This window comes from Nicotiana attenuata, unplaced genomic scaffold, assembly GCF_001879085.1.
Source record: "Nicotiana attenuata strain UT unplaced genomic scaffold, NIATTr2, whole genome shotgun sequence".
Taxonomy (NCBI): Eukaryota; Viridiplantae; Streptophyta; class Magnoliopsida; order Solanales; family Solanaceae; genus Nicotiana; species Nicotiana attenuata.
Genome location: NW_017670614.1, coordinates 354,225 through 426,313, shown reverse-complemented (window position 1 = coordinate 426,313; position 72,089 = coordinate 354,225). Strand labels below are relative to the sequence as shown.

The 72,089-nt window shown below is 37.1% G+C and overlaps 3 protein-coding genes and 1 pseudogene across 3 annotated transcripts; 2 read left to right on the top strand and 2 right to left on the bottom strand.

The window, feature by feature from the left end:
• The first annotated feature begins 21,117 nt into the window (after nt 1-21,117).
• LOC109241544 lies at nt 21,118-31,672 on the top strand (annotated as a pseudogene).
• An 11,194-nt stretch (nt 31,673-42,866) lies between these two features.
• LOC109241532 (heat stress transcription factor A-6b-like) lies at nt 42,867-43,580 on the top strand. Its single transcript, XM_019408271.1, has 2 exons — nt 42,867-43,219; nt 43,418-43,580. The coding sequence occupies exons 1-2, from the start codon at nt 42,867-42,869 to the stop codon at nt 43,578-43,580; spliced, it is 516 nt and encodes a 171-aa protein (XP_019263816.1).
• Nucleotides 43,581-44,390: 810 nt separating this feature from the next.
• Nucleotides 44,391-48,660, bottom strand: LOC109241531. The gene is made up of 2 exons (XM_019408270.1): nt 48,223-48,660; nt 44,391-45,404 (listed from the first exon to the last, which is right to left on the bottom strand). Exons 1-2 carry the CDS (start codon nt 48,658-48,660, stop codon nt 44,391-44,393), a joined length of 1,452 nt encoding a protein of 483 aa, XP_019263815.1.
• A 4,452-nt stretch (nt 48,661-53,112) lies between these two features.
• LOC109241543 (leucine--tRNA ligase, chloroplastic/mitochondrial) lies at nt 53,113-63,415 on the bottom strand. The gene is made up of 20 exons (XM_019408296.1): nt 62,983-63,415; nt 60,543-60,687; nt 60,415-60,471; nt 59,545-59,664; nt 59,350-59,454; nt 58,985-59,208; nt 58,828-58,894; nt 58,591-58,745; nt 58,166-58,430; nt 57,813-58,007; nt 57,584-57,663; nt 56,616-56,678; nt 56,398-56,479; nt 55,873-55,950; nt 55,705-55,806; nt 55,417-55,589; nt 55,096-55,273; nt 54,896-54,973; nt 54,136-54,267; nt 53,113-53,678 (listed from the first exon to the last, which is right to left on the bottom strand). The coding sequence occupies exons 1-20, from the start codon at nt 63,354-63,356 to the stop codon at nt 53,436-53,438; spliced, it is 2,916 nt and encodes a 971-aa protein (XP_019263841.1). The 5' UTR covers nt 63,357-63,415; the 3' UTR covers nt 53,113-53,435.
• Nucleotides 63,416-72,089: the final 8,674 nt, after the last annotated feature.

Here is a 72,089-nt window from a genome sequence, read left to right as displayed (position 1 = left end):
GGAGCCAGAATGGGAGAGTCCTTACTGAAATCACTTCGAGATAAGGTATGATTTGGCAATAATGCTTCCACAGTAAAAGGACTGATGTCCTCTTCCTCCTCCACCTCTCTACCATCGGAAGGTGGCGGCACGTTCAATGGGGCAGCCGTCGGGACCCTCTCGTTGCTTCGGCGAGGTTTAGGCATGATCTCGGTGAAGAAAAAGTTGTGCACAACCCAACAAAGAAAAAGGAGATTTTCGATCGAAGGAAAATGCACCAGAATGTGAAAATATACACTGAAGGGTTGGAATGTTCTTACAAATGACCAAAGTTTGAATCAGGTTAAACCCTTATCCTATTTATAGGGTTGGGTGGCGCCAGAATCGTAGAGGCAGACGTTGAATCGGTGCGGTAAACCAAGCGCCAAAAGCTTCTGATTTCCTACCTCCAGAATACGCGCAATGATGACGCATACGAACGCTGACGTCACACGGGGAAAGGCATTTTGCTTTGACGCTCTGATAGTCATGATTACTGTCTCTTGCTTGTCACGTCACAATTCTTTGACAAAGTCAAACTCTCCCAGAACGGAGGTACCGATTCCGCCCATCGAGGACGCATCTCGCTGCGACCCCAACGAGCGGAGGGACTAACTGTATGGGGTCGAATTTGACCGACCACGTCCCTAAGCCAGCACGACCGACCGAATATATGTGAGTCCGGCTAGAAGGACGACTTAGGAATAATAAGAGGGACGACTTCATGATCACGTCGGCCCCTCTATAGCATGTACTTTATTTCTGTCTTTTAATATTTAAGTAAGGATCCTCTATTATATAAAAGGGGGTGCGAGCCTTGTAAATGGGGGGGGGGTTCATTATTGGAAATACAAGCTCTCTGGCTCTCTCATCTCTCTAACATTATCTCTCTCTCTTATCTCTCGAAGATTATCACCTTCTCTCTCTCTCCGATTTGTATTATTGTTGTCTGAACCAATTGCCAAGATCATCCTAGGGTTTATTATCTTCGATTATGATTTACCCCTTCATCTATATTGATTGATTTGCTTAAAAAGTGTTAAGCAACTTTTGAGTCAAACAACTATAACTAGGACTCTAGCTAGTGTAGATTAAGGTAAATGGATTACGTTGATGAGAATGATTTGTTAGGCTTTGAATTATCCTTATCACTATATATACTACTTTCTTCTTGTTTCGAAAGCATGTCACTGACATGGAAACCAATATAACTCTCGGAATGAACTCCGTGTATCTAAAATACGGAGAAACAATGTTGATAATTTGGAATACAGGTCAACTTCCTTGATTAAGAGCTTTTTTAGAATGTTTTCTACACTTTCTTCAATCTTATATGAACTATTATTGTTTAGAATAGTTAAATAATTCTTTATTTAATTATATTTTTTTAGCTGTTAAGATTAAATTATATAATTCGATATGAACTCCAAAAACTAGTACTCCGTATAAAGGGAGAATGACTGAAATAGGATACTTTGGTGACACTATTGATTTTTTGACCCCGATAATAAAAGTTTAGGGAAAAGCCTCACGCCAAAATTTTAAAGTTTGCTTTCTAGGATTTTCCTCGATCTCCAGAATTTTAAAGCACTCAACAGTCATGGTAGTCGTCAGGATTTTGTCACACATTCCAACAGATCACCAGAATTTTGCAGCTCTGTAGCAAATATTTTTAGTGATCATCATAATTTCTCTGAAAATTCTGGTGATCGTCAAAATTTCTTGTGCTTTAAAATTTTGGGTGGTGCTTCAAAATTTTGACGGTGTTTCACAATCTGAAAATTGTATTTTAAAATTCTATCATAGAATTATTTTCCCTAAAATTTCTTAATGGGATCAAAATATAAACTGGGTTTAGAAAGGGTCAATTTTTACCCGTAAAATGGGGAAAAAATCATAAATAACTAGATTTATAACTGCTAATTGAAAATTGGACATTGTTTCAAAATTAATTGAAAAATAAAATCTGAACAAAAACACCCTTAGAAATCCGGAAAAATTCTAGTATAGTATGTTGGAGCTCAAATTTTTACATATGAGATTCCAACATAATGCGCTGGAATTCATAATGTGTTGGAGTTCCAATATAATATGCTGGAAGTTTATACACAGGAATTTGGAACTTTTCGTGTTTCAACTATGATAATTTTGTCCGGATTTTATTTCGCATCGAATAATTGCTACTTTTTAATAACTTTGCAAACCTGATTATATTTCAATAACCATCCGTAAAAATGGCTATAGCATGTCATTTCGACTGTTTAAATGGCACTGGGTCGTTTGGTAGGATGCATTTGATAAACTAATGCATGCATTAGCTTTGTGTATTAATAATACCTTATTTGGTACATTTTTTTGAACCTATGCAGTAATTATGCAAGCATTAGTTATACACCCTATTTGATGTTATCCTATGCATAACTTGAAACGACCGGGCGCTGCTCCAACTGGCCTACGCCTCTCGTAAGCCTCCCACCAACTAAGTGCAGCCCCGGAGAACTGGAAGGTAGTGAACGAGACCCCACTGGTCTCCAAAATACCCGCGGTACGAAGCATCCTCTGACACTTGTCCAAGAAACCCTGGGCATCCTCTCCCTCTACACCACTAAAAGTCGGAGGCTGAAGTCTACCAAACCTCTCCAACCTGCGCTACTCGTCCTCTGGCATAACAGGAGCTACATTCTCCTAAGCAACTGCAAATGGCTGGGCTGGAGGTGCCCCCGGTGTCTGAAATCCCTGCACGACCTGCTCAGGTGTGCGAGCGGCAGGAGTCTGAGTGCCTCCCCCGGCCTGAGAAGTAGCTGCGGCTGTAGTAACTGAGACCACCTGAGCCAGGCCAGTGCACACTAATAGAATCTGGGCCAGGGCCTCCTGAAGGCCTGGGATGACAATAGGCACAGCTGGTGCCTGAGCTGGTACTGCTGGAGCGCCCGCAACTGGGACATGATCCTGAATTGGGACGGCTGGTAGATCTGCAGGTGCTGCCCTAGCTGTTGTGCGGGCTGCACCCCTTCCCCTACTACGGCCTCGACCGCGTCCTCGGCCTCTGGTGGCCCCAACTGGTGGTACTGGTGGTCGTTCGTCTCAGCAAAGGAGCCAGCCATCGACTTCAGCACCAGTTACTTCACCACCCACCCAGCCAGCTATGGGTGGAGGACAGTCAGCTAGGGGTCGCCCTAGAGGGGGGAGGTCGATCAGGTGGTGGTCAGGCCCGTTTCTATGCACTTCTAGCTAGACCCGATGATATTGCTTCAGATGCTGTGATTACAGGTATCGTCTCGGTTTGTCACAGAGATGAATCTGTGTTAGTTGATCCTGGCTCCACTTTTTCCTATGTGTCATCATATTTTGCTCGTTATTTGGATATGCCTTCCTATGTGTCATCATATTTTGCTCGTTATTTGGATATGCCCCCTGAGTCTCTTGTTTCATCTATTCGTGTATCTATTCCGGTGGGCGATATTGTTGTTGTAGATCGTGTATATCGGTCGTGTGTGGTGACTATTGGGGGTTTAGAGACCCGAGTGGACCTTCTGTTGCTTTGTATGGTCGATTTTGATGTGATATTGGGCATGGATTGGTTATCTCTGTGTCGTGCTATTTTGGACTGTCATGCTAAGACAGTGACGTTAGCTATGCCGGGTGTGCCACGGATTGAGTGGCGAGGTTAGACTGATTTCATCCCCAGTAGGGTAATTTCATTTCTGAAGGCTCAGCGGATGGTTAGTAAAGGTTGTCTCTCATACTTAGCTTTCGTGAGGGCTGTTAGTGCAGAGACTTTTACCATTGATTCGGTCCCAGTAGTGAGCGACTTTCCGGATGTGTTTCCTGCAGACATGTCGGGCTTGCCACCGGATAGGGATATTGACTGTGGTATTGATTTGGTGTCGGGCACTCAGCCCATTTCTGTCCCATCGTATCGTATGGCACCGGCGGAGTTGAAGGAGTTGAAGGAGCAGCTTCAGGAACTCCTTGATAAGGGGTTTATTTGGCCTAGTGTGTCGCCTTGGGGTGCGCCGGTTCTGTTTGTGAAGAAGAAGGATGGCACGATGAGGACGTGCATTGATTACAAGCAGTTGAACAAAGTTACAATCAAGAACAAGTGTCCTTTGCCTCGTATTGAAGATTTATTCGACCAGCTTCAGGGGGCGAGAGTGTTCTCCAAGATTGATCTCCGTTCAGGGTATCACCAGTTGAAGATCAGGGACTCGGACATTCTTAAGATAACTTTCAGGACCCGATATGGCCATTATGAGTTCCTTGTGATGTCTTTTGGGCTGACCAATGCCCCAGCAACGATCATGCATTTGATGAACAACGTGTTTCGGCCTTATCTCGACTCGTTCGTCATTGTATTCATTGATGATATTCTGGTATACTCGCGTAGTTAGGAGGAGCACGCGGAGCATTTGAGAGTGGTATTGCAGCGGTTGAGGGAGGAGAACCTTTATGCAAAGTTCTCCAAGTGTGAGTTTTGGCTCAGTTCAGTGGCTTTCTTGGGGAATGTGGTGTCCAGCGAGGGTATTCAGGTTGATCCAAAGAAGATAGAGGTGGCCGTCCTCAGCCATAGAGATTCGCAGCTTTCTTGGGTTGGCAGGTTATTACCTTCGGTTCATTCAGGGATTTTCATCTATTGCATCACCCTTGACCAAGTTGACTCAAAAGGGTGCGCCTTTCATGTGGTCTGATGAGTGTAAGGCGAGCTTCCAGAAGCTCAAGACTGCCTTGACCACAACTCCAGTGTTAGTTTTGCCATCCTCTTCAGGTTCCTATACAGTGTATTATGATGCTTCGAGAGTTGGTATCGGGTGTGTGTTGATGCAGGAGGGTAGAGTGATTGCTTATGCTTCTCGTCAGTTGAAGCCCCATGAGAAGAACTACCCTGTTCATGATCTAGAGTTGGCTGCCATTGTTCACGCATTGAAGATTTGGAGGCATTATTTGTTGTAGCCTCCAACACTTGTTCAAGTAGAAGGATCTCAATTTGAGGCAGCGGAGATGGTTGGAGCTGCTAAAGGACTATGATATCACTATCTTGTATCATCTGGGAAAGGCCAAATGTAGTGGCCGATGCTTTGAGTAGGAAGGCGGTGAGTATGGGCGGTTGGGCGTATATTCCTATTGGGGAGACACCTCTTGCAGTCGATGTCCAGGCCTTGGCCAATCGGTTTGTGAGGTTGGATATTTCGGAGCCCAGTCGGGTCTTAGCTTATGTGTTTTCTCGGACTTCCCTGTTTGATCGCATCAGAGAGTGCCAGTATGATGATCCTCATTTGCTTGTCCTTAAGGACAGAGTTCAGCACGACGATGCCAGAGATGTGACTATTGGTGATGATGGGGTATTGAGGATACAGGGCCGGATATGTGTGCCCAACGTAGACGGGCTTCGGGAGTTGATTCTGGAAGAGGCCCATAGCTCGCGGTATTCCATCCATCCGGGTGCCGCGAAGATGTACCAGGATCTGAGACAACATTATTGGTGGAGAAGGATGAAGAAGGATATTATGGGATTTGTAGCTTGGTGTCTCAATCGTCAGCAGGTGAAATACGAGCATCAGAGACCGGGTGGCTTGCTTCAGCAGATAGATGTTCCAGAGTGGAAGTGGGAGCGGATCACCATGGACTTTGTAGTTGGACTCCCACGGACTTTGAAGAAGTTCGATGCTATTTCGGTGATTGTGGATCGGCTGACCAAGTCCGCGCACTTTATTCCTGTGTGTACTACCTATTCTTCGGAGCGGTTAGCAGAGATTTATATCCGAGAGATTGTTCGCCTGCATGGGGTTCCAGTATCCATCATTTCAGACAGAGGTACTCAGTTCACATCGCAGTTTTGGAGGGCCGTGCAGAGAGAGTTGGGTACTCGGGTTGAGTTGAGCACAGCTTTTCACCCTCAGACGGACGGGCAGTCCGAGCGTACTATTCATTGGATGACATGTTGTGCGCTTGTGTCATTGATTGTGGGGGTTCATGGGATCAGTTTCTGCCGCTCGCGGAGTTTGCATATAATAACAGTTACCAATCGAGTATTCGGATGGCTCCATATGTGGCTTTATATGGGAGACGGTGTAGATCTCCAGTTGGGTGGTTTGAGCCGAGTGAGGCTAGACGTTTGGGTACAGACTTGGTGCAGGATGCCTTGGACAAGGTGAAGGTGATTCGGGAGCGGCTTCGTACAGCGCAGTCGAGACAAAAGAGTTATGCTGGCAGGAAGGTTCGTGATGTGTCCTACATGGTTGGGGAGAAGGTTCTATTGAAGGTTTTACCCATGAAGGGTGTTTTGAGATTTGGGAAGAAGGGTATATTGAGTCCTCGGTTCATTGGGCCTTTTGAGGTGCTTCGTAGGATTGGGGAGGTGCTTATGAGCTGGCTTTGCCCCCTAGCTTGTTGAGTGTGCATCCGGTATTTCATGTTTCTATGATCCGGAAGTATATTGGCGATCTGTCTCATATCTTGGATTTCAGCACGGTTCAGTTAGACAGTGATTTGACTTATGATGTGGAGCCGGTGGCTATATTGGAGCCGCAGGTCCTAAAGTTGAGATCAAAGGATATAGCTTCAGTAAAAGTGCATCGGAGAGGTCGGCCCGTGGAGGAGGCTACCAGGGAGACCGAGAGGGAGATGCGGAGCAGATATCCTCACATATTTGAGGCTTCATATATGTTTCTTGACTCGTTCGAGGATGAACGTTTGTTTAAAAGGGGGAGGATGTAATGACCCGCCCGGTCGTTTCATGAGTTATCGCTCTGTTTCCCCCGTTTATGCTTCTTAATGTGTTGTTCAACTACATTTCATCATATTGTGTTGGTTGGTTCGGGTTTGGAGTAGTTTTGAGTGATATGAGACACTTAGTCTCTTATTTGGAAGCTTTAGTTGGAAAAGTCAACCGGATGTTGACTTATGGGTAAATGATCTCAGAATTTGGTTTTTATGGTTCGGATATGTCACGCCCCGAACCTGGGCTTGGACGTAACACGGCATTCGGTGCCTGACTACATGTGACCGAGCGAGCCAACTGGCTGGCTGAATCAACATGTGATATCATAATATACTAAATGCGGAAGATAAACTAACACATGTTGCTATACTGAAAGTCTGAATGATAAAAAAATCAAAGTGCGGAAACACTAATACAATTGTGAAACATATTTGTAGCCAATATTGCTTAACATGAAAAGCTTGTGACTCTTTCTAACTGTTACTCTAGTCTATGAAGCCTCTAATGAAGTACTAAAAACACTGACTGTCTGAAAATACTAAAGACTGTAAGGTAATGATAATGCCCCGGAAGAACTGAGGATCACCAAGTAGCTAATACGAGAATCCTAGCGCTCGGAATCATCAACTTGTAAATCATTACCTGCATCCTGAGATGCAGGCCCTGGGCAAAAGGGACGTCAGTACATTTGAATTGCACTAGTATGTAAAGCAACTTAAAGAAAAAATTATAAATGCTAAAACTGAAACTAAGCTGAAAACTGAGAATTGATAATTGATAACCGAAATGATAATTATTGAAATTGAAACTGAAATGATAACTGAACTGATAATTGGTAACTGAAATGATAACTGATAACTGAAATGATAACTAATAATTGAACTAAACAAAGGAAGTAAGGATATGAATACTCCCTCTTCTGAATGATGAACAACCTGTTTATCTGAATATTAAACTGCAGCCTCAGGCCCAATATATATATGCACAAACTGCAGCGTCGGTCCCAAGTATACGTATACATAACTGCGGCCTCAGGCCCAAATATGCATAAAGCATAAACTGCGGCCTCAGGCCCAAAGATGCATAAAGCATAAACTGCAGGCTCTCACCCAAATACAGGTGTTCAACATTCAGGGATTTAAAATCAGAAAGTGAGAATCATACTGCAATACATGATAGTGAAATACTAAATCACACTGAGTTACGTGATACTGGATCACACAGAGTTATATAATACTGGAATACTTAATAGGACTAGACTGAGATATGTATTCTTGAACTGATTATGAACACTAAAACTTCAACTGTTTATGGCATAGTGAGTAATCTATACTAAGACTCGGGGGCATCAAACCCAAGTCTATATTGAATACGCACTGAGCTCACAACGCTCAGAATGAAAGTCATGAACGAGTTATGAAGCTAGAGAATAGAAGTTCTACAACTATTCAAGGAACTAGGCTAAACTATATTTCTAAGGCAATTAGTAACGTCGTAAAAGAAACGTAGTGTAGGGAGAATCATTAATGTTTCCAAACATAGAGAGTTAGCCTCACATACCTTAACTTCCTACTCTTGAGCGTAATACAACATTCGCCAATCCTTTCAACTTTAATCTATATCAATACAAGTCAAAGGGATTCCATATTAGCAATAATACTCATATTTTGGTTACTTAGGCATTTTATCAAACACTCGATGAGAATAAAGCTTCATAGTCCTTATTAATTGTGTCTCTACACCCAATAACCCATTCTTTTACTCCTAGATAAATTCTAAAGTCTCAAATGGCTATAATCAACATTATTCTTTATCACCCATAAGGTAAACAACACCCTTAACCAATAATCAACAATCAACACCCCAAACCTATAATCCCTCATGCCTTTATATCAAATCCATCAACTCATATCTCATGAACTAGAGTCTATAATCATTAACCCAATGCTAGAATCAATTAGAGGGTGAAGACATTACCTTTTTGAAGTTCAATCCCCTTGAATTCGAGTTCTAGGGTTCCTTCTCTCAACAATGATGTCCTAATCGAATATCTAATGATATGGAGGGTTTACCCATGTTAATAAGATGTTGGGAAATTAAAATTAACTTAGAATCACCATTAGAACTTACCTTGGTTGGTGGAGGGACCCTTAAGGAGTTAGGTTTTTGAGAGCTTTCCTTTCTAGAGCAAGTTTTTATATTTTGGGGCTGTGGGGGACGAAATACGGCTAAAAAATGACTTCCCAAGTCCGCCAGTGTGCCCCCTGTAGGCCTGACCGCGGCCCGGCCGCGGTAAATAGCAGGAACACTGCCTCACAACCGCGGTCGCGCTACGGGCGCGGTGGTTGCGCGCTGTTCTGTAAAATGGGCATAAATTTTTTCAAAGAGTTTTGTTTGGGATCCACAATATATCGTTGAAAAGATATTTCAAAGGCCAACAACTTTCATCTTTTGAGTTTTCCCAAATTCCTTACACATTTTTACTAACTGCTGCTGGAAGATGGACCTTTTGTAAACTTAGTCGATTTTGTCGAATCTTATGCACCTCACTCTCCATCTTGATTCCGAAACAACTATTTTCACCAATAATCATCCCTGTAGGACTTCATATGTCTAAATCAAATTAATACCTATTTAATATATCCACACCTAGTCCGAATGTACGGGGTGTTACATTATCTCCCCCTTGGGATCATTCGTCCTCGAATGATTGTCCTGACTATAACTTCTGCTAACTCTGGACCTTAAACGGGTCTGGTGGAAACATGAACTTTCATACTAAACTGAATGAATACATGATTACTTAATTGTTGAGATATTGAACTGAATGACTACTGCATTGACTGAATATTGGTCTGTCATGGATACGTGAATACTGAACTAACATGGATATATGAATATTGAACTGGCACGAATAATTGAGTAATCTGAGTACTAAGCTTGCATGAATGTCGAAGTATTGGACTGACATGAGTAGCTGAGTATTGAGCTGACATGAGTATCTAAGTACTGAACTGGCACGAGTATCTGAGTACTGAACTGACATGAGTATCTGAGTACTGGAACTTGAATATTATAACATGACACGTGAAATATTGGCTGTACCACCACTAATTATGGTGGCAACTCCAACTCATAAGCTAATTGACCGATCCTTCGCAAGAATCTATATGGCCCAATATAGCAGGGACTATGCTTCCCCTTCTTCCCAAATCTCATAACGCTTTTCATAAGCGAAACTTTCAGAAACACCCAATCATTAACTTGAAACTCTAGGTCTCTATGCTGCACGCTTGAATAGGACTTTTGGCGGCTCTGAGTTTTCTTCAAACGCTCTTAAATCAACTTACTGTAGTCTGATAGACCAAATTGGGTCCTAACAACTTCACTTCTCCAACTTCGAACCAACCAATTGGTGATCTACACCTTCGCCCATACAGAGCTTCGTACGGTGCCATCTTGATACTAGAGTGGTAGGTTATTTTTAGCAAGGTCAATGAGAGGTATGTGATCATCCCAATTACTTTTAACATCAAGGACATATCCTCAACTATTGAACAATGCGCTCTGCCTGGCCATCTTTCTGAGGATGAAAAACCTGTGCCTAACCATTTATGAAAGAACTTCTAAAAGTTCATTTTAAACTGAGAACCATGACATACAATGATGGACAACGGGGTCCCATGCACTCTGACTATTTCTTGGATATACAACTTGGCATAATCCTCTACTAAGTCTGTAGTCTTTATTGGCAAGAAGTGTGCTGACTTGGTAAATCGATTTACAATCATCCAATCAAATCATGCTTTTAAAATGAGCAAGATAATCCTATTATAAATTTCATATTTACCATCTCCACTCAAAATATGTGTATTCTGTGATAAAACACTAGGCTTTCTGCTGCTCGACTTTCACTTACTGACAATTCGTACAATTGGCCACAAAGTCTGCGACGTCCTTTTTCATGTCGTTCAACCAATAAATATCCTTGGTCATGATGCATATTTGGGGAACCTGGATGGAAAGAATACCTGGAATTATGGGCTTCTAACATGATCTTCCCTCTTTAAGTCCATCTATGTCTGGAATACACAATCTGTCTTGGTACCTCAAAGTACCATCATCTCCCCCTTATTCCAAAGCCATCGTCTTATACTTGTGAATCTCCTCTTTCAACTGTAACACATAGGGATCATCAAATTGTTTCTCCTTCTCTTCGGTTACTAAGGGGGAACAAGTCCTGTTCTAGACAACAACTCCATCATCTTCGGAGTCCGAAGTCGAACTGCTATCTTGGCTAAGTGGTGAACTTCTTTCAACAGAGTTCTCTTATCTACCTCAATCATGATTTATACTTCCCACACTTGATTATCTTCTTAAGCACTTCCTGAAAACACTTATAGTATTATTGTGAACTAAGTCTTTGACATGTACTCTAAATGTTAGAGTCTGTGCAATGGCACTACCCTCATAACACATAAACATGCATGATTTTATAGCTTTTCTGTGATCACTTTATCATCAATAACTAAGCTCGGTGATCATTCTACTCACTTTGTGTTTCTTACACATGCTAGACATAATTCCTGTGGTAATTATACAATTTTCCCTCATTACCGAACTGATTTTCTTTTTCATATCCCATACTAACTATTCGGGTTTCAAATCTCTAACTGGACTTACTGAAAATTTTCACATCACCCCTTAGTCCAAAGGTCTTATACTTGTGGATCCTTCTCTTTTTGTTGGGATACAAATAACTTTCCTTATTTTCTGCAATTCTTTGCACTCTACATCAATGACGACTCATCTTCCAACTTACTTCTGAGAAATCTTTCTTACTAGGAAAAACTAAATTATTCACTTAACGGAAAGCTAATGTATTCAATCATACAAAATCTTAATAATTTAACTCTGCTCACACTGTCAATCCTGGAGAAACCACATTACGATAATTCCTAAATGCTATTCTTCTATAGTTTGTGCTCTCACTGCTGGCTGATTTTTTTCCCACTGCCACTGTACTTCGGGTTTAACTTAAACTCTTTGGGTTCTAACACGCATTCAGTATTTTAAATTGTCATCCACTCACTATAGTTAACCTGGCTAAGTGGATCAAATTTTACTCCTACTAGCTCTGCTGAAATTGCTAATTTGTTGTATCTACTCAAAACTTACTCACTATACTTTTATTAACACCTGCTAGCATCATATTTTCTTCTCCTGGTTTGTGTAACTAAAGTGAAACAGAAGATTATTCCTAAAATCCCTCACCATCCGACCCTATTCTACGGTCGCATACTATCCTTTTTTTTCTTCTAAACTATGTGCATGGATCACACTTAGGGAACTCATCTGTCTTAAACGAAATTGGAATATCTAACCTCAAACTTTCTATACAATACAAAATTATATCATACTATAAACATCCGGGGTAATCATTTAGTCACATAACCTAATGGGGAATTGCCATATCTTTTATCTTACATTAATAGCTGCTTCTTAAAGTAGCTTACTAACGTGGTAGTCTAGTTCTGAATTGAATAAATATGAACAACTTAAAATCGTTTCCTGAAATTCACTATTGGCTGCTCTTGGTTCTTATTGCATACATCATATCTTCTAGTCATTTGCATGAGTTCTACGAAAAATACATCTCTAATAATAACAATCGTTTTTGACTCCAAGGTATTTTACCCTTAGGCTCTTTTCTGTCCAAACTATAGTGACCAATGTTAGGGTCTGACATCTGAACTATCATCATCCAACTTGTGGCTCCATTTCCAAAAATTAAATAAAGTTGTTCTAGGAGGTAAAAAACATACAAATACACTACCATGCACAAACTTATCTTTCAAAGTATACCATCATCTGATAAATCACTTCCTGCGCCCTCCGGTGAGTCTTGTTCTTAATCCGGACCTAAAATATGCGAAGATTTCGCTATGATCATTGTTACTTACATTTTCTTTTAGCACCCAGAGGCATCATTGTATACTCACCAGTCACCTGGATTTTGATACACTGAAAATTAGATATTTGGTAAACATATAACTGAATACCGGAGTACTGAATAACCACAACTTGCTAATTGAAAGACTGTATAACTGGTAACTGAGGTAAACTGATAACCATAAGACATGATAATTGCCTTTGTACTTTTTGATAAGGTTATGCTCTAATCTGTACTACTATCCATTGCATCCCACTTTTAACATCCTCTCAAGTCTCATATTTACCAACCTGTACTCCATAATTATACCCCAATGGGCAATTATCCTCTCTAGGACCTTAGGTTTCTCCTGCGCGTCGCTTGGGCATCCAATATGTTTGGAATTCGATAGGAAAAGAAGGTTAACTATTGCTCTAGGCTTCATGGCACGATCTAGAGTAGAAAGAAATGAGACAATCCTGGATGTCCTGGTAGTTAACCATTTATATGAGTGGCCGGCACACACATATAAAGGAAACTCCACTTGACACGGCTTCATAGACTCCCTAAGACTCTTGAACCTAGTGCTCTGATACCAAGCTTTGTCACGCCCCGAACCTGGGCCTGGACGTAACACGACACTCGGTGCCTGACTACATGTGACCGAGTGAACCAACTGGCTGGCTGAATCAACATGTGATATCATAACATACTAAATGTGGAAGATAAACTAACACATGCCGCTATACTGAAAGTCAGAATGATAAAAAAAATCAAAGTGCGGAAACACTAATACAATTCTGAAACATATTTGTAGCCAATATTGCTTAACATGAAAAGCTTGTGACTCTGTCTAATTGTTACTCTAGTCTATGAAGCCTCTAATGAAGTACTAAAAACACTGACTGCCTGAAAATACTGAAGACTGTAAGGTAATGATAATGCCCCGAAAGAACTAGGGATCACCAAGTAGCTGGTACGAGAATCCTAGCGCTCTGAATCATCAACCTAAACCATTACCTACATTGTGAGATACAGGCCCTGGGCAAAAGGGACGTCAGTACATTTGAATTGCACTGGTATGTAAAGCAACTTAAAGAAAGAATTATAAATGCTGAAACTGAAACTAAGCTGATAACTGAGAATTGATAATTTATAACCGAAATGATAACTATTGAAACTGAAACTGAAATGATAACTGATAACTGGTAACTGAACTGATAACTGGTAACTGAACTGATAACTGGTAAATGAAATGATAACTGATAACTGAAATGATAAGTAATAATTGAACTGAACAAAGGAAGTAAGGATATGAATACTCCCTCTTCTGAATGATGAACAACTTGTTTATCTGAATATTAAACTGCAGCCTCGGGTCCAATATATATGTGCACAAACTGCGCCTCAGGCCCAAGTATACGTATACGTAACTGCGGCCTCAGGCCCAAAGATGCATAAAGCATAAACTGCGGCCTCAGGCCCAAAGATGCATAAAGCATAAACTGCGGCCTCAGGCCCAAAGATGCATAAAGCATAAACTGCAGCCTCAGGCCCAAATACAGGTGTTCAACATTCAGGGATATAAAATCAGGAACTGAGAATCATACTGCAATACATGATAGTGAAATACTGAACCACACTGAGTTATATGATACTGGAATACTGGATCACACTGAGTAATATAATACTAGAATACTGAATAGGACTAGACTAAGATATGTATTCTTGAACTGATTATGAACACTGAAACTTCAACTGTTTATGGCATACTGAGTAATCTATACTAAGACTTGGGGGCATCAAACCCAAGACTATATTTAATACGCACTGAGCTCACAATGTTCAGAATGAAAGTCATGAACGAGTTATGAAGCTAGAGAATAGAAGTTCTACAACTATTCAAGGAACTAGGCTAAACTATATTTCTAAGGCAATTAGTAACGTCGTAAAAGAAACGTAGTGTAGGGAGAATCATTAACGTTTCCAAACATAGAGAGTTAGCCTCACATACCTTAACTTCCTACTCTTGAGCGTAATACAACATTCGCCAATCCTTTCAACTTTAATCTATATCAATACAAGTCAAAGGGATTCCATATTAGCATCAATACTCATATTTTGGTTACTTAGGCATTTTATCAAACACTCGATGAGAATAAAGCTTCATAGTCCTTATTAATTGTGTCTCTACACCCAATAACCCATTCTTTTACTCCTAGATAAATTCTAAAGTCTCAAATGGCTATAATCAACATTATTCTTTATCACCCATAAGGTAAACAACACCCTTAACCAATAATCAACAATCAACACCCCAAACCTATAATCGTTCATGCTTTTCTATCAAACCCATCAACTCATATCTCATGAGATAGAGTCTATAATCATTAACCCAATGCTAGAATCAATTAGAGGGTAAAGACATTACCTTTTTGAAGTTCAATCCCCTTGAATTCGAGTTCTAGGGTTCCTTCTCTCAACAATGATGTCCCAATCGAATATCTAATGATATGGAGGGTTTACCCATGTTAATAAGATGTTGGAAAATTAAAATTAACTTAGAATCACCATTAGAACTTACCTTGGGTGGTGGAGGGACCCTTAAGGAGTTAGGTTTTTGAGAGCTTTCCTTTCTAGAGCAAGTTTTTATATTTTGGGGCTGTGGGGGACGAAATACGGCTAAAACAATGACTCCCCAAGTCCGCCACCACGCCCCCTATAGGCCCGACCGCGGTAAATAGCAGGAACACTGCCTCACGACCGCGGTCGCGATCCGGGCGCGGTGGTTGTGCACTGTTCTGTAAAATGGGAATAACTTTTTGCACAGAGCTCCTTTGGGCTCCACAGTATATTGTTGGAAAGCTATTTTAAAGGCCTACAACTTTCATATTTTGAGTTTTCCCAAATTCCATACACAGGTTCACTAACTGCTGCTGGAAGACTAACCTTTTGTAAACTTAGTCGATTTTGTCGAATCTTATGCACCTCACTCTCCATCTTGATTCCGAAACAACTATTTTCACCAATAATCATCCCCGTAGGACTTCATATGACTAAAATATCAAATTAATACCCCTTTAACATATCCACACCTAGTCCGAATGTACGGGGTGTTACAGGATAGCTTCGTTAGGTGATTTAGGACTTAGGAGCGTGATCGGAATGTATTTTGGAGGTCCGTGGTAGATTTAGGCTTATATTGGCGAAATTTAATTTTTGGCATTTTTCGGTTGGTAGTGGAAATTTTGATATCGGGGTCGGAATGAAATTCCGAAATTGGAGTAGGTCCGTTGTGTCATTTGTGACGTGTTTGCAAAATTTCAGGTCATTCGGATGAGGTTTAATAGACTTTTTGATCATTTGCGGAATTTGGAAGTTTTGGAATCCTTAGGCTTGAATCCGAGGCTGATTTAGTGTTTCGGCATTGTTTTGAGCGTTCCGTGGGTTGGTATAAGTTTGAATAGTGGTATATGACTTGTTCGTATTTTTGGTTGAGGTCCCGGAGGCCTCGGGATAAATTCGGAGGGTTGACAGAAGATTTGTAAGTTGTGTAGAGTTGCAAAATTTTTCTGCTTCTGTTGTTTCCGCACCTGCGGATTTGGGACCGTAGGTGCGATGCCGCAGATGCGTAGAGGGGGTCGCAGAAGTGGTCTGTGGTCAGCTGGAGCTTGACCGCAGGTGCGGAGCTTCTGCCGCACCTGCGGGACCGCAGGTGCGAGGTTTAGCCGCAGATGCGGAGTTGGGCCCTTAAGTGAAAACCGCAAGTGCGGTTACTTTGACCGCAGAAGCGGTCCGCAGATGCGAAAAGAGAGCCGCAGGTGCGAGATTCCTGGGCAGAAAGTATAAAGGATCATCTTCGCGATTTTCAGCTTATTTCCTCTATTTTTGAGACGATTTTGGAGCTTTTTGAGAGAGATTGAAGAGGGATTTGAAGGGAAACACTTGGAGGTAATATTTTTGAACTCAATACTCGATTCTATGGTGATTTCTAACCAATTAGACATGAAATGGGATTTAAAGCCTAAAATTTGAGGATTAGGGCTTGAAATGGAGAGTGTAAATTGGGGATTTGAGGGGCCATTTGGGGTCCGATTTTGATGTTCTTGATATGTATAGACTCTTGGGAGGATAAGGATTCTAGTGGTGTGATTTTTATCGAATTCTGAGACGTGGGCCCGGGGGTCGATTTGGCCAATTTCGGGATTTTCGATGTAATTTGAATATTTTCGCGTGGGCTATGTTCCTTTAGCCTATTTTGATGTTATGATTCTGATTTTGGATAGATTCGGGACGAGTTGAGGCCGATTCGAGAGGCAAAGGCATCGCGGGATAGAGTTTGGACTAGTTTGAGGTAAGTAATGATTGTAAATGTTGTCTTGAGGGTATGAAACCCCGGATTTCACATCGTTGTGCTATTTTGAGGTGACGCACATGCTAGATGACGAGTGTGGGGTCGTGCACCATTGGGGATTGTGACTTGGCCCATCCCGTACGACTATTAAGTCGCGTATTTGATTGAAAATCGTTTGATATTATTGTGTTTTGGAAAGTATTACTATGTTTGGGCTGAATGTCGTGTTTGGGATTTGTGCTGACTGTTTGGACCCTTAGGGGCTTTTTTTTACTACTGCTTTCTCACTGTTTTTGATAATATTTACACTCGGTCATTCTGTGCTTTCACTGATTTCATAACTCGGATTTTATTTACTCCTTTTGATTTTATAAATGATATTTTGAGCCGAGTACCTGTTTTACTGTTAGCCCGAGGGGCTTGAGTGAGTTCTAACTGAGTCAGGCCGAGGGCCTGTGTTGTGAGGATATCATGGGATCGGGTTGCGCGCCACAGCAGGTTGTACTGATTTGTGACATATGAGAGGTCGAGGGCCTGATTTATTATGCCACGAGATGGCTTGTGATAGCGCTTGGGCTGTAGGAGCCCCTCCGGAGTCTGTACACCCCCAGTGAGCACGGGTACCCAGTGTGAGTGATGTGATATTGCCTGAGGGGCTGTAGTTGTTTCGTGTTGTTGCCCGAGGGGCTGATTACGAGCGATTGTGAGGTAGCCCGAGGGGTTGGTTCTGTTGATATTATGCCCGAAGGGCGGTTTATAGCACAAGTTTAGCCCGAGGGGTTGTTTACGTTTCTATCATTTTTCTCATTGTTTTATTCACTTGTTGAAGCTATTGGAAGATATTTTTGAAAGAAAAGGGTTTTATCGAAACTGATTTGTTTTTACGATATATTTGATTTCTGGACTGTTTTGGAAATGCATTATTTTCTGTAGTGCTATGACGTGCGATTACCTATTTTCTTACTGCTCAGCTGCTTTTACTTTTATTACTTACTGAGTTGGCGTACTCACATTACTCCCTGTACCTTGTGTGCAGATCCAAGAGTCTCGGGACGCGATAGTGAGTGCTGATCAGTCTTCCAACGGGTCTCCGGAGTTGACAAGGTAGTTGCATGGCGTTCGCAGCCCTGCACTCTCCTTTTTACCTTATTCAGGCTGTCTTAGTATTTCTATTTTCGGACTATGTTAGCCTTCCTTGTACTTAGACGGATTTTGTAGTTGCTCATGACTGGTGACACCCCGATGTCGGGCTTGTGTTATTTTGTCTTCCGCACTGGTTATTTAAACTTATACTATGGGATTTTAGTTAATTAATGACTTAACTTGACTTTTCATAATTTTTTGGTTGGTTTTGGGTTTGTGTCGGCTGGACTAGTTTCACGATAGGCGCCATCACGACCGGATCAATTTTAGGGTTGTGACATAACTACTGCATAAGAAACCATAGTATTAACAATGCAATGGGTTTTAGTGCATGCATTAGCTTAGTTAAAGACTAATCGTCCTTCAAAATTTATGCTTGACTAAAAATACTATTATCTTAATGCAAATTTGAAATAATCCAAGAAAATAGGAAACAAAATTATATTCCTAGTAAATAAATAAATACTTAGCATATTTTCTGTTTTATAAAAAATATTTAGTTTTATACTATGATATAGGTAGACAAACCAAATAATTTTTTTAAACCTTTTTTTATATGAAAACATCCTCAACATATGTTTCTTTTAAAAAGATAAAGTGATGGACTGGTTATGAGAGTATTTTTGTAAACAGACATTTCTTTTAAATGCAATGCTTTAATACATCAAACCAAACAATGCATAAGAAATATGTCAGCATAACTAATGTTAGCATAACTAATGCAAGTATAACTAATACCAGCATTACGAATACACCCTATTCCGCATTAATCTTGTACACCCTACCAAGCGACCCCTAGTGCCAGCATAACTAATGTCAGCATAACTAATGCAAGCATAACTAAGGGGTCATTTGGTACAGTAAGAATAATGCGGAATATGGTATATTAGTGATGCTGGTATTAGTTATGCTTGCATTAGTTATGCTGACATATTTCTTATCCATTGTTTGGTTTTATGTATCAAAATATTGCACAATTTTTAAAAGAATTATTTGTTTACAAAAATACCCTCATAACCAGTCCATCACTTATTTTTTTTTAAAAGAAACATATATTGAGGAATGTTTTTATATGAATAAGGTTTTAAAAAAATTATTTGATCTGTCTACCTATATTGTAGTATACAACTATATATTTATTTATAAAGAAGAAAATATGCAACGTATTTGTTTATTTACTGGGGATATAATTTTATTTTCACTTTCTTGGATTATTTCAAACTTACATTAATATAGTAGCATATTTTAGTTAAGCATTTTATTTGAAGGATAATTTTATCTTTAACTAAGCTAATGCATGCATTAAAACTCATTGCATTGTTAATTCCGTGATTTCTTATACATTAGTTATGCATAAGATAATACCAAATAGGGTGTATAACCAATGCTTGCATAACTAATGCATAGGTTCAAAAAATGTACCAAACAAGATATTATGAGTATACAAAGCTAATGCATACATTATTTTATCTAATGCATCCTACCAAACGACCCCTAAAAGTACTACCTGCAATTATTGCCAGATAGAGACACACGACCCATCGGCTTTGCTACAGTCCTATGTTCTGGCCGAGCTTTAAATAAGTATGACTGAACTCATTGATTATCGAGCGCAATAGGGTGATTTTTAAAAATAGCCAGATTTACAATTGGTCGTTCAAAAATAGCCCAATTTCAAAATTAATCGAAATTTAGCCACTTTTTATGTATAGATAAATCTGAGCGAAAATACTGTTCAAAACCTGGAAAATACTCCAGTATATTATGCTGGAGTTCCAGCATAAGTATACTTGAACTCCAGCATATTATACTGGAGTTCCAGGATAGTATGCTGGAACTCCAGCATAATATGATGGAGTTCCAGCATAAATACACTAGAACTCCAGCATAATATACTGGAGTTCCAGCAAGTATAATGGTCCAGTATAATGCAAAGTATACCGGTCCAGCATAATATGCTGGAGTTCATACACAAGTGCACCGAACTCCAGTATATTATGCTGGACCGGTCTCTATTGCAGCAAAACGGTGGCTATTTTTCATTGACTTGGTAAATGCTGGCTATTTTTGATTGACCAGTCCGAAAACTGGCTATACTGTGAAATTTTGGCTAACGACCCTCCCCAAGTACTTTTGTAGGCCCACACTCTCGGATTGATTGCGATTCATAAGAGGCCCATAAACTTGGTTTCATTCAATTTCAAGCCCGATCCACCTACTTTTATTACATGTTCTTGTGCCATAAATGTAATACAAAATTAAATCATTTTTTATGTTCCTTTAACGGTACTACATGGAGTACTTGATAGTAATAAATAAGCCGCCAAATCTCTTAAACCCGAATGCAATTTTATACTTCCTCCTTCACTTTTAATAGTGTGCTTTTGATTTTGCACTCTTTTTAAGAAAAAACAAATAAAGTATGTATTTTATAATTTTACCAATAACAATAATAGCAATTTCAAAAGTCTTAAGAAATAATTTGGAGAATGAGTAGGTAATAACAAGGGTAAAACAGGAAAAAAATTTATCTTTCTCTTGATTTAGCACAGTAGACAAGCAAAAGTAAAAATATATTTTTAATATAGTTTGATAAGTAAAAATGAAGCGACGGAGTATTTAATTTTTGGTTTTAGAAGCAAAGAGTGATGATGCTATCATATTTGGACACGAACGCAGTAGAGTTGACCATATTTGCTTGACGCGAACGCAGCGGAGGACACGCAGATAAATACTAGTACCATATTTTTTGCATCTCAGTCAAAGATTAGTAATCGAGAACTAAAGGTGAAACAATCTAATAAGTAAGCGATAAGTTAATGAATCAGATTATCTTTCCATCAAAGATTAATTCATTTTAATGCTTGGCTGACTTGTCATAGAAAAATTTCTAGAAATGTCATTATAGAATTCAGATTGTATATTTTTATAATAAAAAAATGTATTAGTATCTTAGAAATATTATATAGAGGTTTTTTTTTCTTCTATTTTTTGGTTTAACCATTCATTTCACAACTCGCTTAACTTAAAAGTAATTTGAATTTGGTAGGTAAATAAAAGGAGTTGAAGAACTATGTTGATGAAAGCACTTTCCTTCCAAAAGTTTGAACTAAATAGTCTAACAACACACTTCTCGATTAATTAAAATTAGGGTCCACAAATCCAATTGGTCCAAAACACCCTAATTGAAGTTGATATGAAATTTGATGGGTTCTGGAGCTCCCTGAGAGAAGCGAAGAACAAAAAATGGGTTCCGTTGCAAAGGTACTCGATTCAAATTCTAGTTACAAATTCCTGTTCAAGATATGAAATTTCTCTTTTTTTGGGAGTTTTGTTGGTTGCTGATGCTATTTTTGTTTATGGAACTGCCTTTTTTCTCGTACAATTCTACAGAAGTTAATGATTTCATATGTCTTGAATTTTGTTTGTTATCATTTTCGTGCCTGTTTATGTTTGATTTTCTAGCTTCTTTGATGGGCATTTTACAGGTGGAATAGTACTTACATTAGCGAGCTAATGATTTAAATGCGGAATTTGAGCTAATGCCTCACTTCACTACCTTATGTTGAAGGTGTTTTTCTCTCATTTCTCCAAGTCCTCTTGTGAAATTCAAACCCTTTGACATGCAAGTTTCAGAAAAAAAAAAAAGAATTGTAATCTGCAAATATACATGTTCAGGAGATAGATAAACTATAGCAAATAAAAGAGAGAAAATAAACCCATGTCTAGTTTATTATACTAAGATAAAGTCATTACGTATCAACAATTAAAAAATACTGGACAGAAAGCTGGCTATTAGATGAAGAACTAATACTCTAATAGAAACAGATCAACTAATCGATAAGCTAAGATCAATTAAAAAAATTCAACATTGAATTTTTCTCAAAATTTTGCTTTCCTTTGTGATGCCTACAAATATAAAAACCAGTGCCTCAGTGGAAGTTAGCAGTGGAATATGTATAATTTTGAGATTTACTTGCATTGAATTAGTCTTAACACCTTTACAAACATAAAGATACGTAATTTCTAAAATGTAAATTAACTAATTAATAGTGTGTGAATCATGTGATCCACTGAAAGATATTGTTAGCAAATGAAGCTTTTCTCAGGGTGAAAGGAAAAATTGTAACGACCCAGCCGGTCGTTTTGAGAATTTACGCCCCGATCCCCTATTAACTGCTTTCTCCGTGTTTATTTTTGCTATTGTGATTTGCCGGGAAGATTTGTTTTGAGTTTTGGAGTGTTTTGGGACACTTAGTCCCTAAATGAGAGCTTAAGCTTTAGAATTTGGACCGTAGTCGGAACGATGTGAAGACGGCCTCGGAATGGAATTCCGTTAGCTCCGTTGGGTGATTTCGGGCTTAGGGGCGTGTTCGGAGTGTGTTTTGGAGGTCCGTAGCTTATTTAGGGTTGAAATGCCGAAAGTTGAATTTTTGAAGTTTCCGGATCGATAGTGAGATTTTGATATCGGGGTCGGAATCCGATTCCAAATGTTGGGACAGCTCTACAGTGTGAATGTGACTTGTGTGTAAAAGTTGGGGTCAATCGGACATGGTTTGATTGGTTTCGGCATCGGTTGTAGAGTTCTTGAGATTTCAAGTTCATTAGGCTTGGATTGGAGGGTGACTCGTGGTTTCACCGTTGTTTGATGTGATTTAAGGGTTGGACTAAGTTCGTATGATGTTTAAGGATTGGTTGGCATGTTGGCTGAGGTCCCGGGGCCTCGGATGAGTTTCGGATGCTTAACGGAAGTTGAATTGGACTTAGGCAATTTTCTAAATTGCTGAACCTGTTGGTTTCGCACCTGCGGAGCATGGACCGCAGGTGTGGCGCTGCAGAAGCGGGTTGGTGACCGCAGAAGCGGTCCGAGGCTTGGAGATCAATGGTCGCAGATGCGGCCCAAGGACCGTAGAAGTGGAACCGCATCTGTGAGTAAAGGGGCGCAGGTGCGGAACCTGGCCGTTTAATGAAATTCCGCAGGGTAGAAGAGGAGGCACGTGTTCTCGCCATCTGCGAAAGAACAGAGTAGAAAGACAATCAGTATTTGAGAAACAGAATCGCACGACAGGAAAGAACAAAAGTGAAACTTTTCCTAACTCCGTAGCCTCTGGGGGATAAATACAGACGTCTCCATACCGATCCCTCAGACTCTACCGAGGTTGTCCGTGAGTTGTGAGACCTATGTAACCTAGTGCTCTGATACCAATTTGTCACGACCCGGATCTCCCACCCTCGGGAGTCGTGATGGCGCCTACTAATAGGAGCTAGGCACGCCAACTAATTTAACATTTCTCTCAACATCATTAACAATATAAAGAAGAACGAGGCAATTGATATTAAAGCGGAAGTCTCGATACATAAATAACTGAAACCAAGTGTGGAAATTCAAATACACCTCTACCCAGATCTGGTGTCACTAACTCACGAACTTCTACTGAATGCTAAAAACAAAGTCTGAATAAGAATACAGTACTGTCTGATCCGATACAAGGGAAATCAAACGAAAGACAGAGATAAGAGAGACTCCGGGCCATGCGGACGCCAGCAAGCTACCTCGGGAATCTCCGGACTGAAGTAAGCTCCCAACGCTCCTACTGCTGACCAAAGGCCCCTGCTCCGGTACTATGATCTGTGCAAAAAGCACAGAAGTGTAGCATCAGCACAACCGACCCCATGTGCTGGTAAGTGCCTAGCCTAACCCCGGCGAGGTAGTGATGAGGCTAGACAGGACCTACCAAAAACAACCTGTGCAGATATATATATACAAAGGCAACAGCAATAACAACAGAGAATATCAACTAAAAAGGGGAAGGGGGCATGCTCGGGGAAAATACAGCGAATACAGATCAACGGATATAACGACGAAACTATCTCAATACCGTAGCTCATATATAAGTGGTCGGCGCGCCACACGATCCCATTTCTTAATTCATAAGTGGACGGCGTGCCACACGATCCCATATCATAGTTCAAAATATCTGGCTTTTGTAAAGGAGGCCCCATTAGGGGGATTCGACAACATAACACTTTAACCCGGCAAGGGTACAGCTAACAGCCCAAATATCCCGGCAAGGGAGAGTACATAATAACAGTCTACACGTCCCGGCAAGGGAATAATCACAACACATCCTATTTTAAATCACTTCTTTCTCAACTATCACATTCTTGTTCGAGCCATCGCTCCAAAATATACCAATCACAATTCTTCCTCAACCGTTCACATTATATGAAATTTATCAATTAAACAAGGAAGTTGTGTCACATCATTCGAATTAAAAGCAATTAAGACTCACGGTCATGCTAGACTCCAGTGCATAGACAACCGTCACCATGCCTATACACCGTACTCCACATTTAGCAAGTAGCAAATAACATCCTAATCCTATTCCCTCAAGCCAAAGTTAGAACAAACACTTACCTCGGTCCAAGAATAGCAATCAACTCTCTAATGCCGCCTTTCCTCTACAATCCAACTCCGAAACAATGATATCTAGGCATAATTAGTTCAATAATATCAATAAGGGCTCAAAAACATAATCCCATAGCCTAGAAATGAAATTCCTATCATTCTTCCAAAAACACCGAAATTCGACACCGGTCCCACATGGTCCAAACACGAGGTTCGGACCAAAACCCAATCACCCGTAACCCCACGAGTTCAAATATATAATTTATTTCAAGATTCGACCCCAAATTGAGGTTGAATCACCCAAAATCCCCAAAGCCCTAACTCTACCCAAAACCCCCATTTTCTACTTTGAATTCATGATTTAGGGCTAGGAATTTAGTAATTAATAGAGGAAATTGAAGAAAACAAGTTGAACAATGCTTACCCAAGAAGTTTTGATGAAAGGGAGCTTCAATGGACGCCTAAGTGCTTGGAGAAGAAAGGAGTTCGTGTATTTTTATGAAAATCCCGAGCTACTGTTCTGTTTTTAACTTAAAAATTCGCTGGGCAAAATTGCCCTTCGCGTTCGCGGGAGAGGAGCCGTGTTCGCGAAGGGTAAACTGGGTAGGCTATCGCGATCGCGTGGAGAGAGACGCGAACGCGTAGAAGGAAATTGCTGGGGTCCAGGAACTGTTCTATGCGAACGCGTGGGATTTCACGCGAACGCGATGAAGGAGTTCTCTAGAGCTACGCGATCGCGAGGGTACAAACGCGAACGCGAAGGGGAAAAGGAGAATCAGCCCTCAGGGTCAAATAACCCTACGCGAACGCGGGGCTAGAACGCGATCGCGAAGAAAGAGGGAGTAAGGCATCGCGAACGCGGGAAGAAGAACGCGATCGCGAAGAGGAAATGGGCTCTGCAACAGCTGAAGCAAAATCTGCTATTTTTCTAAGTGTAAAAACACCCCGAACCACCTCCAATTTACTCCCGAGCCCTCGGGGCTCCTAACCAATCACACACACTAACTCAATAACATCCTACGAACTTACTCGAGCGATCAAATCGCCAAAATAACATCAAAATCATTGAATCAAGCCCCAAGATCATCATTTTCATTTCAAACTGAAACTTCAAATTTTAGATATTTAGGTCTGAAACACGTCAAATGACATCCGATTTCGACCAAACTTTACAGAAAGCGCTTAACACATATTTAAGACTTGTACCGGGCGTCGGAACCAAAATACGAGCCTGATACCATAGTCTTTTGATCAATTTTCATTTCCATTTTCCTTAATAATTTCAGAAAAACAATTTCACAGAAAAATTCATTTCTCGGGCTCTCGACCTCGAAATTCGACTTCGGGCATATGCCCGAGTCCCATATTTTTCTACGGACCCTCCGGGACCGCCTAATCACGGGTCCGGGTCCGGGTCCGTTTACCAAAAATGTTGACCAAAGTCAACTTTAGCAATATTAATATCAAAATTCTTCAAATTTTTCACAAAATTCACATATTTCAACATAAAAGCTTTCCGGCTACGCGCCCGGAGTGCGCATGCAAATCGAGGCAAGCAGAAATGAGGTTTTCAAGGCCTCGGAAGCACGGAAAAGAGAGAAATCCGGTGATGACCCTTTGGGTCGTCACAATTTGGTAGGTAAATAAAAGGAGTTGAAAGAACTATGTTGATGAAAGCACTTTCCTTCCAAAAGTTTGAACTAAATAGTCTAACAACACACTTCTCGATTAATTAAAATTAGGGTCCACAAATCCAATTGGTCCAAAACACCCTAATTGAAGTTGATATGAAATTTGATGGGTTCTGGAGCTCCCTGAGAGAAGCGAAGAACAAAAAATGGGTTCCGTTGCAAAGGTACTCGATTCAAATTCTAGTTACAAATTCCTGTTCAAGATATGAAATTTCTCTTTTTTTGGGAGTTTTGTTGGTTGCTGATGCTATTTTTGTTTATGGAACTGCCTTTTTTCTCGTACAATTCTACAGAAGTTAATGATTTCATATGTCTTGAATTTTGTTTGTTATCATTTTCGTGCCTGTTTATGTTTGATTTTCTAGCTTCTGTGATGGGCATTTTACAGGTGGAATAGTACTTACATTAGCGAGCTAATGATTTAAATGCGGAATTTGAGCTAATGCCTCACTTCACTACCTTATGTTGAAGGTGTTTTTCTCTCATTTCTCCAAGTCCTCTTGTGAAATTCAAACCCTTTGACATGCAAGTTTCAGAAAAAAAAAAACGAATTGTAATCTGCAAATATACATGTTCAGGAGATAGATAAACTATAGCAAATAAAAGAAGAGAAAATAACCCAATGTCTAGTTTATTATACTAAGATAAAAGTCATTACGTATCAACAATTAAAAAAATAACTGGACAGAAAGCTGGCTATTAGATGAAGAACTAATACTCTAAATGGAAACAGATCAACTAATCGATAAGCTAAGATCAATTAAAAAAATTCAACATTGAATTTTTCTCAAAATTTTGCTTTCCTTTGTGATGCCTACAAATATAAAAACCAGTGCCTCAGTGGAAGTTAGCAGTGGAATATGTATAATTTTGAGATTTACTTGCATTGAATTAGTCTTAACACCTTTACAAACATAAAGATACGTAATTTCTAAAATGTAAATTAACTAATTAATAGTGTGTGAATCATGTGATCCACTGAAAGATATTGTTAGCAAATGAAGCTTTTCTCAGGGTGAAAGGGCAAACACAATGACCAATAGTTTGGGTTGTTGACTTCTTGTGCACCCAGAAAATTAGGGTGCTTTCTACTGTGAGAACCTTCTATTTTTCCATTATTGGTTGATCATTTGGTCCTTGCACTTGGGTTTCTTCACTTTGATGCTGGCTGGGTACATAGATTCAGTGAAAGAATGAAGACCAGGAAAACAACTCTGAGTAGTCCTAGGATAGCTACTTTCAGGGTGTTATTTGGTATACATTCTTACTCTATGTGCTACATTCCAGCTTTTATTGTGTTAACTTTTAAAAGGACATGATATTCCCCTACATTTTTCAGGTCGTTTCATGTTTTCCTTAAAAAATTATGCTAGTTGTCAGTTAATTCCTTTTAACGTGAGCATCTGCCTAAGATGAAGACTTATATGAGTACTCTCCTGTAGTAAACTGAGATTGATCTTGCAGAAGTAACAGTACAACAAGATACCAAAAAGATTTCACAGAGTTGGTTGATCAATAAAATTATTTGTCTTATCAAAAGAATTTCTCAGAGTTGGTTCTAGTTATAAATTTAATCGGTCTGCAGTAGCCTGGTTGAAGAAATTGCACTGGTCGTGATATATTGGCATCAATAAGAGATTTTTGAAGAACTTACAGTTTCATCAAGCAATTTTTTAAGTTTTTATTTTTTTATTTTTAACGGACTTGGAAAAGGAGTTGAAACTTTTGTGATAATTTTTGGAGGGGAGGGAAATTTTTGTGTATTCAAATCAATCAACATGCCTTAACCAAAAGTAGTTGAGATTGTGTTCTGGTTACTTTCCTTAATTGGCTAGTTCTGCATCTTTTGTCTAATGGGAGTGGTTATGTCTTGTTGGACAATTATGGCCTTTTAGCCATCATTTCCTTTAGCCCTCACTATGTATATCACTTGTAAACTAGGTTTCCTCATCAATAAAATTACTCTACATTACTTTAAAAAAGAAATCTCTATAACCCTCACATTCCAATTCTGAAATGATGGGTCGCTCTAGGTGATCACAGCTATTTCAGTAATCATAATGGATGTTGCCAATGGATTTCGCATCTTTTTTCCCCTTTTCATTTGTGACGTGTTAATGAGCAAAAGGCCATGCAATTGTCTGTTGTTTTGTCCTGTAAGTATTTTGTGGTAAGCATATGATCGATTTTTACTTTGTGGTTGTGGTTCTGGAACAAGCTTGCAGCCAGCCTCCTCACTGTCCGTCGTGCCTGCACCCTCCAGAACTAAAGTGCATGCCTTATTTGCTTCTTTAATGAGGTCTGGATGATCTTTTGAACTGCCTTGATGTTAACGGATTCTGTTGTGACTTATGAGAAGGAGTCCATGTGATATCTCTACACGTTGTCCGCTAATGAGCCTTTCTTGTCCATAGTGTCCACTAATGAGCCTTTCTTGTCCATAGTGTCCACTACTGAGCCTTTTGCGGTAAGCAATTACTTACAAGGTAGTATTAGTTTTGCAGTGTGCTTGTGTCTCTTAAGCATTTATTATGGACTGACTTGACTACTTTGTCAATGATTATGGTTGTATGGCCATAGTGGGTTCTTTAAAGGAATTTCGCTTCCCATACATATTACTGTATAATAACTTGCACGTATAGTGTCATATCTAGTTGCAAGCCTTGCGAATGTCTTCCAATCACTGCAGGATGCCAGGGAGGAAGTCATACAGGCATGGGACATGGATGATAGCAACGAGGACCAGAGGCTTCCCCAGAGTGAGCTGAATGAATTTGTGTCACTTGACAAACTTGCCTGTATAATTCCCCACGATTATCCTTATTCGATCTATTTCATGTTTTCTAGTGGGCCCGTCTGGCTATTTATTTCTTTCCTTCAAAGAACTTCCTTGAGTTACTCTAAATAAGAATCTGATCCTCTTAATCTTAGTTATATTGAAAGAGTACTACCCTTTTTCGTTATTTCTGGTGATCTTTTCAGCCATCAGCTATCAGTATATGGGATTTTTGGATACTAGATAGGAGAAGTTTCTTTTGATTTGTTTTAGTAATCCAATTCTAATGGGATTTATTATCTCGTTTCTCAACTCCTATCATGCCTGAATCATATGAACAAAGAAATCAAAGAACCCTTCGTCCTTTATTGATGATTCCCTCGTAATTTAGAGGTCCTAGATCTTCCAAGTTTAGTCCTGGGTTTTAACGTACTTTTCTGCTTCCCTTATTGAACTACTACATGAAACTTTCAGAACTTGGAGTGCTCAGCTGGTGACTAGATGCTGACAATTATGAAACTGATGAAGAGTTGACGAAAATTCGAGAGGTTTGCTGATATTCTTACAGCTGAGAATTATGGAACTGCTGAAGAGTTGACGAAAATTCGAGAGGCTCACTGATATTCTTACATGGTATGTCCAAGTTATTACAATGAATATGGACTTGGTTCCTGAAATGTCCAAGCATTATGATATTCACAACGAATTTCCTTCAGGACTTTTGTGAGGTTTGCCCTGAAAATTTACCCAATTATGAGGAGAAGATTAAGAACTTTTACGAAGAGCACTTGCACACTGATGAGGAGATCCGTTACTGTGTTGCTGGAAGTGGTAAGTGTAGGATTTATTGGATGGGCTTTGCATCGCTATCTGCCAACTATAATATGGTTGCTAAAATATATATACTTTGTCTTGTAAGGTTATTTTGATGTGAGGGATCGTAATGAGGTTTGGATTCCCATCTGGGTAAAGAAAGGGGCGATGATTATCCTCCCTGCTGGAATTTATCACCGTTTCACACTTGATTCAAGCAATTACATTAAGGTACTTAAGAGAAGCATGAGCCTAAATTGAAGATTAAAGAGTAAGACTGCGTGCTGTTTTCACACCGTCTTTGCTTTTCCGTGTCGCTGCCTTTCTCTAAAAACATGATAAAGTATTTGGCAACTATGTGTTGCTTCTTCAGTTCGGTCATTATTTTGTGATATGTCAATTACTATATGTGGTTCTTGTAGGCATTGCGGCTCTTTGTTGGAGATCCAGTTTGGACCCCATACAATACGATCGTCCACATGATCACTTGCCTGCCAGGTCTGTTTCGGGATGTCTGTTATTTTACGTTTTCCTATATATATATATGAGGGACACGAGAGAGGTGATGTGGCATCTCTATAGTGTAGGAATACTCTTTATCTTTTTTCTCATTTTATTGACATTTTCCTTTCAATTTTTCCATTTTAATTATTTTAAATTTTCACACCATAATGCCATAACTCACTCATACCTCTTCATTGGGGGTTATAACTTTTCAAGTCCATAACCTCCATTCGTTTATTATGTTATTAAATTAATAACCTGTCCCTCTGTTCCTCTTCTTGCTCGCACCTGACCGTTACTTATGTAACCTCCCATTCCATTCATAAAGCTTTGTATTAATCATACATTCAGTAGTACTATAAAGTTGGTTGCACAAAGCACCTTTTTTATTTTTGTGGAGATTTACTATTCCAGTTAACATTTTCAATAGTATTTATATTATTTTGGTCTATTTACTTATAACTCATTTTGAATATGCAGTTTTTTTACGACTGTAATGGAGTACATCATGCTCCTGTTCCTCGGAAACTACATCCAGGTTCGTATTTTGTGAATTGAATTTTAAAATTTGACTTTCTTATGTTTGTTATCTTATCCTCTCATAGTTCTGTGTTAATTATAGCCCAGTGCTTTGAAGTGGAATCCGTCTTTCTCAGAGGAGAAAAGAGATGGCTCATATCAAGAATCTGGTCACCAAATTTGGAACTCAACATTGACAAGGGCTACAGTGTTGTGCCTATCTAACAAAAAATAAAAGGTTAGTTCAAATTGTGTTTTTTATATTATTTATCAAATTAAATTATAGAATAACGTGAACCCCTCATAATTTATGGGTAGATGTAAGGATGATGACAAGAGCTACAAAATCCAGTATGATGTGCCAAGCTTGGGAATGAGGACGCGAAGACACGGTGAAAGATGAAATTTTGAGTGAACAAAGGAAGAGTAGGAGCGAAACAATCAAATGATGAGTTTTGGCTATCAACAATTTATGGATACTACAATAACAACAACATTGTACCTCTGCCAAGGTTGAGGAGATCAAGGTTAAGATAAAAGATGGTAAAATATGTCAAATAAACTTAATCATGCGATTATCAAAATGTCAGCCGCAGTCGGTGTTGTAAAATTCTAAAATGATGTGATTTTTGTTTTTGTTTCAGATGAGCGGGGGGGAAAAAAAAGCAAAAAAAGATGGGAAAGAAGGAGGAGAAAAATTGTTTGAATCCTTGTGAATGAATTTGTAACTCTGCAACTCTGTTTTTAGTTTGGTTTTTCCTTTTTTTTTAATCAGAAAGGAAGATTATTTATTTGTGACTAAGAATTAAAAAACAGAGTTAATATTATGTGCTTTTACCATCTAATAAGAGGAACAATATAAATACCTACATTTATATAGTACACTTGGAGGATCGCGCATTAGGACTAGGACCACTATATAAAGCTGAAAATTTTCCTTTGAAGTTCTGTTCTATTTTTTTCATTTTCAAAGAAATTTTTATAATGTCAGGTCATCTAAGCTCTAATTCTAATAAAAATATTTTAATTTGTAATATCACCAAGACATAGAATTTTTTGTTGTATGGATATACATAAAAAAATTCTCTTCTATCTCGATTAAATTATGAGAAAATTATTTTAAAATTCATTAGTGTTGCACAACTGCGCGAAGCGCGGGTTACTTTACTAGTTGATTTATAAAAACAGTTTGGTGCTTGAAACCTAAATAGAAGATAATTGTGCTGGAAGCAATATGTTGAGACTTTTGAGCTGATGGATGGAGTTGGTGAGGCAGTTAATGCAGCTGCCTAAAATTACTTGAAAATTGAAGAACATAACCATTTGGGTTGTGGTAAATGCTTCCATACAGTTGTGTCGTGGTTGATAGTGTATGTCTTTCTTAGATTGTTACAGCCTTGAGACTAAATAATTTTCCTATACGAGGCCGAATTTGTCTCCAGTTCGGTGCCGATGAAATTCCATGAGTGCAATTTTGGGTCTCCAGTCTATTCTGCGAATCAATATAATACTTGTGCTTGGCTTGTTAAGTCATTCCCCCAAATTTTGGTTATTGGATGTCTAGAAAATTATTAACCGATCCTTGTCCGAATTGTTACCTTTATTATTTGAGACAATGATTCCTTCCTTAGTGCTACTACTAGACGTTAGAAGATTGACAGCACCACGTCTGCCCTACTGCTAACTTTTCTTGCATTCGCGCTAGATTTTGTGGAAATATTAGTCTTCTTTTAGTGGGACTGGGATGAGGTGACTTGTTTATATTACGACACACAATCAGTTTTTTTTTGCTTTGCAAATATCTGACTTATGTAAAATTATTTATTTCGAAAGTAGGATTAAAGATAATATACAGAACAATGCAATTGTCAAATTTGTACACATGCTGAAAGTGTGGTTTACCTGTAGACTAAATCAAGAAATTGACCAGTTGTTGCCCCTCCTATTTGAACCAAAATTTTAGGGTTCTAATACTTTAGGGTTAGATGAACTGTCACCTATATATTAATATTAATACTATTCTTAGGGTACGCACTTTGCGCGTGTACTCCGTCTCTATGAGCATAACTTTTTTAAAAAAATTTACATAAATATTATATTAAAGTTTGTGCTTAAAATAAAAGTTAAAAAAATATAAATTCCTAGAATGATGATTGGTCATCCTGTTTAGCTAACTCAATAAAAAATAAACTCTATCCTATATTAATTCTCAATCATCTCGGTCAATGTGGCAAACTTAAGATTTTATTTCAGATTTATAATTATATTACTCCAATTTCATATGTTATTATGCTTTCTTTTTAATTCCAACAATAACACACAATTTTTGAAAAATTAAGAGTATTTTCTGAGAAGGATTTTGAAAAGCTACATATTCTTAAGTTTCTTTTAGACGACACGATTATAGTTAGCCAACTAACAGAAGGCATCTATTTTTTAATCATAAGGAAAATACTAATTTTTGTATTTCTCTAATCAATAAGAAATGTGATAGGAATTGTTTCCAGAAAAAAATAAAACACTACTGCAAAAGTAAAATTCAATTACTATATTTTGATAAATATGGTACCCCCAACTCGTTTGGAATTGAGGCTTAATGGTTGTTATTGTACTTTTTCCATTTTGGAGAGAGCTTTCTTTCTCTGTCGAAGCACATAAACATATAGAGTTATAAAATAAAAGTTTAAAATCATAAAATTAATAAATATTAATTATATATAGCTAAGTCAATAAAAAAATTGTCTTATAGAAATCCTTAATCATCATTCCATATTTTCGTTTATGACACTTAAAAATATTTCTTGAAAAGATTGGCCAAATAAAATAACATATTTATCATATACTGAAACAATCACTTCTCAAATGAATTAAACAAACACAAACAGTTACTCTTTAAAAGTATTTTCCTACTATTTTGCCAAATGTACTTTTTAAAATAAGTCGATTTTAAAGTTTGACCAAACATGTAGTAGGGATCTGTGCGGGTCTATGCTTTGGAGCAAGACCTTTTTTTTTTGTTGCTCTAAGTTGATTATGGAGGAACAAATACATATGTTGATAGATGAGACAATTTCTCCATTCGAACTCATTTCTATGATTTATTTCCTTCACTTCATATGCATAAATAGAATGTTATTGTCACGATCCGGATTTCCCACCCTCGGGAGTCGTGATGGCGCCTACTCGTGAAAGCTAGGCAAGCCGAACGTTACAGATTTTATTATTCTTTTTCCCTAACCTTTTAACAATTTCAATTAACAGGCGATCAACAGCGGAATAACAATAATAATAATAAAAAAATGCGAAAGACGGAATTCTGATAATATAACTAAATACTAGTACAAATCCAAAATACAACTCTACCAGAATTGGTGTCACAATGTCACGAACCATCTACGAATACTACAAACAGTGGTCTGAATAGAATAATACAAGTCTGTCTCTGAAATAAGTAAAAACGAAATGGAAAAGATAGAAGGGGACGCCAAGGCCTGCGAACGTCTGCAAGACTACCTCGGGTCTCCGCTGGACTGAAGGCAGCAACCTCTCTATGGTCCAAATGCTCCAGCACCGGGATCTGCACACAGTATAGAGTGTAGTATCAGCACAACCGACCCCATGTGCTGGTAAGTGTCGAGCCTAACCTCGGCGAAGTAGTGACGAGGCTAGGACAAGACTACCAAGTAAACCTGTGTAGTTAAATCATATACGGCAAGTAATAACAACAGAAACTAGCAGTTAAAGATGGGAAGGGGGAACATGCCGCGGGGGATATCAAGTACTAACAGAATTTCAGTAGAGAAGCGTAAAGAACACCATAATTTCATATCAGCAAGAATAAGGAAAACAGTAAGTAGTGCACGGCGTCACCCTTCGTGCTTTTACTCTCGTCCTCGCCATAAGAATCAATATTCACTTTCATTCTTTCTTGTTGCGGCGTGCAACCCGATCCCAATCATATAATACTGTTACGGCGTGCAACCCGATCCCATATAATATTGTTGCGGTGTGCAACCCGATCGATATATAATATTATTGCGGCGTGAAACCCGATCCATATATAATATTATTGCGGCGTACAACCCGATCCCAATATACAAATCAACACCAATCACAAAAGAACCCTGGCAAGGGAACAATAGTATAACGACAATATCCCGGCAAAGGAAACAATATCTTAAGCAATAATAATCCCGGCAAAGGAGACAATATCATAAATAATATTATCCCGGCAAGGGAAACAACAAAACACTCATCTTGTTTCCACAATCCTCACAACATAAGTCTCAACTTGAGCCAATGCTCAACAATGATCAAATTACCAAGAATACTTTCATAAGCCTTGTTCAACATTTATAATCATCATATTAAGCATGGACAATACATAACGGAATCACAACAATCATAGTATAAGACTCACGGGCATGCTTGACACCAACGTATAGATACTCGTCACCACACCTATACGTCGTACTCAACACATAACAGATAGCAAATAATACCACAGCTCCTATTCCCTCAAGCTAAGGTTAAGCCAAACGCTTACCTCAATGCCACGAACACAATCAAGCCTCAACTACCGCTTTACCTCTCGGTTCCACTTCCATTTCGCTTGTATCTAGTTACAGTTTACTTAACGATATCAATAAATGCTAAATGAATCAATTCTAATGCATGAAAATAGGTTTTCTAATGATTTTCCAAAAAATTAAAAATCGCCCCCGGGCCCGCTTGGTCAAAACCCGAGGTTCGAACTAAAACCCGATCACCCATTCACCCACGAACTCAAATATACAATTTGTTTTGAAATCGGACCTCAAATCGAGGTCCAAATCCCCAAAATTTGAAAATCCTAAGTTCTACCCAAAATCACCCATGAAAAACCCTTGATTTTGAAATGAAATCATGTAAAAAGATGGATTAGATTGAAAGAAATGAGTTAGAAATGACTTACTAAAGATTTGGAAGAATAGGTGCCTTTGAAAAATCGCCCAAAGATGTTTTAGGGTTTGAAGAATTGTAAAAATAAAGAGAAATCCGTCTAAGTTCTAATTTACAAGGTGCAGATGTCGCAATTGCGACCAGGGGTTCGCAATAGCGAACCCTTTTAAAACCTGTTGTCTTCGCAAATGCGAAGAAACAGTCGCATTTGCGACCCCTGAGAAATCCTGTCACCTTCGCAATTGCGAAGGGAAACATCGCATTTGCGATGGGCAGGCATCGCAATTCTCACCCAAAGCTCGCATTTGAGGGCCTGCCCAGGCTTGGTTCGCATTTGCGATGCCTGGGTCGCATATCCCAATCCTGAGGACTTCGTATTTGCGAAGCCTGATCTCGCAATTGCGAGATCAGAGGCCTGGGCAAAAATACCAGATACCGGCTGAGATTTCCTAAGTCCAATTCACTCCATGGCCTATCCGAAACTCACCCGAGCCCTCGGGACTCCAAACCAAACATGCACGCAAGTCCAAAAATATCATACGGACTTGCTCGCGCGATCAAGTCATCAAAATAACATCAACAACCATGAATTAAACCTCAAATTCATAAAATTACTCAAGAACATTAAAATTTCTATTTTCTCAACTATACGTCCGATTTATACCAAATCAATTTCGATCTTTTCCAAATTTCACAGATTCAACTTAATTATTATTTTAAACTTGTACTGGGCTCCGGAACCAAGATACGGGCCCGATACCATCAAGAATTTCATCAATTCACTTCTAAAAAGCCTTTATATTTTCCAGCAAATAATTTTCTTTAAAAATTCTTTTCTCGGGCTTGGGACTTCGAAATTCGATTCCGGGCATATGCCCAAGTCCCATATTTTACTACGGAACCTACGGGACCGTCGGATCATGGGTCCGGGTCCGTTTACCAAAAATGTTGACCAATGTCAACTTTAATCAATTTTAAAGGTCAATTTCATTATTTTTCTAAAATTTCACATAAAAGCTTTTCGGAAATGCGCCCGGACTGCGCACGCAAATCGAGGCGAGGCAAAAGGAAGTTTTCAAGGCCTCGGAACGCAGTTTTGACTTCTAAAACGAGAGATGACCTTTAGGGTTATCACAGTTATGTGCGTGCTTACGACTTGATTATCCGTTCTTTACATTCTTTAACATTTTAAATATAATTTAGATATTAAATTTGTATTCTAAAATAAGAAAAACTTAATAAAGAAAACTTTAATCCTTTTGAAAGTTCTAAATATATACATAAAGTCAAAAATATAATTAATTCCAAAGTCGAAAATATTAGAAATTTCTAATAATTCAAAAAAGGTAAATAAGAAACAAAATTTTAGTGGGTATCAAAATTGATAATTTTAATTGATTTCTTTGATACTCGATATTGAAACGGTCTAAAAGCTTCTTAGTTTCGCATACTTGTATGATGTTTGTATTAGAAGGATTAAAATAAAACAACTCAAAAGGCATCGGTCCAATGTTAATCTAACGAAAGAATTGATAATATTTAGTGTTCGTAGAATAAAAAATAATACTCATGGCCAAAAATAATAAAGGAGTTAACAGTACTCCTAAATTTAAATGGAGTCGAAAGTTTGACGATTCTCTTTACAAAAGAAAAACCTCCTAAACCTAAAAGGAGTTAAGCGATCGAAACTTTTCTTGTGTTGAAATTTAATAGTACTAATTCCTCAATTTAAATGTAGTTGAAAGTGAATATTTTATTAACATTAAAAGAAACTCTCCTAAACCTAAAAGGAGTACAACGTGGGCAAAACTTTCCTAATGTGAATTAAAAGTATTTAATTAAAAGGACTCGAATTAAATAATATAATTTTAAATCAAAGTCCTAAATATTAGAAAATAATTAAATAATTATTCCTAAATATAAAAAAAATAATTAAATTACTTTTTTAAATATTAGGAAAACAATCAAATGACTAGTTTGTCTAATATGAATTCTATTTTAAAAGGGTAAAAAAGGCGAAAGACATTTCGTTAAGGGTCTTCGTGCTTTTAATATAGTATAGATATAGATAGATATAGATATAGATAGATAGATTTTTATTAACTTTTCGCTAAGGGCCTTCAGCTGATTTTATACTAACAATTTTCAAGATCAACTTTTCTCTTTTCCCAAAAAAGAAACAATAAAAAATATCGCTCTTGTCTCGATTGGTCAACTTTACTTGTATTGGAAGTACCTTTATTCTCTGATGCAAATCGGGAAACTTTGTAATCATGTGAATAAATGATTTGATTTGAATACTAACTAATACTACTCCTATTAAACAAGAGCCAAATGATTCTGTATATTTTTACTAATTCGATTAGAAATCCTCCACTTGTCTCCCATAAGCAAACGTTAGGAACTCTCTTGACGTGGACGAATGTATCTCACTATTTGCCTAATTTTATATTGTTAACCAATAAGATGCTTACACGATTTTTGGAATTATTTGCTTTTTGGCAACAAACTTTTCAGCTTTATCTTTTGTTAAATAATGAGATTACTATAAATATCAACCATAAAGTATTGTCTTTTTCTTTTTTATTGAAAACGAAAACAACTTAAGAACCCATTCAACAAATGTGAATTCAGGACTTTTTTATGCAATTAATTTTTAGAAGAAGGGAGATCTAGATTTGGCTCGAATAAGAATTATCTACAAGCAAGATGATAGTCTATCTCAAATTATTCTCTTTTACACGCCCTTTAAGCAGGGGCGGCCGTTTCATAAAGCAACTGCTTTTGGCCCCACATTTGTTGGGGCCCCATTTTTTATTACACCTAATAGGCTATGTATAAGTTTAAAAAAAATTGTGAAGTAAAAAAGTTTGAGTTCTTGAAGAAGGATATGAACTGTTATGATTTCTACCAAGGAAATTGCACTTGAAATGAATATCGAACCCGAATTTTGTAACAAACGTGTAATATATAGGAAGTGACAATTTGATGAGAATATTGATTATGAAATCTCAAAATCTTTCGAAGAGTCCTTTAGAGTTGATTACTTTTATACATAGTAGATAAGGCTATTTTTCCCTTCAAAATAGATTTGAACAATTCAAAGCATATGAAAATATTTTTAATTTTCTATTTAGCGGTAAAAACTAAGATCACTAGATGATGAAAATTTTAAAAAATATTGAATGTTTCTTAAAGCATTATAATCTACTCGATATTGGTGGTTTAGATTTATTTTCTGAATTAAAAGTACCAAGAAAAATAGTACAATTAGAAGATGGAGTAGCGGTTTAATTGATACACTCAATCAAATATAAACATTTTATTCTTTTTCAAATGTCTATATTGCTTATGGAATAATGCTAATAACTCTTATTACTGTTGCTTCAGCGGAAAGAAGTTGTCAAAATTAAAATTGATAAAATCTTACCTAACATCAACAGTGTCTCAAGAAAGATTAAATGAATTAGCTATATTATCAACTGAAAAGTATTTATTAGGAGTTATTGATTATAAAAAAATTATTAATTACTTTGTATCTAAGAAAGTTAAAAAAAATAGACTTTAAATAAATAAATAAAATTTAAAAAGTTAAGGCCCCTCATAAAATTTGACTTTAGGCCACAAAATTCGTCGGGCCGCCCCTGCCTTTAAGAAACATTAATTAGGAAAGGGATTAGATTATTTTAATTACTCTTATTTATGTCTTAAGATAAAAATCTCTCTTCATTGAATATTTATAGCCTGTTTGGCCAAGCTTTTTTTGGGCCAAAAGTGCTTTTTTTGGCCAAAAGCACTTTTGGCCAAGTTTTTGGAAGGAAAAAAAAATGCTTTTGAGGAGAAGCAGAAGCAGTTTTTGAGAAGCAGAAAAAAGTAGCTTCTCTCCAAAGCACTTTTCTGAGAAGCACTTTTGAGAAAAATACACTTAGAAGCAGTTTTCAAAAGCTTGGCAAACACTAATTGCTGCTCAAAAGTGCTTTTCAAATTAATTAGCCAAACACAAACTGCTTCTCACCAAAAATACTTTTTTTAAAAGTACTTTTGAGAAAAGCCCTTCTCAAAATAAGCTGATTTTAGAAGTTTGGCCGAACAAGATATTATTCTATTTATGTGTTATCTCCATCTTCAAAAACAATTATTACTAAGGGTAAAAAAGGAAAAAAATAATTAATTTTGCCTTGAACTTCTAAAATGACAAATAATTTGAGATAATTATTTCTAGTAACCATGAGTAATAATATGAGACGGAGAGAGTATTATTTACTACAAACACGGCTATTATATTTCTCTAACTTCAAGGATTAGCGTACTTTACTGTATTTCTTTCCTCTTTTGTTCACTACTGTTAGGCCAAAGCTTGCCTGAAAGGTCTCAATAGGTTTGGTAGCATTTAATAAGCTTTCAAACATGGTTAATTAAGTAATAGTTGGATTGAATTTGTTATTTTAAAGAGAGAATATTAAATGTGTAAAATCTTATCGATTATTTATGCAAGATATAGACGCGTGGCTCCATTTGCATACAAGCAATTGTACCCTCCTTAAGCCAATCCAAGTTTTTGTTAGATTAATGCATATTTTGATATATCTAGTAGCCAAGATATTTTCCTCACTTTTGGGTAGGTAAGATATTTTCAAGCAAACCTCCTCCCTTTTCCTCCCGCCAAAACAAGAAGCAAAAAGAAAAAAGAATAGAGTGAAGTAAATTAGTAAACCTCAAAAATAAAATCTAATTGAACAAAAAAAAATTCCTTCTATAAGGTTATCTTTTCCTTGAGTATGCGATGAACCAAGGTTAGCACAACATGTGAATTTTCGATATATTGCATTTTTTAAGATTCTTCTATATAGTTTGTCATGATCTTTTTGATATTTTGCATTTCTCTTAGAGCTTACCCGTGGCGGAGCCACATTCAACAAAGAGGTGTCCATTGACACACCTTCGTCGAAAAGTTACACTGTACTGCTAGATAAATTTTTCTGTTTTATGTATATTTACTATATGTTGACTCCCCTTAACTTTTCGATGTATCTAATATTTTATATTTTGACAACTTTTAATAAAATTTCTGACTCAGCCACCGGAGCTTACCACTTCCAATCCAACAAATAAATATCTAAAGCACCTAAACTAAGCAGGCTTTAGATTTGTACAAAGTTTAGTCTGCCACAAGGCCACAAAACACGTAGCCCAAAAGTTAAAAAGAGAGATTAATTAAATGGGGAACTAATTAAAAGCGAAAAGGGCTAAAAATATCTGAGGACCATTATATTCCACCGGCTTGAATCCACAGCATTAGCAAAGAAAGTATAAAATATACTTATATTATTTTCATAAACTTTTCATTGAACCGTGACTTCAGCTCCTTTACATTTTCATTCATGTTCCTGAAGTTTTCTACGGTCTAGCCTTAGTTAATTTGTTATGATTTTTTAAGTGTTTTTACTCCTGCAATGGGAAGGAGTGGTAGATTTGTTGACGAAATATCCTTAGGGACAGTGTTTTTAACACACGTCTGAAGCTTCAAGCTTCAAGGATTATTGTAACTCAGAATGTAAGGGAATCACAATAAATGTTGAAGCTTTGAGGTGTATTCGGGGAACTGTCCTTAAGAATATTCTGTCAATATATATGATTTGTTTCTTCTAATGGAGCTTGTTTAAGATTTTTTTGGTTCCAGTCTCTTTTCTGATTCAATGGTTCTAAGTGGAAAAAAGAGTAGTCTAGAAATAACTATTTCTAAAGCTCAATTATGACTATAAAAGTGAGGTGGATTGTCCATCTTCAAGTGTAAAAAGAAAATAATAACACTTACAAAGTTCCCAGGAGCTCTGTTTTAAAAGGCAGAATTGGGACTCGCCCGGGGCTCGCCCTGGGGCGGAGCACTCGTAAAACGGCCCTGGGCTTATGTGTGGGACTTAGTTCCGTGAGACTTACGCCTCGGCCGTCGGGGCTTACGCCCCGGACACGCCCAACGCCCAGCGTACTGGGCTCGCCTAATAGAACTTTATGCAATTGTGTGTAACTAATCTTGTAAATCGTCAAATTTTCTTAATAAATCATTGACTATTCAAAATTACTTTTTTCTTAATCATAAATCATTAAGTTGAGAGTATTTATGTCATAATTAAAATAAAAATTATTGCACGTTATCCGCTAAGATTGCTATGATAGTAAATTTTAAATAAATCTTTCATTTAAAAGTATTTATTTATTAACTTTGGTTGTGTCTTTGTTATATTAGTTTTTATAATTATTTTCCTAAATATTAGTATTTTCACGTTTACGAGATACAATACTTATTAATTTAATAGCTCAGCATTAACTAGTAACTATTTACAAATAATTAGTTATCATGATATAGTACAGTGAATTATGTTTCACTTTATTAACTTGTTGAAACTTAAAAATAAATAATGCTAGAGAATCATATTTAAATTGTGAATTATATTTTTATATAAATTCTCTTTCGAATAGAAAGCATATTAAATAAAGGGAGTATTTAAAAAAAAATTATAATATCGAAATTCTTTCAAGATTCATTACTCCTTTAGAAATACATATAAGATTTTGCATCGAATACATTACTTTTGATGTTTGAGTTGCAACGACGTTGCAGCTAATTTGCATATTATGATATATATCATACTTTTTGTATAAATCATAGTTGAATTATAATTTATAAATATTTTAAATAGATTATTTGTTATAATTTTGTGATTTTAATGTAATTTTTATAATTATTTTTTATTTTATACTATCTTAAAATTCTTGAAATTAGTAAAATTTAAAGATCCGTGGGACTTACGCCCCATGTCTCAGGGCTTACGTCTCGCCTCGCTAGAGGTAAAACGCCTCGCCTCACGCCCCCGCCTTTTAAAACATTGCCCAGGGGAAACATTTGACAGCTAAGCCATTTAACATTTCCTTCTTATTTGATATGATATATGTCCATTAGTGTTTCAGCCAACAATACTAGCTACTAGTATTATTGGTTTTTCATCACCTTATATTTTCTTTCCTTACTGGAGGAGTAGGAATGTGAACAATGCAGGGATTTAGGAAGGTTAATCCAGACCATTGGGAGTTTGCTAATGATGGTTTCTTGAGGGGGCAAAAGCATCTCTTGAAGAAAATTAGGAGGAGAAAGACAAGTAATAATAATTTCTATCCAGTTGGCAATTGCAATAAGGCTTCAAACCAAGGTATGGAGTACTCTTCATGTGTTGAGTTGGGGAGGTTTGGATTAGATGGAGAAATTGATCGATTGAGGCGCGACAAGCAGGTTCTAATGATGGAACTTGTTAATCTTAGACAGCAGCAGCAGGCTAATAAATCATACCTTAAATCAATGGAAGAAAAGCTTAAAGGGACAGAAATGAAGCAAGCAGCAGATGATGAGTTTCTTGGCCAAAGCAATACAGAATCCAAAGTTTGTACAGCAGATAATGCAGCAAAAGGATAAAAGGAAAGAACTTGAGGAAGAAATCAACAAGAAAAGAAGAAGGCCAATTGATCAAGGTCCTAGCATTATTGAAAATCTTAATATAAAGCAAGAACTTCAAGATTATGGTGATGTTTACGGATTTGATGATTTAGAACTGGAGGAAGATCAGATGACTATGTTGATCAGAAAGCACATACAGAAAGTGGAGATAAAGCAATTAATGAAGGATTTTGGGAGGACTTGTTGAATGAAAATATTGGTATAGAAGAAGAGGATGAAGAAGATATGGATGTTTCATCTGAATTCCTTGGCTGATTCTGAATTGTGTTAGGTCTTGGAATTATGTGGTTCAGTTACTTGAATACATCATTCATAACTGACTGTCCCATAAACTTTGCAATTCTTTTTTTTCATTCTTTGGAAGACAAGCAGAACCTCATCATTCACAGTTAATGCTACTAATATGAGAATGTGAAATAATTCATTGGTAATCCAACCAGATACTCAAATCCTGAACCCAATTAAGGGGGTGATTCACTGTAGAAGGAAAGAAAAGAAAAAGAAAAATCTATATCCAATCTACCTGTCAACAAAGCTCCTTGGAGAAGCCATCAAGTAGTTGTATATGTAGCTAAAGTTGTAAGGTGGAACACAGCTGCAACATCAACCATTACACAATTAAATAAAAAAGAATCTTAACAACAGGGCACAACCATAACTCAATAATTGGGTGAAACAAACAGAAGGAAAATGCATGGATAAAAAATTGAAAGACACTACATGTTGATATATGCGCTCTCATGATTCATTGACGAGGATTGGTTCTTGATAAAAGAAATTAAGGGAAATAACTGGGAAGATGACAAGAAAATAAAAGAATATACTGGAATAGATGTAAAAGGAACTGAAGCTGAAAATACTATATTATTTTACTGCATTTGGACAACAATTTATAAGAGAAATACTAACTTAAAAGACCTAAAAATCAGCACAAAATATGCTGAAAATAACTAACTCCTAGAGACTAGTTCACTCCTAAAGACTAGTTCAAAATTATTTCAAATTCAAACTAAATTACTGCAGTAAATAGCTGAAACAGTAAAATAATTTTACTGAGAGCAGCTTCTAAAGCATATTTCTAACACTCCTCCTTGCTTTTGAAGCTGCAAATTCTGAATTTGTCCCTTGTAAACCTTTAACTGGAAGCGACTTTGTACGTAAATCTGCCAACTGATCTTTGGACTTGCAGTGAATCGAGTTCACTTCTGTATTTTGCTGCATCTCATGATTGTTAATGAAATAAGTTGGCTCGTTTTTCAGCTTCATTTGCATCTTGCCTTGAGACTTGTCAACTTTCTCCCAGAATTGCATTTTCTGAAATATTGACAACTTCTTCCTTACCTTATTTTCACATATGTCCTCAGTTGGAGAATTACCTGCACTTAGTAGATTCTTTTGGCTCCATTCTTCATCTTCGGTTGGATCAAATGAGAAATTTTTACCTCTCATTTTAACCCTTAAAATCTCAAGTCCAGTTGCATCATAAATGAAACAATATTTATCTTCAAAGGATACTTTAAATCCTTTTTCCATTAGTTGTCCAACACTTAATAAATTTTGATCAATATCAGGAACATAAAGAACATCTGAAATTTTCTTAGTACCTGAATTTGTTGGGATTGCAACAGTTCCTTTTCCTTTAGCAAGAATATAATCACCATTTCCAATTCTGACTTTCTTATTTCCTATAGACGTGAACTCTTTGAAAAGATTTCTGTCATATGTCATGTGGTTTGTACAACCACTGTCAATCAACCAAAAATCAGATTTTTTGGTTGAAAGAATAGTTGCCACAAACAAGTGATCTTCTTCTTCTTCATTGGCGACTTGGGCATCTGCTTCATGCTTTTGATATTTGCCTTTGCAAATTACAGCTTCATGACCAAGTTGGTTGCAAATTTTGCACTTTGCATCTGGCCTCTTCCAACATTTGAATGGTGGATGACCTTTTTTGCCACAGTGCTGACAAGGCGGGTAATTTTTTTTAACATTATTACCCTTGCTTTGAGTTTTGTGGTTGGCTGCCAGGGCTCCTTCAACCATACCATCTTGCCTCATAAGCCTCCTTTGCTCTTGTGCCTGCAATGTATTTAACAATTCTGCCAAGGTAATCTTGGATAGATCCTTTGTATTTTCCAAGGTAGTTATGGATACTTCATATTTTCCAGGCACCGTAACAAGAATTTTGTCAACAATTCTTTGTCACGACCCAAACCGGATGGGCCGCGACGAGCACCCGGTGCCTTACTCAACCGAGTACCAACATAACATTATCTTTCTTATCATACTATCATGGTAAATGAGCTAGAAAACTCGTCATGAGATAACAAGAATGAAACATAGGGGAATACTCAACATCTGACGACCCACCATGATATGCAAACTTATACATGTGACATACGGGCCTATAAGGCCGACATGGCCATTTGTAAACTCAAAACATAAGCCGAAAAGGCCATACAAGTATCCATACACCTGACATCTGTCTACAAGCTCCTAAGAGTACCTAATATCATAAAGGTCGGGACAGGGCCCCGCCATACCAATCAATACATATCCAAAGCATACTGACCAAATAGGCAACTCTGGAGCAAGTGGAGTACACCAACACCTTCGCTGAGCTGATAGCCTACTAGGAGGAATGTCAACCTGTCTATCGAGACCTGCGGGCATGAAACGCAGTGTCCCCAGGCAAAAGGGACGTCAGTACGAATAAAGTACCGAGTATGTAAGGCAGGAAAGCATAAATAAGAACAGTAATGTAAAGAGAGATAGAGGAGATACAACCTGTAACATCTGAGTGCCTCTGGAGGCTACTGACATGAAATGCATTTACATATATATACATAAACTTTTAAAAACATACGCCCCTGTGGGCATCATCATCATCATATCATACCCGGCCTCAAAGAGGACTCGGTAAAAACGTACCCGTCCACGTGGAGCTCGGTAAACCCAACTGATCAGTGGTTGCACAATAGGTGCCATACCCGACCGACTATAGCGCGGCTCGGTAGACTAAAATAGATACATATATAATGAATGCTGGACTCATGGAGTCACGTTCTAAACCTTTTGGAGTGACATAAGGTCATTGCACCATCGATTAACATTATGGACATCATACCATCAATATGAACTTCACTAGGACTTAAGGGTCATATACACTTTCTTGGAATAACTTTGTAAGGAAAGAATAACATGGACAACCTTAGTTGCTAGGAGTAGATTCATTATGAAATAGCGTATCGTTTATGTTCGTTTCACTTTAGATCATGCCAAAAGAATGAAGGAAGAGCCTTAACATACCTTGTATATTCTTCCCAACCTCAAGCTATGCAATTTCACGGCTCCTTAGTCTACAATAAGAGAAATGACACTCTCGTTATCGTTTAAGCGTCGTAACTATTATGTATCAACCACAATCTATTTTACAATGAAATGGACAGCACCTCCCCTATATATATGACTTCACACTAGTCAAAACAATCACAAACAGCCCAACATACCCCTATCACTTCATACACAACACGACAACCATAATAGTGTCAAACAATCCGAAAATGTTACGATGAACGACCAACAAACAACCTTGCCATTATGTGGTGTTTCTCCACACCCTTCCTCCTCTCAACTCCATAAAAACAGTAGTAAAAGAGACAACCCAATACCAACACGAAACAGCCCAAAAACAGTCCCACAAGTTCATCAACTCAAACATAATTTTTCGGTTTACTTAAACACGTTTCGACTTGTCTTTTCTTTCAAATTGAGAAATACAACCAAAAGTACATCATTACACCTCTTATACAATAAACCAGCCATGAATTTAACTTAAAAATAAGTTCACAACCAGCCAACCATTGCACAAGATCAAACAACATACCATTCTTCCGAAACTAGCTAGGTCTATTCTTTACGATCGAGTTACAACTCGCAAACGCATAGATAATGGAAGGAGAAGCATAAACTTACCTTGTACTGAGTATCACCCACGAAACCTGGTCCTTTTTCATCAAAAATAAGTTCCTCAACACGGATACAAGAAGGAGAAAGAAAAACTAGCATGCTGTCCGGACTTTTCAGCACTAGAATCGCGTCGTAACACCCGGAATACCCTAGGGTTTGTGTGGGATTTGGGGGAGGAGTTGCAGGGGTTCAATTAGGTTTTCTTGGTCTGAAATACAGGTGAAATAACTCAGTTTGTATTCCCTTAAAAGACCCCTCTTGGCCGACTTTGGGGCTTTTAATTAAGTCCTCTCATTTTGGCAAGTAGGTGATGCACCTACTTGTCACCTACCAGTCTGCGTTGTCTCGCAAAAATATAAATATCTCTCTACTCCAATATCGTATCGACGAACGGTTTAATGCGTTGGAAACTAGACTCGTAGATCTTCAATTTGATATGTAGATCATCCCCTAATTCCAAGTATATTGGGAGAAAATCTCAGTTACATTTGACCTAATTTTCAGCACGTTTATGAATGGAACTTGTGATGACCTTTTTCCAACTTTTGTTCCACAACTCGCTTGACTTAAAAACATAACACATGACTATCATATGACTACAATAACTCATAACTTAACCTCCTCATCATGTTAATCACCCTAGTCTCTCCCCAAAAGAATATGTTATTACATTCCAAACTTGTCGATTTTCGACGAAACTTATTTTCTTCAATTCATTTAGCGACTAAGCTTTCCAACCCTTTTGGTACTTGTATTCATGATCTTAAATATTTGTAACCTCCAAGGTAACATGATTAACTTACTTTATTTGCTTCCAAATATAATCTCATATTCGAGCTTACATCAATGACTTACGACGTACTCTCACGTATGAAAACTTGGGGTGTAACATTCTTGAATCTTTAAATTTAGTACCAAGCAATCTTACCTTGTTAACAATGCCAAGCAACCGATCTGAGTATTCTTTGACAGTCTTAGATTCCTTCATTTTTTGCAACTCGAATTTCCTTATTAAATTCAACACCTTCGTGCCTCGTATTCTTTCATCTCCTGTATATTCTCCCTTCAGATAATCCCAGATTTCTTTTGCTGATTTTAGAGCCATAACTCTCGTGAAAATTGTTGCAGACACACCAGCAAACAAAGTTGTTTTCGCCTTTGATTTCCTGGTTTTCTTTTCCTTGTGACTCTTGATCTGGGCCACCGTGGGATTGTTAGGCAGCGGAAGAACATCATAATCCTCTTCCACGGCCTCCCAAAGATCTAAAGCCTCCAAGTAAGTCTCCATTCTCACTGCCCACAGTTGGCAATTGTCACCATCAAAGACTGGAGGAGCCAATTGAGAAAAACTCATTCCAGTCTCCATCTCACTCAAGAAAAGATTTTACTTAGGTCCCTTAAGAAGATGGCTCTTGATACCAACTGTTGGTTCTTGATAAAAGAAATTAAGGGAAATAACTGGGAAGATGACAAGAAAATAAAAAAAAATATACAGGAATAGATGTAAAAGGAACTGAAGCTGAAAATACTATATTATTTTACTGCATTTGGACTACAATTTATAAGAGAAATACTAACTTAAAAGACCTAAAAATCAGCACAAAATATGCTGAAAATAACTAACTCCTAGAGACTAGTTCACTCCTAAAGACTAGTTCAAAATTATTTCAAATTCAAACTAAATTACTGTAGTAAATAGCTGAAACAGTAAAATAATTTTACTGAGAGTGTTGGTTCTTGATAAAAGAAATTAAGGGAAATAACTGGGAAGATGACAAGAAAATAAAAAAATATACTGGAATAGATGTAAAAGGAACTGAAGCTGAAAATACTATATTATTTTACTGCATTTGGACTACAATTTATAAGAGAAATACTAACTTAAAAGACCTAAAAATCAGCACAAAAAATGCTGAAAATAACTAACTCCTAGAGACTAGTTCACTCCTAAAGACTAGTTCAAAATTATTTCAAATTCAAACTAAATTACTGCAGTAAATAGCTGAAACAGTAAAATAATTTTACTGAGAGCAGCTTCTAAAGCATATTTCTAACACTCCTCCTTGCTTTTGAAGCTGCAAATTCTGAATTTGTCCCTTGTAAACCTTTAACTGGAAGCGACTTTGTACGTAAATCTGCCAACTGATCTTTGGACTTGCAGTGAATCGAGTTCACTTCTGTATTTTGCTGCATCTCATGATTGTTAATGAAATAAGTTGGCTCGTTTTTCAGCTTCATTTGCATCTTGCCTTGAGACTTGTCAACTTTCTCCCAGAATTGCATTTTCTGAAATATTGACAACTTCTTCCTTACCTTATTTTCACATATATCCTCAGTTGGAGAATTACCTGCACTTAGTAGATTCTTTTGGCTCCATTCTTCATCTTCGGTTGGATCAAATGAGAAATTTTTACCTCTCATTTTAACCCTTAAAATCTCAAGTCCAGTTGCATCATAAATGAAACAATATTTATCTTCAAAGGATACTTTAAATCCTTTTTCCATTAGTTGTCCAACACTTAATAAATTTTGATCAATATCAGGAACATTAAGAACATCTGAAATTTTCTTAGCACTTGAATTTGTTGGGATTGCAACAGTTCCTTTTCCTTTAGCAAGAATATAATCACCATTTCCAATTCTGACTTTCTTATTTCCTATAGACGTGAACTCTTTGAAAAGATTTCTGTCATATGTCATGTGGTTTGTACAACCACTGTCAATCAACCAAAAATCAAATTTTTTGGTTGAAAGAATAGTTGCCACAAACAAGTGATCTTCTTCTTCTTCATTGGCGACTTGGGCATCTGCTTCATGCTTTTGATATTTGCCTTTGCAAATTACAGCTTCATGACCAAGTTGGTTGCAAATTTTGCACTTTGCATCTGGCCTCTTCCAACATTTGAATGGTGGATGACCTTTTTTGCCACAGTGCTGACAAGGCGGGTAATTTTTTTTAACATTATTACCCTTGCTTTGAGTTTTGTGGTTGGCTGCCAGGGCTCCTTCAACCATACCATCTTGCCTCATAAGCCTCCTTTGCTCTTGTGCCTGCAATGTATTTAACAATTCTGCCAAGGTAATCTTGGATAGATCCTTTGTATTTTCCAAGGTAGTTATGGATACTTCATATTTTTCAAGCACAGTAACAAGAATTTTGTCAACAATTCTTGAATCTTTAAATTTAGTACCAAGCAATCTTACCTTGTTAACAATGCCAAGCAACCGATCTGAGTATTCTTTGACAGTCTCAGATCCCTTCATTTTCTGCAACTCGAATTCCCTTATTAAATTCAACACCTTCGTGTATCGTATTCTTTCATCTCCTGTATATTCTCCCTTCAGATAATCCCAGATTTCTTTTGCTGATTTGAGAGCCATAACTCTCGTGAAAATTGTTGCAGACACACCAGCAAACAAAGTTGCTTTCGCCTTTGATTTCCTGGTTTTTTTTTCCTTGTGCTCTTGATCTGGGCCACCGTGGGATTGTTAGGCAGTGGAAGAACATCATAATCCTCTTCCACGGACTCCCAAAGATCTAAAGCCTCCAAGTAAGTCTCCATTCTCACTGCCCACAGTTGGTAATTTTCACCATCAAAGACTGGAGGAGCCAATTGAGAAAAACTCATTTCAATCTCCATCTCACTCAAGAAAAGATTTTACTTAGGTCCCTTAAGAAGATGGCTCTTGATACCAATTGTTGGTTTTTGATAAAAGAAATTAAGGGAAATAACTGGGAAGATGACAAGAAAATAAAAATATATACTGGAATAGATGTAAAAGGAACTGAAGCTAAAAATACTATATTATTTTACTGCATTTGGACTACAATTTATAAGAGAAATACTAACTTAAAAGACCTAAAAATCAGCACAAAATATGCTGAAAATAACTAACTCCTAGAGACTAGTTCACTCTTAAAGACTAGTTCAAAATTATTTCAAATTCAAACTAAATTACTGCAGTAAATAGCTGAAACAGTAAAATAATTTTACTGAGAGCAGCTTCTAAAGCATATTTCTAACAGAGAGCAGCTTCTAAAGCATATTTCTAACAACGAGAAGCCGAGAAGATAGGTTGCATAGACACTTAGTCTCAAGTGCAACTGCATATACTGGACGATTTGCCCTACGTGTCTCGTTCTTATCCAACCATATCCATGTCTAAGCAACATAGTAATGATAATAAGCATCTGTGCTATGCATGTCAAGAAAAGTTGTATAACTGTTTCTTATTCAATTGGAACCCAAATTCGTATAGCTCTACTGGAGTCTTGATATCTAACACAAGTATTAATATTGCCTCCAATGCAATTCAGATGACCCAGTTTTGAGCACAAAAAAGAAGGTATGAATAGGTAAATGAGTTTGAGATAACCATTATAAGAATTCCTCTTAGTTAAATATATACTCAAAAAGAATGCATGTATAGACATTGATCGACAAAGAAACTTCAATCAAGCGCTGCCCCAAGTAATAATTTCTCAGCTTGGATCATACTTGATTCTCCCCAGGCTATCTACAGGTCAATCTTAATATCAATCTGGTATAGATATGAAAGTGATAGAAAGAGCAAAGGGAAGTGAATTAATAATACTACACTGTCAGATGAGAAATTATCTGATACAGGAAACATAACATCAAAGATTGAGAGTCATGAAAGTTATTATCGAAAGTTAAAAGAAACATAACATAAATGTCTCCATTAGTTTAAACTCAACTAACTGGAACAAATAAGGGTGATTTAGAAAAAAATTATTATTGAAACATCAAATAATTTTAAACAAATTTAGTTTGCTATATTTGGGCATAAAGGGTAAATCTTTAATAAAAAAGTTCATCCAGAAGGCAATAGTTCATCTGCTATGTAATGCTATATCTGTCATTCCCAGGTAGAAGTAGGGGTGTCAATGGTTCGGTTCGGCCGGTTATTTTATAAAATTTGTACCATACCAATTTTTCGGTTATTCTATTATGTATAATCAAAATTAGACTTTTCGAAACCTTCCCAATCATGTCGGTTTCACTTCGATATTGGTACAGTTCGGTTAATTTTCGGTATATTTTTAAATGTCATGTAAAATTCAGCAGTAGACGTAGAATGCATTAACATATGTTCTATTATAGGACTTAGCAACACTCTCTAAATGTTTTTACTGTTTAAAGGGTGATGAATTAAAAAAAACATGAAAGATGACTAGAGTATCCATCAACTATTCGGCAGCAACGTAAAAGAAACCAAGTAAAAGCAATGAAATATAAATCACACGAGTGGAAAGATATTAACCAAGCTGGGATTCAAGAATAAAGTCTATATTAAATCAAAAATATAAATCTAAATTATATGAAAGGAAACATATTCAATACATTGCAGTTTGCTACTCATAATCGCTAGAATACTTTGCGTCTTGCTAACAAAGATACTTGAAATAACTTAGTTTATGTATAAGTAGTATAATAGATTTGAGGAATTAGTATTTTGAGTTTAATTACTTGTTGGCTTGTAACAATTTTCATAATTTCAAGGCCCAATAAAAAAAATTAATGCTTTATTAGTTTTAAACTTACTCTATAAATATATTTTTCTCATGTAAAATTTCTTCGGTATGGTTCGGAATTTTTTCGGTTTATTTTTATAAAATAAAAAACCTACCCTAATTATCAGTACGGTCATAGACTTATATAAAAACCTACAATTTCTTTAAAAGAAACCTAAAAATCGATTCGATCGGTTTAGTCGGTTTTCAAATATCCATTAACACCCCTAGGCAGAAGTGAACATAGTGGGCGAAGGGGTACAAAACCACTTGAAAACATTGGAAGATTAACTAACAGTCCTTGCAAAATGAAACAGTGTTAATTGAAGTTGTGACTTATGATGTTTCTGTGAAGAAACCTTCATATATAAATACAAGAACAGCTTATTTGAGTACAATGGTACAATAACGAACATATGCTACCCTTCCCTCTCTCTTCTACTATACAACAAAGCCTATTCCACTTCCACTGCTCGCAAGCTTATTGTTCTCTTAACAATATTGTATAACAAATGAAGCCATTGCTGCTACTCCATGGTGTTGTTAATCCATCAACCGTTATGAAATAACACAATGTGTAGGGATTCCAGGCATTGTATCAGCTACTATTGAGCTACCTTAACCTTTTTCTGTGCATCTATCACGATGTTCAGAATTTTTCCTTGGACGTAAATTCTCTTCCTAATAGATTTTCCATCCAAAAACTTGGACACTTTTGTATCAAGTGAAGCTAATCTAAAGGCCTCCTCTTCTGTGCATGTTTCTTCGACCTGTATGGTACCTCTAGTCTTTCCATTTATTTGGACTGGAAGGACAACAGTGCTCTCTTTTAAATAGGCAGCATCAGCCTGTCATTATAACCATAAATCAGTTTAGCGTTCCACCCAATTCAATGATTCAAGATGTTCTTGAGCTTTTTTTTTCTTTTTTGATAAAGTAAGATGTTCATGAGCTTTCAGTAATCCCACAAATTTAATTAGTCTCACGAGCTACTATAGACAACAGTAGGCATTCATAACTTTCAAAAATAAATGTGTTTTAGCCTGCTTAAGTGGAATATTTGCTGAAAATGGACTCCTGCAGTTTTACAAGAAAACGTTGTTCTTTTTTTTTGTCAAGGAAACTGGACGACTAAATATGTACATAACGAGCAGCTCTCTAGTAGGATGTTTGTAACTTAGCTCCTTTTTCTTTAGCAACAGTAAAGAGACTAGAAAAAGACAAGTGATCCATCGTCTGTCGAACGGTAGGATGGGGGAGAGAGGAATAAATAAAGTAAAAATCTAGCATCAAGGAAAAGCTCACCTTAGGGAAGGGCTCATATGCCAAGGAATTTGAGTGTCCCAGACGAGACCAGAGCTCCTCCGCCATGTGAGGTGCATATGGTGAGAGCAGCAAAACAAATGCTTCAATAATTGATCTCGGAAGTTTGTCCCACTAAAAACATGTGATCCAAAGGATTCGTTAAAATGCTATAAGAAACTAGTAACTTGCAAGGAGTTTCATCTAGCTACATCACTCTCTGTTTCCTTTTTTATCATTTTCGGTATTTTTTCTGTGGAAGAAATTCAAGTGTCTAATTTGATCTCATTTCACTGAATCTACTAAATAGCCTCTTGCAGTGCATGTGCATAGCAGGAGCTCAGTGCATCAGGCTACCCTTTTTTGTCAGTGAAGTCTACAAGCAATCAATTGGAATTTGTAATTTAACGGGGAAAGAGAAGAGCTAGAGAAGTCTCTTGGGAGTAATTCATCAATTTTATATTTTTTGCCTAGAAGAGGAGACTGCTATCTCTTCCCTTATGCAATTAACTCTTACAAGGACATTAGATATTTGGACTAAGCTGCTCTCTCAACCTGCCCAAGTTTGACAATTTTGAAAAATTGACAAGTAAGATTGAAGTGATATGACTTTTCCCTTCACTCCTTAAAAACTGCTTCAACAGACTGACAAAAGTTTAGAAGAAAAAATATCAAAGTGTGGATATCCCCTCTTTTTCCTTTTTTACCTATTCTTTGAGCAGTGAGGGAGAAATGAGGATAGTGTAAAAAGAGAACAAGAAACCTTATATGCTGCGTTAATAAACTCCATCATTGCGGAAATTCCAGTGTTGAACCGAGTTCCTTCAATTTCTTCAGTTACCTGTTATGTGAAACCAACTAGCAAATCAATGATTTCCGTGTAATAAAAGGAAGTACATTAACATTCCAACAATATTCAATCCTAAAGAATACATGCCAGTCATAACCAATAAGTAATACTACCTTCTCAATGCATCTGTGTAAAGAACGAAGTTGTTCAATTGAAGGTTTCTCATCAACTGTGGAAGTGCCATCCGGATATAAACCAGCGGGCGAGGGTGAACCAACAATCAATCTCCAAGATCTTGCTAGGAAACGGTGAACGCCTTCAATACCACTTGTATTCCATGTTTTCGAGTCTCTATCAGACATAATAAAGATGTACATTATGCACTAGAAGATATACCGTGCGGATACAACTTTGAAATGGTTGTGTACATATATTACAATAAACAAAAAATTTGAAAAGCAAAAGAAATGATAAGGAAGGACAGGAGGCGCTACCTTAATGGACCCATAAACATTTCATACAAGCGTAGAGAATCTGCACCATACTCCAAAACAACATCATCAGGATTAATGACATTTCCCCTACTTTTACTCATCTTGTGAGCTCGGGCAATCAAGCGAACATTGGGGTTATCTTTCAATACAAAGAAGTCACCAGATTTCATGACCTATTCACCATCAAAACACAGTGTCAAACCTATAATTACATTCTGAAAGTTAAAAGTAACATAAAAAGATGCCAAACGATTTAAGTAATTGCACATAACCAGTATATAAATAAACCTTTTCCTCTGGTATTTTCTCTTGGTTGTACTCAGCCAGCTCAGCGACGGAGTCTGCTGATATGAAATTTCCTTTGTCATCTTTGCATGCTGTATATTGAACCTGCCAACTTGATAATTAAAGACAGGCAATGAAAATGGACTTTCAAGACCAAGCAATTCAACTTACTTCACCAAGGATGATGCCCTGATTTATGACACACTTAAATGGTTCCTTTGTTGACACAACACCTATGTCATAGAGAACCTGCAATAATGAACGTAGTCATGATTTTTAATAGAAACGATAGAGAGAAATATAACATGCTCTAGTGAATTGAATTGCTCTTCTGAAGGACCAAAAAAGAGGTCGGTCCTCTTGCTTGTTAAGCCTTTTGGTTTTTTTTTTTAGAGAAGGTAACTTACCTTCTTTGATTTCTCTGTCCTACCTCATCTATTTTTCCACATGTATACTCAGACTAGAAGAAGATTCTTTTCACTTGGCTTGTCTAACAATTTATTGAAGTCCAATTTAGGTTAGCGAAGGGATTCACCACCCATAAATAGGTGACAAAGGGAAGAAGAAGAAGAAACTTTTGGCTCACATGAATTAACTTGAATAATGACAACATCTGCAGTAGCTAAAGAAGGGTAACCAAAGCTTGAAACTGGGAGAATTCCTTTTATTTGTAATAAGTGTATTTGGAGCTCTAACCTTGTGCCAGAACCTGGCATAAAGTAAATGAAGAACAGCATGCTCAGCACCACCAACATACACGTCAACTGGGCTCCAGTACCTATAGGAAAAAAGAAGCCAATGGATGCCTAAAACTTTGAAACACCAAATTCTAACTTTCCACAATATTATGTATAACAAAATCAATGCCAGGAGAAAAATGAAACTGACTGTACGTAGAGAAAGTGCCAACTCACTGTTCTTTTGCCTTGTCAACCAATGCACTGGAGTTCTTTGGGTCCATAAATCTTAGATAGTACCTGGATATCAATGGAGGACATGGTTCAACTAGAAGCAGCAAGATATATATTCAGACACATCCATAGGAACCTTAAAAGTAAAGAAGGTTTCATCCTTAGAACACAGGTCCTAGAAGGGTGAAATTTGCATAGAATCTAAGATCAGTTTGATTACATATCATAATAAATAACTCATTGATTCTTTGCTTCCTTTATGTTTACTTTCCATCCAGCAGTAAAAAGGCAAATTTTGAGACTGAAAATCGGGTACTCTCCTCTTCGAAATGGAGTAGATACGCGTATGCTTTTTTACTTCCATAACTACTGGTGACAAATTATGCACCCAGCCAACCACCAATGGATAATGAACAAGAAATTCAGAGTAAAGTACTTCCTATCTTCTTCTTTTCTTCTTTTGGGTGATAAGTTCAGAGTAAAGTTCCTTCCTATCCTTTTTTTGGGTGATAAGTTGTTTAAGTTCAGAGTGAAGTTTCTTCCCATCTGCTTTGCCTTGATATAATCTTCCATGCTTTTGTTCATATTATCATGCTCTTGCCCCAAAACACCCAAGAAAAAACTATAGTTTACTCCCTTTTGACAAATGACAAAAAAATACAAATAAAAGAAGAAAAAGGCAGTAAAGTACAAAGTCTCTTTAGGTGGAGAAATCGTGGAAAGAATTAAACTCCCGATAAAAAAGGGTAGCCCGGTGCATGAAGCATCCCGTGTTTACACAGGGTCGAGGGAAGGGCCGCACCCCAAGAGAGTGTGATGTAGGCGACTACCCTTGTGCAAGCATTAGTGGATGATTCCACGGCTCGAACTTGTGACCTATAGGTCACACAGAGACAACTTTACCGTTGCTCCAAGGCTCCCCTTCAAAAGAATTGAACTCCCAGTATTGAAGAAAAAACATAGCTAATTACCAGCAAGAACCAGCCCACTGGGGCATGGTATTTGTTTCTCGTCTAGCAGCTTTTCCGGATAAAGGATCTTTGGTTATAACCTGACAAATTGTTCAGCCAAAATAGTGAATGTTATTACATGAAGCATGGTAAGCCTAATAGGGAAGAACCAAAAGCAAAAGAAAAGTAGCAGATGACAAGGAAACAATGTTTATCCAGTTGAAATCATCACACATTAGGCAAGACATACCCAAGAATCTGCTTTGGAAAGAGGTGGCTCCCCTGTCCCTGTGGGAGTGAAATCATCCAACTCAGGAAGGGTAAGGGGCAGCTCAGTTTCTGAAACTGGAATACCTTCTCCAGTGTCATCCAAAAATATAACTGGAATAGGCTCCCCCCAATAGCGTTGCCGAGCAAAAAGCCAATCCCTTAACTTGTAATTTACCTGAAGCAAGATAAATCTGGCAATAAGCAAATCTTATAAGAAGTAGAAATGAGAATTGCCTCCTTCTTACTCGACCTCAGAATTCTGTTTAAGATCATCTCCAAAAAACTGAGATATACAAGCTAAAGAGATATCCTTCATAAATCAGAGGAAGTTACCTTTTGCTTCCCGTTTCCACTTTTCTCAAGCCATTGAATGACTTTTGAAGCAGCTTCCTTGCTAGGCAAACCATTAATGTCAAGCCCCGACTCTGAACTTGATGCATTTATCATAGTTCCTTCACCTGAATATGGTCTCTCAAAATTGCCACAATCGCCACCATCTGGTTTTACAACCCAAGAAATTGGGATACTGTACTTCATAGCAAATTCATAGTCACGTGTGTCATGGGCAGGCACAGCCATTATTGCTCCTGTGCCGTAGCTGCATCAGAATTGGTAAACTACTTTAAAACCCCAAAAACTATGTCACATGTAGTATTAGGTGCTCATTCAGTACAAGAGCATTAATGCAGTCATAGACTCATAGGACATATCTTGCTAGTTAAATTTAGGAGAAGAGAAAAAGAAAGAACGCAGACAACCTTCCCAAGACATAATCAGCAACCCAAATAGGAATAGCTTGTCCATTGGCTGGATTTCTTGCATAACACCCTGTAAAGACACCTGTTTTTTCCTTTTGAAGCTCAGTCCTCTCAAGGTCACTCTTTCTGATGGCCAGTTCTCTGTACTCCTCTACCTGTCTCACATCCGTCGTCTCTTAAAGAACTAGAACGAACAGCATTTTGAGATTAATAAGATCAAGGGGCAGAAGAGCATACATGTTTACTCTGTGCTTCAGATAAAACTGATGACAGAATGGGATGCTCAGGTGCAAGGACTAAATATCTGCACAGCAAAAAGATGGATTAGCGACATGTGAAATGTAGTCCGAAAAAAAGAGAGTTGATGACAAGATGTCAAAAGTAAAATGCATACGTTGCACCAAAAATAGTGTCCGGCCTTGTTGTATAAACTCTTATCCTTTTCTCTTCTACCTGACCGTTACCATTTATGACAACAAAATCCAATTCTGCTCCTTCTGACCTCCCAATCCAATTCCTCTGCATTTCCTTTATGCTTTCAGGCCAGTCTAGGTCATCCAAATCCTCAAGAAGACGGTCAGCATAGGCAGTAATCCTCAACATCCACTGCCGCATAGGCTGCTTGGCAATAAACAATGTACTGTAAAATCATGAAACCATCCGGGCCATGAAAATAAGGACTAGACATTGAATTAACAAAAGTGCGGTTCTTTAGAGAAATTCCTAGCTCAAAAGGTAACAGGGTATATGAACACCTACCTTTCTGATAACTGGATGCCCCCCTCTTTCACTTACACCATCAACCACTTCTTCATTTGCCAAGACAGTGCCAAGTGCTGGACACCAATTCACAGGCACTTCAGCCTAAATATTGGATTCAAAGAACTTTGATAAGTCGAAGAAGTACTTCGCTTACTACTGAGAATTATAAAAATAAAGTTCAGAAAATTTCACCTGATAAGCTAGTCCTCTCTTCATAAGTTGAAGAAATATCCACTGAGTCCATTTGTAGTAATCAGGTTCTGTCGTAGAAATTTCACGATCCCAATCATAAGAGAAGCCTAGAGATTTAAGCTAGAAATCAATATAAATATTAGCAAAGTGACAGTTCTCAAGCACCATCCTATACAACGAAAGATAGCAAGAGATCAAAATCTCGTTAAATAACTGAAAAATGAAACATTCTTGTCACATAGATTAGCAAATAAACTCCAACTATGACAATTTAAATGCTCTGAATTTTGCAGGGAAAGCGTCCTTTTCTTACAGGCACTTAGGGCAGATGGCCATATAATATCAGCTGAATCGAACCAGCTAATATGAGGAATTGGAGGAGAAGTAACGGGACTAACAGATGGTGGGGCATAACAGCAGGCTCATGGATGGAAGGGTACGAGATAATTGTAGCAATCAGCCAAGTGGCAAAGACCTGAATTCATGTATCATGGTTCACCCACATAGCTACTTGGACAAAGGACTTTTAACTGTTTCTGACCATCTTCTTATAAAGCATGCACCTCCTAAATACGATCATGAAAAGGCATCATTCCCTATGGTGCTCTTCCAAATTAAATACAGATAAGTTGTGGATTTGCCAGTCTCATTTAAACTGGAATATCACACATACGTACACAAAAATAGCTCCAAGTTATGGCCATCGACAGTGAACTTGATTCTTGAACTAGGAATGCAAAAAAAAAAAAAAATTAAAAAAATACTAGTGTTTTGATTTCATGGGTAGAAATTCGGAGCTCTTAGATATGATTTACAACCTCAAAGTAAACAATGAACATAGAATTCCAAACAAAAGAAAGCAGCAGTTACCTGCGAGCGGAAACGACTAATATTCCTGAAAGTTGTGATTTTTGGATGTGTGCCTGTCTGTCAAAGGGAAGGGGAAAGTTAGATACCTGCAAATATTAAACTGAAAACAGTGACTTTTGAAAACTTACCTCAATAGCGTATTGTTCAGCAGGTAAACCAAATGCATCCCATCCCATTGGATGCAATACATTGAAACCTTGCATGCGTTTAAATCTAGCAAGGATATCTGTTGCAGTATATCCAAGTGGATGTCCAACATGCAAACCAGCTCCACTGCAAGGATAAGAAATAGCATCAGACTAAACATTAATAGACCGCGACTACAGATCCTCATGAAAAAGGAAAAGCTTGTCCAATCTCAATGGCCAAAAGTTACAAGTGCCAACCTCAATGACTGAATATTGTAAGTCCTAAGAACAGAAGGTCAATTGGCAAGTTCACAATTGCTTGTCAACTATCTACACCAACATATTCCTTTCAGTAACTGACTGTGGAAATTTTGCACTTCTACAGAAAGTGCACTTGGATCTAGGAGAACTAGAGCATTCGGTCAGTATATGGTTGAATTCAATGAGTATGATCACCATTGGCAGGTCTATACTATATCTAATCTGGACAATTGTGGACCATGGATTATTCTGTGGCTTCAGTATTAATAAATTTATGAACAGATTCAAGGAAATTAAATGCTATGAATGTTGGTATTATAAACATACTGGAAACAACTATGTTGCCATTAAGCAGGGGAGTCATACTATAAGAAAAATATGAGATTAGCTGCACAGCAGCACTGTGTTGTCAAAGGCGCGCTTAAACCCTGAAGTGAGGCTCAAAACATGTTGAGCGCTTCGCCTCGCTTTGTGGGCGCTTTAGTGTCGCATCAAAGCTCTAAGGCATACTTTTCCTTGGCGATGAGTGTAATCCTGAACATGCGACCTTAAAAAATTGATATTTCACTTTATCGTGAATTTTCTTTAATTTCTTTGTCCATATATTTGTTATTCATGCTTATAATGATTAATCTTGGACTACATGCATATTTTTACTTTTTCTCCCGTTGCGCCTTTTTTCATTAAAGCCCACGCTTTATTTGCGCTTTGCGCTTAAAGCCCCAACGGACCTTAGAGCTTTTTTGCGCTTTTCGCCTTTGATAACACTACGCAGCAGCAACTTTATACTTCATTTTTGAACTTGGAAAGGGTATAACCGAAGCTGTTAGCAGGTCATCTAAGCCAAGTCAAGCAATTGGTAATGCATATATGATATACCTAAAGTTGATTAAACCTCATTTGCACTTGATCAAAGTCTGAATCTGAATGGTTTGGACCTTAGACTATTAAGTGCATTTGTTTTTTTAAGATTTAACCACTTGATGGGTCTGAATAGATCAGAAAACATCCAAATCTTGAATAGAGTCTTAGAATAATTAAGAGCTATACAGTTAAAACATTTTTGCGAAAATAACATTTCACCACCGCCAGCCACCACCACCATCCGTGTCAACAACCACCTACCACCACCATTGATAACCACTAGCGCCAACTGTATATTAGGTTTCGGGGGTATGGATCCAAGTGCAGATACGGGTGCTGGGATATGGCCAATAAATGTATTTTACAACATATAAAGTGTATTTCGATTAGTTATAGTTGTTGAACTAAAACTAGTAGAACTTTATTCTCTATAAACAACAATATTTTATTCATAAGATATCTCGCATAATAGAAAAGCTTTCTCATGCTTTATATATATATATATATATATATATATATATATATATATATATATATATATATATATATATATAATATTGTTGTTTATAGAGAATAAAGTTCTACTAGTTTTAGTTCAACAACTATAACTAATCGAAATACACAATCAATCTATATTTCTCTGTCATAGAATGTAGTCAACGTACCCAAGGTAGTTTGACCAAATTCGGTTTAGATCCCACGCCCATGTCAGTGCGGCGGGGATTTTGGAGAGTCCATGAAACATAGGCAGTTACCCGGTGGAATGGTCGGGGTGCGCAAAAGCTGGTCTCGACACCACCGTCATATATGTTAATAAGATTATTTACAACCAGAACAAGGTACGGAATTGTAAACACGTTGCTAAAATTTTGCTAACTTGAAATAACTCCTTCCAATATATTTAAATGTTGCTTCATGTCCACTGTCAAAGTTACAGTCTTTGTCTTGTATTAATGCTATAAATTACAAGTATAAAAACAAGAAAGGAACACTAAACTTATGTGAACTTTGTTTCTATTTTATAACTCGAACATATTACAAGTTTAGTATGTTCAGATTCAAATTTTGAGGTTGGTCGAGAAGTGTTACTTCTAGGATTTCAGACATTGAGATATGTAAAGACACTAACGTTTTTATTTAAGTTTCCACCTAATTGTACAGAGTTGAACAAAGATGATCAATGTCCAAATTCAAGATAACTTTGTAGGTTCGACTTTGCAAAACTGATAGAGAGAGTATTAAAAAAATGCTAGTCTATAGTAAATCCTTGGCACATAGCAAATTGAAGTTGAAAGAGTGGGATAAAAGTATGAACCTTGGATAAGGAAACATATCAAGAACATAGAATTTGGGCTTTGAAGTATCAATCTCATCAGGGGTTCGAAATGTCTTATTCTCTTCCCAATAATGTTGCCATTTTGGTTCAATTTCGTGAAACGGGTAAGGCCTTTTAACCTGCTGTTGCTGTTTCTCATTATACTTTTGACCATCAACTGCATTAACTAGCTCAGTCACTGTATTTTTGCTAGAACTCTTTGTACAGCTGGAGACTCGGAGGCGTATATGGGTACAGGATTGGTGGCGGAGTAAAGGCCGGCGGTGAGCGGAGAGCATAAGTGTACGGCGGCATAGAGGAAGATGAAGGAGGAGCTGAGGAGGAAAGTGATGGTGCGTGGAAGTTTGGAGCATTGCTAGGGGGGAGGGGAGTGACGGAGTTGCAGTGGTTTGAGAAATTTTGAAGGTGGCAATTTGCTGAGAAGATGAAGATTGGATAATGTAGTCATGGGCTTGGGCTAGATAGTGGACTGGGCTTACTTCGTCTTTACAGAGACTGGCTAAAGTTGCACGGGAGAAATTCAAAAGGAATTTTTACATTCCTATGCCACATAGGAAACCTTATTACCCTCAATGTTTAAGGTTTGACTTAATTACACTTAGTATACCAAATTACCAATTCTATACCATAGTGTATTTTAAGGGTACAATTAATGCAGCGTATATCCCTCCTTAATTCAAGATACCGTATATCCCACCCCTCCCACGTTTCTCTCTCCCAAACCCTGACCCTCACCCACGTTTATGTACTGTTATTAAACATAAAAACCTATGATTATGGAAACTTGTTTGGTAATATTTAGTTATTGTCAGTACAAATAATTGTGTTTCTCTGAAATCCTCAAGCTCATGAGATTTTCCCTCTTTGAAGCAGCTGACCTTTTGCTTAATTTTCCTTTTCATCGTTCTTTTTAGTGTCCAATGGGATACCATATAGTCTGAATATCCAACGTCGAAAATGAAACTAATTCTACTACTCTAAGCCTAAAATCCTACTACATCAAACATCTAATATTGTATTACTTCTGAATATATAAACAAGATTGACAAGTCTATGATGCATCAGGCAGAAAATTAAAATGTTTCATAGATTTTTTATTTGATCAGATAAAAAATGCCGCATTGATTGTACCCATGAATTCAACAAAGTAAACCTCTTAATTCGACTTTCTATATTCACATTCAACAAGTGAAGTGAGATTGGGAGGCTGCTTTTTAATCCCAGTTCCCATTCAATTGTAGCTTAATTGGTATTTTCGATATAATTGCGTTTTTTGCAGAAGTTTTAGTCGTCTTGGATTTGTGAAAACAGAAAACAATGCATCTACAATCAGAATACAAATAATCTACAATTTATCTACAAACTGGGTATATTGAATTTTAATATCCCAATTCCCATTCGATTGTAGTTTAATTGGGATTTTCGACATAATTGCGTTTTTTGCAGAAGATTTGTAGAAGTTTTAGTCGTTTTTGATTTGTGAAAACAGAAAACAAAGCATCTACAATTAGAATACAAATAATCTACAATTTATCTACAAAATATCTACAAACTGGGTACATTGAATTTTTATATCCCAATTCCCATTCAATTGTAGCATAATTGTGATTTTTGACATAATTGCGTTTTTCAGAAGATTTATAGAAGTTTTAGCCGTTTTTTATTTGTGAAAACAGAAAATAAAGCATCTACAATCAGAATACAAATAATCTACAATTTATCTACAATTTCTGCAATATGTCTTCTTCTTCTTCGAGTTTCAATCTGAAATTCAGTCAAAACCAAGTCTAATCTTCACCAAAACCCCTCAAAATTGAGATGTAAACTCCAAACCATATTCCCGATTATTTTCAACAACACCCAATCCAAACAAATAATGATTTTTGAAAACCCAAATTTGAATTCAAAGCTTTCAAGCTTTTTAATGGCTGTCAATGGTGAAAAATATCTGGAAGAATATTTACTTCCATAATTGTAGCGCGCCTAAATAGGAATATCTGGAATAATATTTAGTTCCAAATTTGTAGCGCGCCTAATTAGGAAGGAATCAGCTCCTAATAATTGGTATTTAATGAATGATATATATTTTGTAGAATAACTGTGAACATGGCGGGTAAATATCAAACTATGCACATTTTTGGTAATAAGGTTTCATATATGGTATAGGAAGGAAAAAGTCTCAATTCAAAAATAGCAAGATTTACAACTGGTCGTTCAAAAATAGCCCAATTTCAAAAGTAATCGAAATTTAGCCACTTTTCATGTAAAGATAAACCTGAGCGAAAACACTGTTCAAAACCCGAAAAATACGCCACTATATTATGCTGGAGTTCCAGCATAAGTATACTTGAACTCCAGCATATTATACTGGAGTTCCAGGATAAGTATGCTGGAACTCCAGCATAATATGATGGAGTTCCAGCATAAGTACACTAGAACTCCAGCATAATATACTGGAGTTCAGCAAGTATACCGGTCCAGCATAATATACTGGAGTTTGGAGCCCCGGTGCTCCAGTCTCCAGTATATTATACTGGAGCCAGCAAAGTATACCGGTCCATCATAATATGCTGGAGTTCATACACAGGTGCACCGTACTCCAGTATATTATGCTGGACCGGTCTCTGTTGCAGCAAAATAGTGGCTATTTTTTGTTGACTTGGTAAACGCTGGCTATTTTTGAATGACAAGTCCGAAAATTGGCTATACCGTGCTATTTTGACAAGTTGCACGGGCGCTTGGTAGCCCCCATTTAACGGGGTATTTGCATCTATACCCGCTTTTTGGGTCACGTTTTAACTTGTGCCCGCTTTGCGAAAAAAATTGCAAGCGTACCCACTTTTTCGCGTAACTTCAGCATACGGGGCTGAAGTAGCAAAGGCAATCACGCAAAACTTCAGCATTCTAATAGACGGGCCTGAAGTAGCAAAAATTGCTGAACCAAGTGTGCTGAAGTTTTTGTTTGTAATTGCTGAACTTAAGCATTCTAGTGCTGAATTTTTGTTCTCTATTTGCTGAAGTTTTTATTTGTAATTGTTGAACTTAAGCATTCTAGTAGCTGAGTTTTGTGATGCTGAAGTTATTTATTTTATTTGTAAAAACTTCAGCACTAAATACGCTGAAGTTTTTTTGTCCTGGATAAGCTTTTTCAAAAATTTCAACAGAAGATGCTGAAGTTATTTAGTTTATTTGTAAAAATTTCAGCACTAATAGCCTGTTTGGCCAAGCTACAAAAATCAGCTTATTTTGAGAAGTGTTTTTTTTTTCAAAAGTGCTTTTCTCAAAAGTACTTTTGGTGAGAAGCAGTTTGTGTTTGGCTAATTAGTTTGAAAAGCACTTCTGAGCAGCAATTAGTGTTTGACCAAGCTTTAAAAAACTGCTTCTAAGTGTATTTTTCTCAAAAGTGCTTTTGGAGAGAAGCTACTTTTTTCTGCTTCTCCAAAACTGCTTCTGCTTCTCCTTAAAAGCACTTTTTTTCATTCCAAAAGCTTGGCCAAACACCTCAATTTTTTGCCAAAAGTGCTTTTGGCAAAAAAAAAAGCACTTTTGGCCAATAAGAAGCTTGGCCAAACAGGCTATAAATAAGCTAAAGTTTTTTTGTCCTGGATTCATTAGTTTTGTCATAAAGTTTTTTCAAAAATTTCAGCAGAAGATGTTGAATTTATTTAGTTCATTTGCAAAAATTTCAGCACTATATAAGCTGAAGTTTTTGAAAAAGCTTTCTAACATACTAGATAAATATTTACCTTATTCTTTCATAGTGTATTACTACTATAAAATAATCAGATTGCCAACAGTATCTAAATCATAAATTTTGGAAACAATAAACGTGAAAAGAACAGAATTATCATGAAAAGAATCACTAAGTGTGACCTTAAACTTCCCGTACGCGGAAATATTCACAAATTATTGTCTACTAACGTATGTAATTATTTATAATTTATTTTTAAATAATCTGATAAACATACTTATGGCAATCATCCCATGAACTGAAGTTTCATAGCAGCACCAACAGCAGAAGAAGAAGAAGAAGAAGAAAACGAAGGAGGAGAAAGGGGGCTGAAGTTGTTTAAAAGTGGGTACAAGTTAAAACTTTTTAAAAAAATGGGTATAGGTTAAATGAGGGCGACCAAATAGGGCGCCTCGTGCAATTTTACCCATTTAACATGTACTCACTATTTAATTTTGTTTTTTTAACTTGTACCCATTATTTAAACAAATTCACGTTTTTTTTCCTCTTTCTTCTTCTTCTTCGGGTAACAGTGATTTTATATGGTGTTTCTGAACATATTTTAAGGTAGTTTATGATGTTTTACGGTGGTGAGCTATTGTGGTACTTTATTTTTTACTATTGATTCCAGTTTCTTCTTTTTCTTTTTCTTAATTGTAAAATGTTCGTTAGATTTATTATTGTTTTGACAAATTGATAATTGGGGTTTGTTCTTGATGATATTGGGGGTTTTAAAATTTTAGCTTATTTGAAGTAGATTTAGGCATTACATCATACATTGGATTGTTAAAATTCGAAGAACAAATTTCTGTTTCTGAAAAATTTGTACTTCAGGCCTATTTGGTCTTAAGTGCATGAAATGTTGGTTGCACTTCAGACCTTTTGGCCTTAAGTGCATCTTAAGTGCAATTTTTACTTCAGATTTATTGGTCTTAAGTGTAGGAAAATATTTGTTGCACTTCAGACCTTTTGGCCTTAAGTGCATCTGAAGTACAATTTTTTACTTCAGACTTATTGGCCTTAAGTGCATGAAACCATTGATTGCGCTTCAGACCTATTTGGCCTTAAGTGCATCTGAAGTACAATTTTTCGCTTCAGACTTATTGGCCTTAAGTGTAGGAAAACGTTTGTTGCACTTCAAAGCTTTTGGAATTAAGTGCACCTGCAGTACAATTTTTCACTTTAGACTTATTGGCCTTAAGTGCATGAAACCATTGGTTGCACTTCAGACCTATTTGGCCTTAAGTGCATCTGAAGTGTAAAATTTTCACCTCAAACTAAATTTTTTTTAACTTCGGACCCGATAAGTCTGAAGTTGATCGTAAAGTGGGTAAGCTTGTATATTTTTTTGCAAAGTGGGTATAAGTTCAATAATCGGGAATAGATACAAAAGCCCCATTGTATTCGTGGGAGACTCTCGGCCTACATACATTCGTGTAAGCTCTAGTTACTTCTGATGATTAGTTTTGAGTTTTTCTTATACATACAATCAAACCTCTCTATAAAATTCAAGTTTTTCTGGAACCGAATTTCATGTTATACTATAATATATGTTCTCTATAACAGTACTACGCTATAACATCCAAAAATATTTGGAAGAAACGAAGCTATTATAGAGAGGTTTGACTGTACAATAATAGAAACTTATTTATCTATTTTCTTTAAGTTTTGTAGTTTTCTATAAGTACCGATATTTTTCTTACAAATCATATATATTTTCCCTTAAAAGTCTCATACATCATTATTAGTGCCTTCAATTAAGGGATTCACTTTCCTTTTTTTTTTCTCCCCTCTCCTCTCTCCTTTTTTTCTTTCCCCAATTTCTTCAGTTTATTTACCTAGCACACTCATCCATAAATTGGTCCATTCCAAGATCAAAAAAAAAATATTTCTCGAGCATACGTACAAACAACTCCGGGTTTTAAGATTTTGTGATTTGTTCAGATTGGATGTTCTTGCAAGTGATTGAGAATATACTTTGGAGTTTATATCTCAATTTTGAGAGAGATTGGTTAAGTATATAGTTGGTTTTAGGTGAAAATTCAGATTGAAAGTCGAAGAGGAAGAGGTTGCAGAAATTGTATGATAATTGTATAATAAATGTATCATAATTATATCTGATACATCAATACCTAAAATGTTACTGTATCATACTTGTATCACAATTGTATCTAACTTGTATTTGATGAGAATATCGTCTGATACTATGGATGATGGTATCCCGTGTAGGCGCACTATCTCATCAATATATATATGGGCTAGCTTGCCCGTAGAGTAAGTCATACTAATCGGCAGGAAGTGAGCTGACTTGGTCAGCTGATCAATAATCACCCAAATGGCGTCATGTTGCCTCGCAGTCTTCGGCAATCCAGAGACAAAGTCCATGGCTATCTCATCCCACTTCCACTGTGGTATCTGAACTGGCTGTAAGGGTCCTGCTGGTCTCTGGTGCTCAGCCTTAACCAGCTGGCACACCTTAGTCTGTTTCCGATAGGGGGTCCTTTTTATATGCCACTTTTTTGCTAATTTATCTTTTTATTCCTTCTCGACGAGCAGGTTTTTAGAGGAAAGTGGTAGCAAGATGGTATTATATGTTGTGTGTCTATTTAGAACTTACAGTTGAGGGAGATCGTGAAGATGAGGCAGTAGAAGGGGTGTTGCGGTAAAGGGGAAGGAGTAGAGTGGAAAGGACAAAAACTTCTAGATTTACTAGTAAAACTAATTTTTAAAAGATGTAGGACCACATATTACACGTGTCAAATAATAAAAAGCTGAGCATCTGACATATTATCCAAGTGACAACAATTGAGGCACACGTTCAGTCCAAAGTGTTTATTAGTATTCAATTTGTTAAGTTGAGGTGTTAAAATAAATAAATAAAAAACCAAGAGTTTATTTACCGGCTTGACAGATGGATGCATGTTTAGGTGGATTTTGTACTTTTTGTCCTTTTTAAGGCGAAATGGCCTAAATCACACTTGTACTTACACATGTTTGTTATCCCGGTATATAAACTTAAACCTTTCCCAGTTTAGCACCTATACTTAATAAACTGAATACTAATAAACCCCTTTGACACTGACCATGCTTACGTGGCCTTTACTTAGATGAAGTGGCTAAGGTGCGTGTAGTCCAATTTTCTAATGAGCGTGAAAGTGGTAATCTTCATTTATAAAGTAAGGATTGAAATAAAAAAAATAAAAAGAAAAAGGTTCAGAAAAAAGAAGAAAGAAACAGTTGACTTTCTTCATCTTCTCATTTCTTCCCGTGCGAAGTCCACTCCCAACATCTTCAATTCGCTTCTTCTTGCTTTTCCTTTTTCCCCTATCTATCAAATCAAACCTAGAAAATGCTCCATCGCATCCTTCCTCCTTCACGCAAAAATGCACTCGCTAAATCATCTCCGTCTCACATACAGAAAATCACTATTCATGCTTTCACAAAGCTTCAGGGAAAAAAATACAAGATCGTCACCTTCGTCTTACAATGCGCACCAAGAAAAAATCCACAAAAAAACATCTCTATTGATAAAAATCGAAGATGAGAATATTGTAGTCTGTGTCCAATCAAGGATCCTTTTTATCGGCCAATAATTTTTTGCTAGTTTATCTTTTAATTCATCTTCGTCAAGCAGTTTTATAAAGGAAGGTGGTAGTAAGATGGTATTACATATTGTATGTCTATTGAGAATTTACAGTTGAGGGAGATGGTGGAGATGAGGCAATAGAGGGGGTGTTGGTGGAGGTAGCTGCGGTGAAGGGGAAGGAGTGGAAAGGACAGAAACTTCTAAATTTACTAGTAAAATTAATTTTTAAAAGATGTGGGACTATAAATTATATGTGTCAAATAATAATAAAAAGTTGAGCATCTGACATATTATCCAAGTCACCGCAATTGAGGCAGACGCTCAGTCCAAAGTATTTATTAGTATTCAATTTATCGGGTTGAGGTGATAAAAAACCCAAGAGTTTATTTACCAGCTTGAAAAATGGATGCAAGATTAGCGGCCTTTGTACTTTTTGCCTTTTTTTTTTAATGGCGAAATGGCCTAAGGGCCACTTATACTTGCATCCGTTTGTCATCCCAGTATATAAACTTAGACCTTTCCCGTTTTAGCACCTATACTTGATGAACTGAATATTAATAAACCTCTTTGATCATTAACCATGCTTACATAGACTTTACTTAGATGATGTGGCTAAGGTGCGTGTAGTCCAAATTTCTAAGGGGCGTGAAAGTAATAATCTTCGTTTATAAAGAAAGGATTGAAATAAAAAATGAAAAGAAAAGTGTTCAAAAAAGAAGAAGAAAACAGTTGACTTTCTTCATTTTCCCCTTTCTTTCCGTCCGGAGTCCACTCTCAACCCCTTTATTTCGCTTCTTCTTGCTTTTCCCCTTTTTTTCCTATTTGTCAAATCAAACCTAGAAAATGCTCCATCGCAAATCCTTCACCCTTCACGCAAAACTGCAATCGTAAAATCATCGTAGTCTCACATACAGAAAATCACCATTCATGCTTTCACAAAGCTTCAGGAAAAAAAATACAAGATCACCACCTTCATCTTACAATGTGCACCAAGAAAAAAATCCAAAAAACCCATCTCTATTGATAAAAATTTAGACATGAGATTATTAGTCTATTTTTGATAGGGTTCTTTTTATTGGCCACTGATTTTTTGCTAGTTTATCTTTTTATTCCTCTTCGTTGAGCAAATTTATAGAGGAAAGCGATAGTAAGATAGTATTATGTGTTGTGTGTCTATTTAAAATTTACGATTAATGGTGATGGTGGAGATGGGGCAACTTCTAAATTTACTAGTAAAATTAATTTTAAAAGATGTGGGACCATAAATTACATGTGCCAAATAGTAAATAACTGAGCATCTAACATATTATCCAAGTCACCGCAATTGAGGCACACGCTCAGTCCAAAGTATTTATTAGTATTCAATTTATTGGGTTGAGGTATTAAAATAAAAAACCCAAGAGTTTATTTACCAGCTTGACAAATGGATGCAAGATTAGGTGGCCTTTGTACTTTTTGCCTATTTTTTAATGGCGAAATAGCCTAAGGGCCAATTATACTTGCATCTGTTTGTCATCCCAGTATACAAACTTAGACTTTTCCTGTTTTAGCACCTATACTTGATGAACTGAATATTGATAAACCCCTTTGACCTTTATCCATGCTTACATAGCCTTTACTCAGATGATGTGGTTAAGGTGCGTGCAGTCCAAATTTCTAAGGAGCGCGAAAATGGTAATCTTCATTTATAAAGAAAGGATTGAAATAAAAAAAAAAAGTTCAAAAAAGAAGAAAAAAACAGTTGACTTTCTTCATCTTCCCCTTTCTTCC

Coding starts and splice junctions, on each gene's coding strand:
- LOC109241543 (XM_019408296.1), bottom strand. CDS start 63,356: ATGCTCCAAACTTCCACGCACCATCACTTTCCTCCTCAGCTCCTCCTT. Junction 60,688..62,982: donor GATATGTTTCCTTATCCAAG/GTTCATACTTTT, acceptor TTATCCTTGCAG/TGGAGCTGGTTTGCATGTTG. Junction 59,209..59,349: donor GGCATCCAGTTATCAGAAAG/GTAGGTGTTCAT, acceptor ATTGCCAAGCAG/CCTATGCGGCAGTGGATGTT.
- LOC109241531 (XM_019408270.1), bottom strand. CDS start 48,660: ATGGAGACTGGAATGAGTTTTTCTCAATTGGCTCCTCCAGTCTTTGAT. Junction 45,405..48,222: donor TGCTTGGCATTGTTAACAAG/GTAAGATTGCTT, acceptor AATACATTGCAG/GCACAAGAGCAAAGGAGGCT.
- LOC109241532 (XM_019408271.1), top strand. CDS start 42,867: ATGCAGGGATTTAGGAAGGTTAATCCAGACCATTGGGAGTTTGCTAAT. Junction 43,220..43,417: donor AAGCAAGCAGCAGATGATGA/GTTTCTTGGCCA, acceptor TTGATGATTTAG/AACTGGAGGAAGATCAGATG.